Below are 70,790 nucleotides of genomic sequence, written 5' to 3' on the forward strand. Positions count from 1 at the left end.
CTACAGCCTGCCTTGGTTGAGGCAGTTCGCTCCACGTGAGAAACCATGAATATAGAAGTTCATTCGTGGAAGAGCCCAAAGAGTACACAGTGGGAGAAAAGCTGCTTGTGTTACCCCTGCCACTAAAAAAGAGTTCTACCATTAAAACTGAGTGGTTTGGGAGAGGATATGCTTACAGTCCTTGCTACAGCCTGCCATCGTGGAGGCAGGTCGCTCCTCGTAGGAATCCCTGCATAAAGAAGTTCATTCGTGTTAGAGCCCAAAGAGTACACAGTGCGAGAAAAACTGCTTGTGTTACCCCTGCAACTAAAGCAGAGTTCTACCGTTAAAACTGCGTGGTTTGGGAGAGGATATGCTTACAGTCCTCGCTACAGCCTGCCATGGTGGAGGCAGTTTGCTCCTCGTAGGAATCCCTGCATAAAGAAGTTCATTCGTGGAAGAGCCCAGAGAGTACACAGTTGGAGTAATGCTGCTTGTATTCCACCTGCAACTAAAGCAGAATTCTTTGGTAAAACTGCAGTGTTTTGGAAGAGGAAATGCTTACAGTCCTCGCTACAGCCTGCCTTGGTTGAGGCAGTTCGCTCCACGTCGGAAACCCTGCATATAGAAGTTCATTCGCAGAAGAGCCCAAAGAGTACACAATGGGAGAAAAGCTGCTTGTGTTACCCCTGCAACTAAAGCAGAATTCTACCGTTAAAACTGCGTGGTTTGGGAGAGGATATGCTTACAATCCTCGCTACAGCCTGTCTTGGTTGAGGCAGTTCTCTCCACGTCGCAAACCCTGCATATAGAAGTTCATTCGTGGAAGAGCCCAAAGAGTACACAGTGGGAGAAAAACTGCTTGTGTTACCCCTGCAACTAAAGCAGAGTTCTACCGTTAAAACTGCGTGGTTTGGGAGAGGATATGCTTACAGTCCTCGCTACAGCCTGCCATGGTGGAGTCAGTACCCTCCTCGTGGGAATCCTTGCATAAAGAAGTTCATTCGTGTAAGAGCCCAAAGAGTACACAGTGGGAGTAATGCTGCTTGTATTCCACCTGCAACTAAAGCAGAATTCTTTGGTAAAACTGCCGTGTTTTGTAAGAGGAAATGCTTACATTCCTCGCTACAGCCTGCCTTGGTTGAGGCAGTTCGCTCCACTTTGGAAACCGTGCATATAGAAGTTCATTCGTGGAAGAGCCCAAAGAGTACACAGTGGGAGAAAAGCTGCTTGTGTTACCCCTGCAACTAAAGCAGAGTTCTACCGTGAAAACTGCGTGTTTTGGGAGAGGATATGCTTACAGTCCTCGCTACTTCCTTCCACGGTTGAGGCAGTTCGATCCACGTGGGAATCCCTGTATAAAGAAGTTCATTCGTGTAAGAGCCCAAAGAGTACACAGTGGGAGAAATGATGCTTGTGTTACACCTGCAACTAAAGCAGAATTCTTTGGTAAAACTTCCGTGCTTTGGAAGAGGAAATGCTTACAGTCCTCGCTACAGTCTGCCTTGGTTGAGGCAGTTCGCTGCATGTCGGAAACCCTGCATATAGAAGTTCATTCGTGGAAGAGCCCAAAGAGTACACAGTGGGAGAAAAGCTGCTTGTGTTACCCCTGCAACTAAAGCAGAGTTCTACCATTAAAACTGCGTGGTGTGGGAGAGGATATGCTTACAGTCCTCGCTACAGCCTGCCTTGGTTGAGGCAGTTCGCTCCACGTCGCAAACCCTGCATATAGAAGTTCATTCGCGGAAGAGCCCAAAGAGTACACAGTGGGAGAAAAGCTGCTTGTGTTACACCTGCAACTAAAAAAGAGTTCTACCGTTAAAACTGAGTGGGTTGGGAGAGGATATGCTTACAGTCCTTGCTACAGCCTGCCATCGTGGAGGCAGGTCGCTCCTCGTAGGAATCCCTGCATAAAGAAGTTCATTCGTGTTAGAGCCCAAAGAGTACACAGTGCGAGAAAAACTGCTTGTGTTACCCCTGCAACTAAAGCAGAGTTCTACCGTTAAAACTGCGTGGTTTGGGAGAGGATATGCTTACAGTCCTCGCTACAGCCTGCCATGGTGGAGGCAGTTTGCTCCTCGTAGGAATCCCTGCATAAAGAAGTTCATTCGTGGAAGAGCCCAGAGAGTACACAGTTGGAGTAATGCTGCTTGTATTCCACCTGCAAGTAAAGCAGAATTCTTTGGTAAAACTGCAGTGTTTTGGAAGAGGAAATGCTTACAGTCCTCGCTACAGCCTGCCTTGGTTGAGGCAGTTCGCTCCACGTCGGAAACCCTGCATATAGAAGTTCATTCGCAGAAGAGCCCAAAGAGAACACAATGGGAGAAAAGCTGCTTGTGTTACCCCTGCAACTAAAGCAGAATTCTACCGTTAAAACTGCGTGGTTTGGGAGAGGATATGCTTACAATCCTCGCTACAGCCTGCCTTGGTTGAGGCAGTTCTCTCCACGTCGCAAACCCTGCATATAGAAGTTCATTCGTGGAAGAGCCCAAAGAGTACACAGTGGGAGAAAAACTGCTTGTGTTACCCCTGCAACTAAAGCAGAGTTCTACCGTTAAAACTGCGTGGTTTGGGAGAGGATATGCTTACAGTCCTCGCTACAGCCTGCCATGGTTGAGTCAGTACCCTCCTCGTGGGAATCCTTGCATAAAGAAGTTCATTCGTGTAAGAGCCCAAAGAGTACACAGTGGGAGTAATGCTGCTTTTATTCCACCTGCAACTAAAGCAGAATTCTTTGGTAAAACTGCCATGTTTTGTAAGAGGAAATGCTTACATTCCTCGCTACAGCCTGCCTTGGTTGAGGCAATTCGCTCCACTTTGGAAACCCTGCATATAGAAGTTAATTCGTGGAAGAGCCCAAGGAGTACACAGTGGGAGAAAAGCTGCTTGTGTTACCCCTGCAACTAAAGCAGAGTTCTACCTTTAAAACGGCGTGGTTTGGGAGAGGATATGCTTACAGTCCTCGCTACAGCCTGCCATGGTGGAGTCAGTACCCTCCTCGTGGGAATCCTTGCATAAAGAAGTTCATTCGTGTAAGAGCCCAAAGAGTACACAGTGGGAGTAATGATGTTTGTGTTACACCTGCAACTAAAGCAGAATTCTTTGGTAAAACTGCCGTGCTTTGGAAGAGGAAATGCTTACAGTCCTCGCTACAGCCTGCCTTGGTTGAGGCAGTTCGCTCCACGTCGGAAACCCTGCATATAGAAGTGCATTCGTGGAAGAGCCCAAAGAGTACACAGTGGGAGAAAAGCTGCTTGTGTTACCGCTGCAACTAAAGCAGAGTTCTACCGTTAAAACTGCGTGGTTTGGGAGAGGATATGCTTACAGTCCTCGCTACAGCCTGCCTTGGTTGAGGCAGTTCGCTCCACGTGAGAAACCATGAATATAGAAGTTCATTCGTGGAAGAGCCCAAAGAGTACACAGTGGGAGAAAAGCTGCTTGTGTTACCCCTGCCACTAAAAAAGAGTTCTACCATTAAAACTGAGTGGTTTGGGAGAGGATATGCTTACAGTCCTTGCTACAGCCTGCCATGGTGGAAGCAGTTCGCTCCTCGTAGGAATCCCTGCATAAAGAAGTTCATTCGTGTTAGAGCCCAAAGAGTACACAGTGGGAGAAAAACTGCTTGTGTTACCCCTGCAACTAAAGCAGTGTTCTACTGTTAAAACTGCGTGGTTTGGGAGAGGATATGCTTACAGTCCTCGCTACAGCCTGCCATGGTGGAGGCAGTTTGCTCCTCGTAGGAATCCCTGCATAAAGAAGTTCATTCGTGGAAGAGCCCAAAGAGTACACAGTGGGAGTAATGCTGCTTGTATTCCACCTGCAACTAAAGCAGAATTCTTTGGCAAACGTGCAGTGTTTTGGAAGAGGAAATGCTTACAGTCCTCGCTACAGCCTGCCTTGGTTGAGGCAGTTCGCTCCACGTCGGAAACCCTGCATATAGAAGTTCATTCGCGGAAGAGCCCAAAGAGTACACAATGGGAGAAAAGCTGCTTGTGTTACCCCTGCAACTAAAGCAGAATTCTACGGTTAAAACTGCGTGGTTTGGGAGAGGATATGCTTACAATCCTCGCTACAGCCTGCCTTGGTTGAGGCAGTTCTCTCCACGTCGCAAACCCTGCATATAGAAGTTCATTCGTGGAAGAGCCCAAAGAGTACACAGTGGGAGAAAAACTGCTTGTGTTACCCCTGCAACTAAAGCAGAGTTCTACCGTTAAAACTGCGTGGTTTGGGAGAGGATATGCTTACAGTCCTAGCTACAGCCTGCCATGGTGGAGTCAGTACCCTCCTCGTGGGAATCCTTGCATAAAGAAATTCATTCGTGTAAGAGCCCAAAGAGTACACAGTGGGAGTAATGCTGCTTGTATTCCACCAGCAACTAAAGCAGAATTCTTTGGTAAAACTGCCATGTTTTGTAAGAGGAAATGCTTACATTCCTCGCTACAGCCTTCCTTGGTTGAGGCAGTTCGCTCCACTTTGGAAACCCTGCATATAGAAGTTAATTCGTGGAAGAGCCCAAGGAGTACACAGTGGGAGCAAAGCTGCTTGTGTTACCCCTGCAACTAAAGCAGAGTTCTACCTTTAAAACGACGTGGTTTGGGAGAGGATATGCTTACAGTCCTCGCTACAGCCTGCCATGGTGGAGTCAGTACCCTCCTCGTGGGAATCCTTGCATAAAGAAGTTCATTCGTGTAAGAGCCCAAAGAGTACACAGTGGGAGTAAAGATGTTTGTGTTACACCTGCAACTAAAGCAGAATTCTTTGGTAAAACTGCCGTGCTTTGGAAGAGGAAATGCTTACAGTCCTCGCTACAGCCTGCCTTGGTTGAGGCAGTTCGCTCCACGTCGGAAACCCTGCATATAGAAGTGCATTCGTGGAAGAGCCCAAAGAGTACACAGTGGGAGAAAAGCTGCTTGTGTTACCGCTGCAACTAAAGCAGAGTTCTACCGTTAAAACTGCGTGGTTTGGGAGAGGATATGCTTACAGTCCTCGCTACAGCCTGCCTTGGTTGAGGCAGTTCGCTCCACGTGAGAAACCATGAATATAGAAGTTCATTCGTGGAAGAGCCCAAAGAGTACACAGTGGGAGAAAAGCTGCTTGTGTTACCCCTGCCACTAAAAAAGAGTTCTACCATTAAAACTGAGTGGTTTGGGAGAGGATATGCTTACAGTCCTTGCTACAGCCTGCCATGGTGGAAGCAGTTCGCTCCTCGTAGGAATCCCTGCATAAAGAAGTTCATTCGTGTTAGAGCCCAAAGTGTACACAGTGGGAGAAAAACTGCTTGTGTTACCCCTGCAACTAAAGCAGAGTTCTACTGTTAAAACTGCGTGGTTTGGGAGAGGATATGCTTACAGTCCTCGCTACAGCCTGCCATGGTGGAGGCAGTTTGCTCCTCGTAGGAATCCCTGCATAAAGAAGTTCATTCGTGGAAGAGCCCAAAGAGTACACAGTGGGAGTAATGCTGCTTGTATTCCACCTGCAACTAAAGCAGAATTCTTTGGTAAAACTGCAGTGTTTTGGAAGAGGAAATGCTTACAGTCCTCGCTACAGCCTGCCTTGGTTGAGGCAGTTCGCTCCACGTCGGAAACCCTGCATATAGAAGTTCATTCGCGGAAGAGCCCAAAGAGTACACAATGGGAGAAAAGCTGCTTGTGTTACCCCTGCAACTAAAGCAGAATTCTACGGTTAAAACTGCGTGGTTTGGGAGAGGATATGCTTACAATCCTCGCTACAGCCTGCCTTGGTTGAGGCCGTTCTCTCCACGTCGCAAACCCTGCATATAGAAGTTCATTCGTGGAAGAGCCCAAAGAGTACACAGTGGGAGAAAAACTGCTTGTGTTACCCCTGCAACTAAAGCAGAGTTCTACCGTTAAAACTGCGTGGTTTGGGAGAGGATATGCTTACAGTCCTAGCTACAGCCTGCCATGGTGGAGTCAGTACCCTCCTCGTGGGAATCCTTGCATAAAGAAATTCATTCGTGTAAGAGCCCAAAGAGTACACAGTGGGAGTAATGCTGCTTGTATTCCACCTGCAACTAAAGCAGAATTCTTTGGTAAAACTGCCATGTTTTGTAAGAGGAAATGCTTACATTCCTCGCTACAGCCTGCCTTGGTTGAGGCAGTTCGCTCCACTTTGGAAACCCTGCATATAGAAGTTAATTCGTGGAAGAGCCCAAGGAGTACACAGTGGGAACAAAGCTGCTTGTGTTACCCCTGCAACTAAAGCAGAGTTCTACCTTTAATACGGCGTGGTTTTGGAGAGGATATGCTTACAGTCCTCGCTACAGCCTGCCATGGTGGAGTCAGTACCCTCCTCGTGGGAATCCTTGCATAAAGAAGTTCATTCGTGTAAGAGCCCAAAGAGTACACAGTGGGAGTAAAGATGTTTGTGTTACACCTGCAACTAAAGCAGAATTCTTTGGTAAAACTGCCGTGCTTTGGAAGAGGAAATGCTTACAGTCCTCGCTACAGCCTTCCTTGGTTGAGGCAGTTCGCTCCACGTCGGAAACCCTGCATATAGAAGTTCATTCGTGGAAGAGCCCAAAGAGTACACAGTGGGAGAAAAGCTGCTTGTGTTACCCCTGCAACTAAAGCAGAGTTCTACCGTTAAAACTGCGTGGTTTGGGAGAGGATATGCTTACAGTCCTTGCTACAGCCTGCCTTGGTTGAGGCAGTTCGCTCCACGTCGGAAACCATGCATATAGAAGTTCATTCGTGGAAGAGCCCAAAGAGTACACAGTGGGAGAAAAACTGCTTGTGTTACCCCTGCAACTAAAGCAGAGTTCTACCGTTAAAACTGCGTGGTTTGGGAGAGGATATGCTTACAGTCCTCGCTACAGACTGCCATGGTGGAGTCAGTACCCTCCTCGTGGGAATCCTTGCATAAAGAAATTCATTCGTGTAAGAGCGGAAAGAGTACACAGTGGGAGTAATGCTGCTTGTATTCCACCTGCAACTAAAGCAGAATTCTTTGGTAAAACTGCCGTGTTTTGCAAGAGGAAATGCTTACATTCCTCGCTACAGCCTGCCTTGGTTGAGGCAGTTCGCTCCACTTTGGAAACCCTGCATATAGAAGTTAATTCGTGGAAGAGCCCAAAGAGTACACAGTGGGAGAAAAGCTGCTTGTGTTACCCCTGCAACTAACGCAGAGTTCTACCGTTAAAACTGCGTGGTTTGGGAGAGGATATGCTTACAGTCCTCGCTACAGCCTGCCTTGGTTGAGGCAGTTCGCTCCACGTCGGAAACCATGCATATAGAAGTTCATTCGTGGAAGAGCCCAAAGAGTACACAGTGGGAGAAAAGCTGCTTGTGTTACCCCTGCAACTAAAGCAGAGTTCTACCGTTAAAACTGCGTGGTTTGGGAGAGGATATGCTTACAGTCCTCGCTACAGCCTGCCTTGGTTGAGGCAGTTCGCTCCACGTCGGAAACCATGCATATAGAAGTTCATTCGTGGAAATGCCCAAAGAGTACACAGTGGGAGAAAAGCTGCTTGTGTTACCCCTGCAACTAAAAAAGAGTTCTACCGTTAAAACTGAGTGGGTTGGGAGAGGATATGCTTACAGTCCTTGCTACAGCCTGCCATCGTGGAGGCAGTTCGCTCCTCGTAGGAATCCCTGCATAAAGAAGTTCATTCGTGTTAGAGCCCAAAGAGTACACAGTGCGAGAAAAACTGCTTGTGTTACCCCTGCAACTAAAGCAGAGTTCTACCGTTAAAACTGCGTGGTTTGGGAGAGGATATGCTTACAGTCCTCGCTACAGCCTGCCATGGTGGAGGCAGTTTGCTCCTCGTAGGAATCCCTGCATAAAGAAGTTCATTCGTGGAAGAGCCCAGAGAGTACACAGTTGGAGTAATGCTGCTTGTATTCCACCTGCAACTAAAGCAGAATTCTTTGGTAAAACTGCAGTGTTTTGGAAGAGGAAATGCTAACAGTCCTCGCTACAGCCTGCCTTGGTTGAGGCAGTTCTCTCCACGTCACAAACCCTGCATATAGAAGTTCATTCGTGGAAGAGCCCAAAGAGTACACAGTGGGAGAAAAACTGCTTGTGTTACCCCTGCAACTAAAGCAGAGTTCTACCGTTAAAACTGCGTGGTTTGGGAGAGGATATGCTTACAGTCCTCGCTACAGCCTGCCATGGTGGAGTCAGTACCCTCCTCGTGGGAATCCTTGCATAAAGAAGTTCATTCGTGTAAGAGCCCAAAGAGTACACAGTGGGAGTAATGCTGCTTGTATTCCACCTGCAACTAAAGCAGAATTCTTTGGTAAAACTGCCGTGTTTTGTAAGAGGAAATGCTTACATTCCTCGCTACAGCCTGCCTTGGTTGAGGCAGTTCGCTCCACTTTGGAAACCGTGCATATAGAAGTTCATTCGTGGAAGAGCCCAAAGAGTACACAGTGGGAGAAAAGCTGCTTGTGTTACCCCTGCAACTAAAGCAGAGTTCTACCGTGAAAACTGCGTGTTTTGGGAGAGGATATGCTTACAGTCCTCGCTACTTCCTTCCACGGTTGAGGCAGTTCGATCCACGTGGGAATCCCTGTATAAAGAAGTTCATTCGTGTAAGAGCCCAAAGAGTACACAGTGGGAGAAATGATGCTTGTGTTACACCTGCAACTAAAGCAGAATTCTTTGGTAAAACTTCCGTGCTTTGGAAGAGGAAATGCTTACAGTCCTCGCTACAGTCTGCCTTGGTTGAGGCAGTTCGCTGCATGTCGGAAACCCTGCATATAGAAGTTCATTCGTGGAAGAGCCCAAAGAGTACACAGTGGGAGAAAAGCTGCTTGTGTTACCCCTGCAACTAAAGCAGAGTTCTACCATTAAAACTGCGTGGTGTGGGAGAGGATATGCTTACAGTCCTCGCTACAGCCTGCCTTGGTTGAGGCAGTTCGCTCCACGTCGCAAACCCTGCATATAGAAGTTCATTCGCGGAAGAGCCCAAAGAGTACACAGTGGGAGAAAAGCTGCTTGTGTTACACCTGCAACTAAAAAAGAGTTCTACCGTTAAAACTGAGTGGGTTGGGAGAGGATATGCTTACAGTCCTTGCTACAGCCTGCCATCGTGGAGGCAGGTCGCTCCTCGTAGGAATCCCTGCATAAAGAAGTTCATTCGTGTTAGAGCCCAAAGAGTACACAGTGCGAGAAAAACTGCTTGTGTTACCCCTGCAACTAAAGCAGAGTTCTACCGTTAAAACTGCGTGGTTTGGGAGAGGATATGCTTACAGTCCTCGCTACAGCCTGCCATGGTGGAGGCAGTTTGCTCCTCGTAGGAATCCCTGCATAAAGAAGTTCATTCGTGGAAGAGCCCAGAGAGTACACAGTTGGAGTAATGCTGCTTGTATTCCACCTGCAAGTAAAGCAGAATTCTTTGGTAAAACTGCAGTGTTTTGGAAGAGGAAATGCTTACAGTCCTCGCTACAGCCTGCCTTGGTTGAGGCAGTTCGCTCCACGTCGGAAACCCTGCATATAGAAGTTCATTCGCAGAAGAGCCCAAAGAGTACACAATGGGAGAAAAGCTGCTTGTGTTACCCCTGCAACTAAAGCAGAATTCTACCGTTAAAACTGCGTGGTTTGGGAGAGGATATGCTTACAATCCTCGCTACAGCCTGCCTTGGTTGAGGCAGTTCTCTCCACGTCGCAAACCCTGCATATAGAAGTTCATTCGTGGAAGAGCCCAAAGAGTACACAGTGGGAGAAAAACTGCTTGTGTTACCCCTGCAACTAAAGCAGAGTTCTACCGTTAAAACTGCGTGGTTTGGGAGAGGATATGCTTACAGTCCTCGCTACAGCCTGCCATGGTTGAGTCAGTACCCTCCTCGTGGGAATCCTTGCATAAAGAAGTTCATTCGTGTAAGAGCCCAAAGAGTACACAGTGGGAGTAATGCTGCTTTTATTCCACCTGCAACTAAAGCAGAATTCTTTGGTAAAACTGCCATGTTTTGTAAGAGGAAATGCTTACATTCCTCGCTACAGCCTGCCTTGGTTGAGGCAATTCGCTCCACTTTGGAAACCCTGCATATAGAAGTTAATTCGTGGAAGAGCCCAAGGAGTACACAGTGGGAGAAAAGCTGCTTGTGTTACCCCTGCAACTAAAGCAGAGTTCTACCTTTAAAACGGCGTGGTTTGGGAGAGGATATGCTTACAGTCCTCGCTACAGCCTGCCATGGTGGAGTCAGTACCCTCCTCGTGGGAATCCTTGCATAAAGAAGTTCATTCGTGTAAGAGCCCAAAGAGTACACAGTGGGAGTAATGATGTTTGTGTTACACCTGCAACTAAAGCAGAATTCTTTGGTAAAACTGCCGTGCTTTGGAAGAGGAAATGCTTACAGTCCTCGCTACAGCCTGCCTTGGTTGAGGCAGTTCGCTCCACGTCGGAAACCCTGCATATAGAAGTGCATTCGTGGAAGAGCCCAAAGAGTACACAGTGGGAGAAAAGCTGCTTGTGTTACCGCTGCAACTAAAGCAGAGTTCTACCGTTAAAACTGCGTGGTTTGGGAGAGGATATGCTTACAGTCCTCGCTACAGCCTGCCTTGGTTGAGGCAGTTCGCTCCACGTGAGAAACCATGAATATAGAAGTTCATTCGTGGAAGAGCCCAAAGAGTACACAGTGGGAGAAAAGCTGCTTGTGTTACCCCTGCCACTAAAAAAGAGTTCTACCATTAAAACTGAGTGGTTTGGGAGAGGATATGCTTACAGTCCTTGCTACAGCCTGCCATGGTGGAAGCAGTTCGCTCCTCGTAGGAATCCCTGCATAAAGAAGTTCATTCGTGTTAGAGCCCAAAGAGTACACAGTGGGAGAAAAACTGCTTGTGTTACCCCTGCAACTAAAGCAGTGTTCTACTGTTAAAACTGCGTGGTTTGGGAGAGGATATGCTTACAGTCCTCGCTACAGCCTGCCATGGTGGAGGCAGTTTGCTCCTCGTAGGAATCCCTGCATAAAGAAGTTCATTCGTGGAAGAGCCCAAAGAGTACACAGTGGGAGTAATGCTGCTTGTATTCCACCTGCAACTAAAGCAGAATTCTTTGGTAAAAGTGCAGTGTTTTGGAAGAGGAAATGCTTACAGTCCTCGCTACAGCCTGCCTTGGTTGAGGCAGTTCGCTCCACGTCGCAAACCCTGCATATAGAAGTTCATTCGCGGAAGAGCCCAAAGAGTACACAGTGGGAGAAAAGCTGCTTGTGTTACACCTGCAACTAAAAAAGAGTTCTACCGTTAAAACTGAGTGGGTTGGGAGAGGATATGCTTACAGTCCTTGCTACAGCCTGCCATCGTGGAGGCAGGTCGCTCCTCGTAGGAATCCCTGCATAAAGAAGTTCATTCGTGTTAGAGCCCAAAGAGTACACAGTGCGAGAAAAACTGCTTGTGTTACCCCTGCAACTAAAGCAGAGTTCTACCGTTAAAACTGCGTGGTTTGGGAGAGGATATGCTTACAGTCCTCGCTACAGCCTGCCATGGTGGAGGCAGTTTGCTCCTCGTAGGAATCCCTGCATAAAGAAGTTCATTCGTGGAAGAGCCCAGAGAGTACACAGTTGGAGTAATGCTGCTTGTATTCCACCTGCAAGTAAAGCAGAATTCTTTGGTAAAACTGCAGTGTTTTGGAAGAGGAAATGCTTACAGTCCTCGCTACAGCCTGCCTTGGTTGAGGCAGTTCGCTCCACGTCGGAAACCCTGCATATAGAAGTTCATTCGCAGAAGAGCCCAAAGAGTACACAATGGGAGAAAAGCTGCTTGTGTTACCCCTGCAACTAAAGCAGAATTCTACCGTTAAAACTGCGTGGTTTGGGAGAGGATATGCTTACAATCCTCGCTACAGCCTGCCTTGGTTGAGGCAGTTCTCTCCACGTCGCAAACCCTGCATATAGAAGTTCATTCGTGGAAGAGCCCAAAGAGTACACAGTGGGAGAAAAACTGCTTGTGTTACCCCTGCAACTAAAGCAGAGTTCTACCGTTAAAACTGCGTGGTTTGGGAGAGGATATGCTTACAGTCCTCGCTACAGCCTGCCATGGTTGAGTCAGTACCCTCCTCGTGGGAATCCTTGCATAAAGAAGTTCATTCGTGTAAGAGCCCAAAGAGTACACAGTGGGAGTAATGCTGCTTTTATTCCACCTGCAACTAAAGCAGAATTCTTTGGTAAAACTGCCATGTTTTGTAAGAGGAAATGCTTACATTCCTCGCTACAGCCTGCCTTGGTTGAGGCAATTCGCTCCACTTTGGAAACCCTGCATATAGAAGTTAATTCGTGGAAGAGCCCAAGGAGTACACAGTGGGAGAAAAGCTGCTTGTGTTACCCCTGCAACTAAAGCAGAGTTCTACCTTTAAAACGGCGTGGTTTGGGAGAGGATATGCTTACAGTCCTCGCTACAGCCTGCCATGGTGGAGTCAGTACCCTCCTCGTGGGAATCCTTGCATAAAGAAGTTCATTCGTGTAAGAGCCCAAAGAGTACACAGTGGGAGTAATGATGTTTGTGTTACACCTGCAACTAAAGCAGAATTCTTTGGTAAAACTGCCGTGCTTTGGAAGAGGAAATGCTTACAGTCCTCGCTACAGCCTGCCTTGGTTGAGGCAGTTCGCTCCACGTCGGAAACCCTGCATATAGAAGTGCATTCGTGGAAGAGCCCAAAGAGTACACAGTGGGAGAAAAGCTGCTTGTGTTACCGCTGCAACTAAAGCAGAGTTCTACCGTTAAAACTGCGTGGTTTGGGAGAGGATATGCTTACAGTCCTCGCTACAGCCTGCCTTGGTTGAGGCAGTTCGCTCCACGTGAGAAACCATGAATATAGAAGTTCATTCGTGGAAGAGCCCAAAGAGTACACAGTGGGAGAAAAGCTGCTTGTGTTACCCCTGCCACTAAAAAAGAGTTCTACCATTAAAACTGAGTGGTTTGGGAGAGGATATGCTTACAGTCCTTGCTACAGCCTGCCATGGTGGAAGCAGTTCGCTCCTCGTAGGAATCCCTGCATAAAGAAGTTCATTCGTGTTAGAGCCCAAAGAGTACACAGTGGGAGAAAAACTGCTTGTGTTACCCCTGCAACTAAAGCAGTGTTCTACTGTTAAAACTGCGTGGTTTGGGAGAGGATATGCTTACAGTCCTCGCTACAGCCTGCCATGGTGGAGGCAGTTTGCTCCTCGTAGGAATCCCTGCATAAAGAAGTTCATTCGTGGAAGAGCCCAAAGAGTACACAGTGGGAGTAATGCTGCTTGTATTCCACCTGCAACTAAAGCAGAATTCTTTGGTAAAAGTGCAGTGTTTTGGAAGAGGAAATGCTTACAGTCCTCGCTACAGCCTGCCTTGGTTGAGGCAGTTCGCTCCACGTCGGAAACCCTGCATATAGAAGTTCATTCGCGGAAGAGCCCAAAGAGTACACAATGGGAGAAAAGCTGCTTGTGTTACCCCTGCAACTAAAGCAGAATTCTACGGTTAAAACTGCGTGGTTTGGGAGAGGATATGCTTACAATCCTCGCTACAGCCTGCCTTGGTTGAGGCAGTTCTCTCCACGTCGCAAACCCTGCATATAGAAGTTCATTCGTGGAAGAGCCCAAAGAGTACACAGTGGGAGAAAAACTGCTTGTGTTACCCCTGCAACTAAAGCAGAGTTCTACCGTTAAAACTGCGTGGTTTGGGAGAGGATATGCTTACAGTCCTAGCTACAGCCTGCCATGGTGGAGTCAGTACCCTCCTCGTGGGAATCCTTGCATAAAGAAATTCATTCGTGTAAGAGCCCAAAGAGTACACAGTGGGAGTAATGCTGCTTGTATTCCACCTGCAACTAAAGCAGAATTCTTTGGTAAAACTGCCATGTTTTGTAAGAGGAAATGCTTACATTCCTCGCTACAGCCTTCCTTGGTTGAGGCAGTTCGCTCCACTTTGGAAACCCTGCATATAGAAGTTAATTCGTGGAAGAGCCCAAGGAGTACACAGTGGGAGCAAAGCTGCTTGTGTTACCCCTGCAACTAAAGCAGAGTTCTACCTTTAAAACGACGTGGTTTGGGAGAGGATATGCTTACAGTCCTCGCTACAGCCTGCCATGGTGGAGTCAGTACCCTCCTCGTGGGAATCCTTGCATAAAGAAGTTCATTCGTGTAAGAGCCCAAAGAGTACACAGTGAGAGTAAAGATGTTTGTGTTACACCTGCAACTAAAGCAGAATTCTTTGGTAAAACTGCCGTGCTTTGGAAGAGGAAATGCTTACAGTCCTCGCTACAGCCTGCCTTGGTTGAGGCAGTTCGCTCCACGTCGGAAACCCTGCATATAGAAGTGCATTCGTGGAAGAGCCCAAAGAGTACACAGTGGGAGAAAAGCTGCTTGTGTTACCGCTGCAACTAAAGCAGAGTTCTACCGTTAAAACTGCGTGGTTTGGGAGAGGATATGCTTACAGTCCTCGCTACAGCCTGCCTTGGTTGAGGCAGTTCGCTCCACGTGAGAAACCATGAATATAGAAGTTCATTCGTGGAAGAGCCCAAAGAGTACACAGTGGGAGAAAAGCTGCTTGTGTTACCCCTGCCACTAAAAAAGAGTTCTACCATTAAAACTGAGTGGTTTGGGAGAGGATATGCTTACAGTCCTTGCTACAGCCTGCCATGGTGGAAGCAGTTCGCTCCACGTAGGAATCCCTGCATAAAGAAGTTCATTCGTGTTAGAGCCCAAAGTGTACACAGTGGGAGAAAAACTGCTTGTGTTACCCCTGCAACTAAAGCAGAGTTCTACTGTTAAAACTGCGTGGTTTGGGAGAGGATATGCTTACAGTCCTCGCTACAGCCTGCCATGGTGGAGGCAGTTTGCTCCTCGTAGGAATCCCTGCATAAAGAAGTTCATTCGTGGAAGAGCCCAAAGAGTACACAGTGGGAGTAATGCTGCTTGTATTCCACCTGCAACTAAAGCAGAATTCTTTGGTAAAACTGCAGTGTTTTGGAAGAGGAAATGCTTACAGTCCTCGCTACAGCCTGCCTTGGTTGAGGCAGTTCGCTCCACGTCGGAAACCCTGCATATAGAAGTTCATTCGCGGAAGAGCCCAAAGAGTACACAATGGGAGAAAAGCTGCTTGTGTTACCCCTGCAACTAAAGCAGAATTCTACGGTTAAAACTGCGTGGTTTGGGAGAGGATATGCTTACAATCCTCGCTACAGCCTGCCTTGGTTGAGGCCGTTCTCTCCACGTCGCAAACCCTGCATATAGAAGTTCATTCGTGGAAGAGCCCAAAGAGTACACAGTGGGAGAAAAACTGCTTGTGTTACCCCTGCAACTAAAGCAGAGTTCTACCGTTAAAACTGCGTGGTTTGGGAGAGGATATGCTTACAGTCCTAGCTACAGCCTGCCATGGTGGAGTCAGTACCCTCCTCGTGGGAATCCTTGCATAAAGAAATTCATTCGTGTAAGAGCCCAAAGAGTACACAGTGGGAGTAATGCTGCTTGTATTCCACCTGCAACTAAAGCAGAATTCTTTGGTAAAACTGCCATGTTTTGTAAGAGGAAATGCTTACATTCCTCGCTACAGCCTGCCTTGGTTGAGGCAGTTCGCTCCACTTTGGAAACCCTGCATATAGAAGTTAATTCGTGGAAGAGCCCAAGGAGTACACAGTGGGAACAAAGCTGCTTGTGTTACCCCTGCAACTAAAGCAGAGTTCTACCTTTAATACGGCGTGGTTTGGGAGAGGATATGCTTACAGTCCTCGCTACAGCCTGCCATGGTGGAGTCAGTACCCTCCTCGTGGGAATCCTTGCATAAAGAAGTTCATTCGTGTAAGAGCCCAAAGAGTACACAGTGGGAGTAAAGATGTTTGTGTTACACCTGCAACTAAAGCAGAATTCTTTGGTAAAACTGCCGTGCTTTGGAAGAGGAAATGCTTACAGTCCTCGCTACAGCCTTCCTTGGTTGAGGCAGTTCGCTCCACGTCGGAAACCCTGCATATAGAAGTTCATTCGTGGAAGAGCCCAAAGAGTACACAGTGGGAGAAAAGCTGCTTGTGTTACCCCTGCAACTAAAGCAGAGTTCTACCGTTAAAACTGCGTGGTTTGGGAGAGGATATGCTTACAGTCCTTGCTACAGCCTGCCTTGGTTGAGGCAGTTCGCTCCACGTCGGAAACCATGCATATAGAAGTTCATTCGTGGAAGAGCCCAAAGAGTACACAGTGGGAGAAAAACTGCTTGTGTTACCCCTGCAACTAAAGCAGAGTTCTACCGTTAAAACTGCGTGGTTTGGGAGAGGATATGCTTACAGTCCTCGCTACAGCCTGCCATGGTGGAGTCAGTACCCTCCTCGTGGGAATCCTTGCATAAAGAAATTCATTCGTGTAAGAGCGGAAAGAGTACACAGTGGGAGTAATGCTGCTTGTATTCCACCTGCAACTAAAGCAGAATTCTTTGGTAAAACTGCCGTGTTTTGCAAGAGGAAATGCTTACATTCCTCGCTACAGCCTGCCTTGGTTGAGGCAGTTCGCTCCACTTTGGAAACCCTGCATATAGAAGTTAATTCGTGGAAGAGCCCAAAGAGTACACAGTGGGAGAAAAGCTGCTTGTGTTACCCCTGCAACTAACGCAGAGTTCTACCGTTAAAACTGCGTGGTTTGGGAGAGGATATGCTTACAGTCCTCGCTACAGCCTGCCTTGGTTGAGGCAGTTCGCTCCACGTCGGAAACCATGCATATAGAAGTTCATTCGTGGAAGAGCCCAAAGAGTACACAGTGGGAGAAAAGCTGCTTGTGTTACCCCTGCAACTAAAGCAGAGTTCTACCGTTAAAACTGCGTGGTTTGGGAGAGGATATGCTTACAGTCCTCGCTACAGCCTGCCTTGGTTGAGGCAGTTCGCTCCACGTCGGAAACCATGCATATAGAAGTTCATTCGTGGAAATGCCCAAAGAGTACACAGTGGGAGAAAAGCTGCTTGTGTTACCCCTGCAACTAAAAAAGAGTTCTACCGTTAAAACTGAGTGGGTTGGGAGAGGATATGCTTACAGTCCTTGCTACAGCCTGCCATCGTGGAGGCAGTTCGCTCCTCGTAGGAATCCCTGCATAAAGAAGTTCATTCGTGTTAGAGCCCAAAGAGTACACAGTGCGAGAAAAACTGCTTGTGTTACCCCTGCAACTAAAGCAGAGTTCTACCGTTAAAACTGCGTGGTTTGGGAGAGGATATGCTTACAGTCCTCGCTACAGCCTGCCATGGTGGAGGCAGTTTGCTCCTCGTAGGAATCCCTGCATAAAGAAGTTCATTCGTGGAAGAGCCCAGAGAGTACACAGTTGAAGTAATGCTGCTTGTATTCCACCTGCAACTAAAGCAGAATTCTTTGGTAAAACTGCAGTGTTTTGGAAGAGGAAATGCTAACAGTCCTCGCTACAGCCTGCCTTGGTTGAGGCAGTTCTCTCCACGTCACAAACCCTGCATATAGAAGTTCATTCGTGGAAGAGCCCAAAGAGTACACAGTGGGAGAAAAACTGCTTGTGTTACCCCTGCAACTAAAGCAGAGTTCTACCGTTAAAACTGCGTGGTTTGGGAGAGGATATGCTTACAGTCCTCGCTACAGCCTGCCATGGTGGAGTTAGTACCCTCCTCGTGGGAATCCTTGCATAAAGAAGTTCATTCGTGTAAGAGCCCAAAGAGTACACAGTGGGAGTAATGCTGCTTGTATTCCACCTGCAACTAAAGCAGAATTCTTTGGTAAAACTGCCGTGTTTTGTAAGAGGAAATGCTTACATTCCTCGCTACAGCCTGCCTTGGTTGAGGCAGTTCGCTCCACTTTGGAAACCGTGCATATAGAAGTTCATTCGTGGAAGAGCCCAAAGAGTACACAGTGGGAGAAAAGCTGCTTGTGTTACCCCTGCAACTAAAGCAGAGTTCTACCGTGAAAACTGCGTGTTTTGGGAGAGGATATGCTTACAGTCCTCGCTACTTCCTTCCACGGTTGAGGCAGTTCGATCCACGTGGGAATCCCTGTATAAAGAAGTTCATTCGTGTAAGAGCCCAAAGAGTACACAGTGGGAGAAATGATGCTTGTGTTACACCTGCAACTAAAGCAGAATTCTTTGGTAAAACTTCCGTGCTTTGGAAGAGGAAATGCTTACAGTCCTCGCTACAGTCTGCCTTGGTTGAGGCAGTTCGCTGCATGTCGGAAACCCTGCATATAGAAGTTCATTCGTGGAAGAGCCCAAAGAGTACACAGTGGGAGAAAAGCTGCTTGTGTTACCCCTGCAACTAAAGCAGAGTTCTACCATTAAAACTGCGTGGTGTGGGAGAGGATATGCTTACAGTCCTCGCTACAGCCTGCCTTGGTTGAGGCAGTTCGCTCCACGTCGCAAACCCTGCATATAGAAGTTCATTCGCGGAAGAGCCCAAAGAGTACACAGTGGGAGAAAAGCTGCTTGTGTTACACCTGCAACTAAAAAAGAGTTCTACCGTTAAAACTGAGTGGGTTGGGAGAGGATATGCTTACAGTCCTTGCTACAGCCTGCCATCGTGGAGGCAGGTCGCTCCTCGTAGGAATCCCTGCATAAAGAAGTTCATTCGTGTTAGAGCCCAAAGAGTACACAGTGCGAGAAAAACTGCTTGTGTTACCCCTGCAACTAAAGCAGAGTTCTACCGTTAAAACTGCGTGGTTTGGGAGAGGATATGCTTACAGTCCTCGCTACAGCCTGCCATGGTGGAGGCAGTTTGCTCCTCGTAGGAATCCCTGCATAAAGAAGTTCATTCGTGGAAGAGCCCAGAGAGTACACAGTTGGAGTAATGCTGCTTGTATTCCACCTGCAAGTAAAGCAGAATTCTTTGGTAAAACTGCAGTGTTTTGGAAGAGGAAATGCTTACAGTCCTCGCTACAGCCTGCCTTGGTTGAGGCAGTTCGCTCCACGTCGGAAACCCTGCATATAGAAGTTCATTCGCAGAAGAGCCCAAAGAGTACACAATGGGAGAAAAGCTGCTTGTGTTACCCCTGCAACTAAAGCAGAATTCTACCGTTAAAACTGCGTGGTTTGGGAGAGGATATGCTTACAATCCTCGCTACAGCCTGCCTTGGTTGAGGCAGTTCTCTCCACGTCGCAAACCCTGCATATAGAAGTTCATTCGTGGAAGAGCCCAAAGAGTACACAGTGGGAGAAAAACTGCTTGTGTTACCCCTGCAACTAAAGCAGAGTTCTACCGTTAAAACTGCGTGGTTTGGGAGAGGATATGCTTACAGTCCTCGCTACAGCCTGCCATGGTTGAGTCAGTACCCTCCTCGTGGGAATCCTTGCATAAAGAAGTTCATTCGTGTAAGAGCCCAAAGAGTACACAGTGGGAGTAATGCTGCTTTTATTCCACCTGCAACTAAAGCAGAATTCTTTGGTAAAACTGCCATGTTTTGTAAGAGGAAATGCTTACATTCCTCGCTACAGCCTGCCTTGGTTGAGGCAATTCGCTCCACTTTGGAAACCCTGCATATAGAAGTTAATTCGTGGAAGAGCCCAAGGAGTACACAGTGGGAGAAAAGCTGCTTGTGTTACCCCTGCAACTAAAGCAGAGTTCTACCTTTAAAACGGCGTGGTTTGGGAGAGGATATGCTTACAGTCCTCGCTACAGCCTGCCATGGTGGAGTCAGTACCCTCCTCGTGGGAATCCTTGCATAAAGAAGTTCATTCGTGTAAGAGCCCAAAGAGTACACAGTGGGAGTAATGATGTTTGTGTTACACCTGCAACTAAAGCAGAATTCTTTGGTAAAACTGCCGTGCTTTGGAAGAGGAAATGCTTACAGTCCTCGCTACAGCCTGCCTTGGTTGAGGCAGTTCGCTCCACGTCGGAAACCCTGCATATAGAAGTGCATTCGTGGAAGAGCCCAAAGAGTACACAGTGGGAGAAAAGCTGCTTGTGTTACCGCTGCAACTAAAGCAGAGTTCTACCGTTAAAACTGCGTGGTTTGGGAGAGGATATGCTTACAGTCCTCGCTACAGCCTGCCTTGGTTGAGGCAGTTCGCTCCACGTGAGAAACCATGAATATAGAAGTTCATTCGTGGAAGAGCCCAAAGAGTACACAGTGGGAGAAAAGCTGCTTGTGTTACCCCTGCCACTAAAAAAGAGTTCTACCATTAAAACTGAGTGGTTTGGGAGAGGATATGCTTACAGTCCTTGCTACAGCCTGCCATGGTGGAAGCAGTTCGCTCCTCGTAGGAATCCCTGCATAAAGAAGTTCATTCGTGTTAGAGCCCAAAGAGTACACAGTGGGAGAAAAACTGCTTGTGTTACCCCTGCAACTAAAGCAGTGTTCTACTGTTAAAACTGCGTGGTTTGGGAGAGGATATGCTTACAGTCCTCGCTACAGCCTGCCATGGTGGAGGCAGTTTGCTCCTCGTAGGAATCCCTGCATAAAGAAGTTCATTCGTGGAAGAGCCCAAAGAGTACACAGTGGGAGTAATGCTGCTTGTATTCCACCTGCAACTAAAGCAGAATTCTTTGGTAAAAGTGCAGTGTTTTGGAAGAGGAAATGCTTACAGTCCTCGCTACAGCCTGCCTTGGTTGAGGCAGTTCGCTCCACGTCGGAAACCCTGCATATAGAAGTTCATTCGCGGAAGAGCCCAAAGAGTACACAATGGGAGAAAAGCTGCTTGTGTTACCCCTGCAACTAAAGCAGAATTCTACGGTTAAAACTGCGTGGTTTGGGAGAGGATATGCTTACAATCCTCGCTACAGCCTGCCTTGGTTGAGGCAGTTCTCTCCACGTCGCAAACCCTGCATATAGAAGTTCATTCGTGGAAGAGCCCAAAGAGTACACAGTGGGAGAAAAACTGCTTGTGTTACCCCTGCAACTAAAGCAGAGTTCTACCGTTAAAACTGCGTGGTTTGGGAGAGGATATGCTTACAGTCCTAGCTACAGCCTGCCATGGTGGAGTCAGTACCCTCCTCGTGGGAATCCTTGCATAAAGAAATTCATTCGTGTAAGAGCCCAAAGAGTACACAGTGGGAGTAATGCTGCTTGTATTCCACCTGCAACTAAAGCAGAATTCTTTGGTAAAACTGCCATGTTTTGTAAGAGGAAATGCTTACATTCCTCGCTACAGCCTTCCTTGGTTGAGGCAGTTCGCTCCACTTTGGAAACCCTGCATATAGAAGTTAATTCGTGGAAGAGCCCAAGGAGTACACAGTGGGAGCAAAGCTGCTTGTGTTACCCCTGCAACTAAAGCAGAGTTCTACCTTTAAAACGACGTGGTTTGGGAGAGGATATGCTTACAGTCCTCGCTACAGCCTGCCATGGTGGAGTCAGTACCCTCCTCGTGGGAATCCTTGCATAAAGAAGTTCATTCGTGTAAGAGCCCAAAGAGTACACAGTGGGAGTAAAGATGTTTGTGTTACACCTGCAACTAAAGCAGAATTCTTTGGTAAAACTGCCGTGCTTTGGAAGAGGAAATGCTTACAGTCCTCGCTACAGCCTGCCTTGGTTGAGGCAGTTCGCTCCACGTCGGAAACCCTGCATATAGAAGTGCATTCGTGGAAGAGCCCAAAGAGTACACAGTGGGAGAAAAGCTGCTTGTGTTACCGCTGCAACTAAAGCAGAGTTCTACCGTTAAAACTGCGTGGTTTGGGAGAGGATATGCTTACAGTCCTTGCTACAGCCTGCCTTGGTTGAGGCAGTTCGCTCCACGTGAGAAACCATGAATATAGAAGTTCATTCGTGGAAGAGCCCAAAGAGTACACAGTGGGAGAAAAGCTGCTTGTGTTACCCCTGCCACTAAAAAAGAGTTCTACCATTAAAACTGAGTGGTTTGGGAGAGGATATGCTTACAGTCCTTGCTACAGCCTGCCATGGTGGAAGCAGTTCGCTCCTCGTAGGAATCCCTGCATAAAGAAGTTCATTCGTGTTAGAGCCCAAAGTGTACACAGTGGGAGAAAAACTGCTTGTGTTACCCCTGCAACTAAAGCAGAGTTCTACTGTTAAAACTGCGTGGTTTGGGAGAGGATATGCTTACAGTCCTCGCTACAGCCTGCCATGGTGGAGGCAGTTTGCTCCTCGTAGGAATCCCTGCATAAAGAAGTTCATTCGTGGAAGAGCCCAAAGAGTACACAGTGGGAGTAATGCTGCTTGTATTCCACCTGCAACTAAAGCAGAATTCTTTGGTAAAACTGCAGTGTTTTGGAAGAGGAAATGCTTACAGTCCTCGCTACAGCCTGCCTTGGTTGAGGCAGTTCGCTCCACGTCGGAAACCCTGCATATAGAAGTTCATTCGCGGAAGAGCCCAAAGAGTACACAATGGGAGAAAAGCTGCTTGTGTTACCCCTGCAACTAAAGCAGAATTCTACGGTTAAAACTGCGTGGTTTGGGAGAGGATATGCTTACAATCCTCGCTACAGCCTGCCTTGGTTGAGGCCGTTCTCTCCACGTCGCAAACCCTGCATATAGAAGTTCATTCGTGGAAGAGCCCAAAGAGTACACAGTGGGAGAAAAACTGCTTGTGTTACCCCTGCAACTAAAGCAGAGTTCTACCGTTAAAACTGCGTGGTTTGGGAGAGGATATGCTTACAGTCCTAGCTACAGCCTGCCATGGTGGAGTCAGTACCCTCCTCGTGGGAATCCTTGCATAAAGAAATTCATTCGTGTAAGAGCCCAAAGAGTACACAGTGGGAGTAATGCTGCTTGTATTCAACCTGCAACTAAAGCAGAATTCTTTGGTAAAACTGCCATGTTTTGTAAGAGGAAATGCTTACATTCCTCGCTACAGCCTGCCTTGGTTGAGGCAGTTCGCTCCACTTTGGAAACCCTGCATATAGAAGTTAATTCGTGGAAGAGCCCAAGGAGTACACAGTGGGAACAAAGCTGCTTGTGTTACCCCTGCAACTAAAGCAGAGTTCTACCTTTAAAACGGCGTGGTTTGGGAGAGGATATGCTTACAGTCCTCGCTACAGCCTGCCATGGTGGAGTCAGTACCCTCCTCGTGGGAATCCTTGCATAAAGAAGTTCATTCGTGTAAGAGCCCAAAGAGTACACAGTGGGAGTAAAGATGTTTGTGTTACACCTGCAACTAAAGCAGAATTCTTTGGTAAAACTGCCGTGCTTTGGAAGAGGAAATGCTTACAGTCCTCGCTACAGCCTTCCTTGGTTGAGGCAGTTCGCTCCACGTCGGAAACCCTGCATATAGAAGTTCATTCGTGGAAGAGCCCAAAGAGTACACAGTGGGAGAAAAGCTGCTTGTGTTACCCCTGCAACTAAAGCAGAGTTCTACCGTTAAAACTGCGTGGTTTGGGAGAGGATATGCTTACAGTCCTTGCTACAGCCTGCCTTGGTTGAGGCAGTTCGCTCCACGTCGGAAACCATGCATATAGAAGTTCATTCGTGGAAGAGCCCAAAGAGTACACAGTGGGAGAAAAACTGCTTGTGTTACCCCTGCAACTAAAGCAGAGTTCTACCGTTAAAACTGCGTGGTTTGGGAGAGGATATGCTTACAGTCCTCGCTACAGCCTGCCATGGTGGAGTCAGTACCCTCCTCGTGGGAATCCTTGCATAAAGAAATTCATTCGTGTAAGAGCGCAAAGAGTACACAGTGGGAGTAATGCTGCTTGTATTCCACCTGCAACTAAAGCAGAATTCTTTGGTAAAACTGCCGTGTTTTGCAAGAGGAAATGCTTACATTCCTCGCTACAGCCTGCCTTGGTTGAGGCAGTTCGCTCCACGTCGGAAACCCTGCATATAGAAGTTAATTCGTGGAAGAGCCCAAAGAGTACACAGTGGGAGAAAAGCTGCTTGTGTTACCCCTGCAACTAACGCAGAGTTCTACCGTTAAAACTGCGTGGTTTGGGAGAGGATATGCTTACAGTCCTCGCTACAGCCTGCCTTGGTTGAGGCAGTTCGCTCCACGTCGGAAACCATGCATATAGAAGTTCATTCGTGGAAGAGCCCAAAGAGTACACAGTGGGAGAAAAGCTGCTTGTGTTACCCCTGCAACTAAAGCAGAGTTCTACCGTTAAAACTGCGTGGTTTGGGAGAGGATATGCTTACAGTCCTCGCTACAGCCTGCCTTGGTTGAGGCAGTTCGCTCCACGTCGGAAACCATGCATATAGAAGTTCATTCGTGGAAATGCCCAAAGAGTACACAGTGGGAGAAAAGCTGCTTGTGTTACCCCTGCAACTAAAAAAGAGTTCTACCGTTAAAACTGAGTGGGTTGGGAGAGGATATGCTTACAGTCCTTGCTACAGCCTGCCATCGTGGAGGCAGTTCGCTCCTCGTAGGAATCCCTGCATAAAGAAGTTCATTCGTGTTAGAGCCCAAAGAGTACACAGTGCGAGAAAAACTGCTTGTGTTACCCCTGCAACTAAAGCAGAGTTCTACCGTTAAAACTGCGTGGTTTGGGAGAGGATATGCTTACAGTCCTCGCTACAGCCTGCCATGGTGGAGGCAGTTTGATCCTCGTAGGAATCCCTGCATAAAGAAGTTCATTCGTGGAAGAGCCCAGAGAGTACACAGTTGGAGTAATGCTGCTTGTATTCCACCTGCAACTAAAGCAGAATTCTTTGGTAAAACTGCAGTGTTTTGGAAGAGGAAATGCTAACAGTCCTCGCTACAGCCTGCCTTGGTTGAGGCAGTTCTCTCCACGTCGCAAACCCTGCATATAGAAGTTCATTCGTGGAAGAGCCCAAAGAGTACAGAGTGGGAGAAAAATTGCTTGTGTTACCCCTGCAACTAAAGCAGAGTTCTACCGTTAAAACTGCGTGGTTTGGGAGAGGATATGCTTACAGTCCTCGCTACAGCCTGCCATGGTGGAGTCAGTACCCTCCTCGTGGGAATCCTTGCATAAAGAAGTTCATTCGTGTAAGAGCCCAAAGAGTACACAGTGGGAGTAATGCTGCTTGTATTCCACCTGCAACTAAAGCAGAATTCTTTGGTAAAACTGCCGTGTTTTGTAAGAGGAAATGCTTACAGTCCTCGCTACAGTCTGCCTTGGTTGAGGCAGTTCGCTGCATGTCGGAAACCCTGCATATAGAAGTTCATTCGTGGAAGAGCCCAAAGAGTACACAGTGGGAGAAAAGCTGCTTGTGTTACCCCTGCAACTAAAGCAGAGTTCTACCATTAAAAATGCGTGGTGTGGGAGAGGATATGCTTACAGTCCTCGCTACAGCCTGCCTTGGTTGAGGCAGTTCCCTCCACGTCGCAAACCCTGCATATAGAAGTTCATTCGCGGAAGAGCCCAAAGAGTACACAATGGGAGAAAAGCTGCTTGTGTTACCCCTGCAACTAAAGCAGAATTCTACCGTTAAAACTGCGTGGTTTGGGAGAGGATATGCTTACAATCCTCGCTACAGCCTGCCTAGGTTGAGGCAGTTCGCTCCACGTCGGAAACCATGCATATAGAAGTTCATTCGTGGAAGAGCCCAAAGAGTACACAGTGGGAGAAATGATGCTTGTGTTACACCTGCAACTAAAGCAGAATGCTTTGGTAAAACTGCTGTGCTTTGGAAGAGGAAATGCTTACAGTCCTCGCTACAGCCTGCCTTGGTTGAGGCAGTTCGCTCCACGTCGGAAACCCTGCATATAGAAGTTCATTCGTGGAAGAGCCCAAAGAGTACACAGTGGGAGAAAAACTGCTTGTGTTACCCCTGCAACTAAAGCAGAGTTCTACCGTTAAAACTGCGTGGTTTGGGAGAGGATATGCTTACAGTCCTCGCTACAGCCTGCCATGGTGGAGGCAGTTTGCTCCTCGTAGGAATCCCTGCATAAAGAAGTTCATTCGTGGAAGAGCCCAAAGAGTACACCGTGGGAGTAATGCTGCTTGTATTCCACCTGCAACTAAAGCAGAATTCTTTGGTAAAACTGCAGTGTTTTGGAAGAGGAAATGCTTACAGTCCTCGCTACAGCCTGCCTTGGTTGAGGCAGTTCGCTCCACGTCGGAAACCCTGCATATAGAAGTTCATTCGCGGAAGAGCCCAAAGAGTACACAATGGGAGAAAAGCTGCTTGTGTTACCCCTGCAACTAAAGCAGAATTCTACGGTTAAAACTGCGTGGTTTGGGAGAGGATATGCTTACAATCCTCGCTACAGCCTGCCTTGGTTGAGGCAGTTCTCTCCACGTCGCAAACCCTGCATATAGAAGTTCATTCGTGGAAGAGCCCAAAGAGTACACAGTGGGAGAAAAACTGCTTGTGTTACCCCTGCAACTAAAGCAGAGTTCTACCATTAAAACTGCGTGGTTTGGGAGAGGATATGCTTACAGTCCTAGCTACAGCCTGCCATGGTGGAGTCAGTACCCTCCTCGTGGGAATCCTTGCATAAAGAAATTCATTCGTGTAAGAGCCCAAAGAGTACACAGTGGGAGTAATGCTGCTTGTATTCCACCTGCAACTAAAGCAGAATTCTTTGGTAAAACTGCCGTGTTTTGTAAGAGGAAATGCTTACATTCCTCGCTACAGCCTGCCTTGGTTGACGCAGTTCGCTCCACTTTGGAAACCCTGCATATAGAAGTTAATTCGTGGAAGAGCCCAAGGAGTACACAGTGGGAGACAAGCTGCTTGTGTTACCCCTGCAACTAAAGCAGAGTTCTACCTTTAAAACGGCGTGGTTTGGGAGAGGATATGCTTACAGTCCTCGCTACAGCCTGCCTTGGTTGAGGCAGTTCGCTCCACGTCGCAAACCCTGCATATAGAAGTTCATTTGTGTAAGAGCCCAAAGAGTACACAGTGGGAGAAAAACTGCTTGTGTTACCCCTGCAACTAAAGCAGTGTTCTACCGTTAAAACTGCGTGGTTTGGGAGAGGATATTCTTACAGTCCTCGCTACAGCCTGCCTTGGTTGAGGCAGTTCGCTCCACGTCGAAAACCCTGCATATAGAAGTTAATTCGTGGAAGAGCCCAAAGAGTACACAGTGGGAGAAAAGCTGCTTGTGTTACCCCTGCAACTAAAGCAGAGTTCTACCGTGAAAACTGCGTGTTTTGGGAGAGGATATGCTTACAGTCCTCGCTACTTCCTTCCACGGTTGAGGCAGTTCGATCCACGTGGGAATCCCTGTATAAAGAAGTTCATTCGTGTAAGAGCCCAAAGAGTACACAGTGGGAGAAATGATGCTTGTGTTACACCTGCAACTAAAGCAGAATTCTTTGGTAAAACTTCCGTGCTTTGGAAGAGGAAATGCTTACAGTCCTCGCTACAGTCTGCCTTGGTTGAGGCAGTTCGCTGCATGTCGGAAACCCTGCATATAGAAGTTCATTCGTGGAAGAGCCCAAAGAGTACACAGTGGGAGAAAAGCTGCTTGTGTTACCCCTGCAACTAAAGCAGAGTTCTACCATTAAAACTGCGTGGTGTGGGAGAGGATATGCTTACAGTCCTCGCTACAGCCTGCCTTGGTTGAGGCAGTTCGCTCCACGTCGCAAACCCTGCATATAGAAGTTCATTCGCGGAAGAGCCCAAAGAGTACACAGTGGGAGAAAAGCTGCTTGTGTTACACCTGCAACTAAAAAAGAGTTCTACCGTTAAAACTGAGTGGGTTGGGAGAGGATATGCTTACAGTCCTTGCTACAGCCTGCCATCGTGGAGGCAGGTCGCTCCTCGTAGGAATCCCTGCATAAAGAAGTTCATTCGTGGAAGAGCCCAGAGAGTACACAGTTGGAGTAATGCTGCTTGTATTCCACCTGCAAGTAAAGCAGAATTCTTTGGTAAAACTGCAGTGTTTTGGAAGAGGAAATGCTTACAGTCCTCGCTACAGCCTGCCTTGGTTGAGGCAGTTCGCTCCACGTCGGAAACCCTGCATATAGAAGTTCATTCGCAGAAGAGCCCAAAGAGTACACAATGGGAGAAAAGCTGCTTGTGTTACCCCTGCAACTAAAGCAGAATTCTACCGTTAAAACTGCGTGGTTTGGGAGAGGATATGCTTACAATCCTCGCTACAGCCTGCCTTGGTTGAGGCAGTTCTCTCCACGTCGCAAACCCTGCATATAGAAGTTCATTCGTGGAAGAGCCCAAAGAGTACACAGTGGGAGAAAAACTGCTTGTGTTACCCCTGCAACTAAAGCAGAGTTCTACCGTTAAAACTGCGTGGTTTGGGAGAGGATATGCTTACAGTCCTCGCTACAGCCTGCCATGGTTGAGTCAGTACCCTCCTCGTGGGAATCCTTGCATAAAGAAGTTCATTCGTGTAAGAGCCCAAAGAGTACACAGTGGGAGTAATGCTGCTTTTATTCCACCTGCAACTAAAGCAGAATTCTTTGGTAAAACTGCCATGTTTTGTAAGAGGAAATGCTTACATTCCTCGCTACAGCCTGCCTTGGTTGAGGCAATTCGCTCCACTTTGGAAACCCTGCATATAGAAGTTAATTCGTGGAAGAGCCCAAGGAGTACACAGTGGGAGAAAAGCTGCTTGTGTTACCCCTGCAACTAAAGCAGAGTTCTACCTTTAAAACGGCGTGGTTTGGGAGAGGATATGCTTACAGTCCTCGCTACAGCCTGCCATGGTGGAGTCAGTACCCTCCTCGTGGGAATCCTTGCATAAAGAAGTTCATTCGTGTAAGAGCCCAAAGAGTACACAGTGGGAGTAATGATGTTTGTGTTACACCTGCAACTAAAGCAGAATTCTTTGGTAAAACTGCCGTGCTTTGGAAGAGGAAATGCTTACAGTCCTCGCTACAGCCTGCCTTGGTTGAGGCAGTTCGCTCCACGTCGGAAACCCTGCATATAGAAGTGCATTCGTGGAAGAGCCCAAAGAGTACACAGTGGGAGAAAAGCTGCTTGTGTTACCGCTGCAACTAAAGCAGAGTTCTACCTTTAAAACTGCGTGGTTTGGGAGAGGATATGCTTACAGTCCTCGCTACAGCCTGCCTTGGTTGAGGCAGTTCGATCCACGTGAGAAACCATGAATATAGAAGTTCATTCGTGGAAGAGCCCAAAGAGTACACAGTGGGAGAAAAGCTGCTTGTGTTACCCCTGCCACTAAAAAAGAGTTCTACCATTAAAACTGAGTGGTTTGGGAGAGGATATGCTTACAGTCCTTGCTACAGCCTGCCATGGTGGAAGCAGTTCGCTCCTCGTAGGAATCCCTGCATAAAGAAGTTCATTCGTGTTAGAGCCCAAAGAGTACACAGTGGGAGAAAAGCTGCTTGTGTTACCCCTGCAACTAAAGCAGAATTCTACGGTTAAAACTGCGTGGTTTGGGAGAGGATATGCTTACAATCCTCGCTACAGCCTGCCTTGGTTGAGGCAGTTCTCTCCACGTCGCAAACCCTGCATATAGAAGTTCATTCGTGGAAGAGCCCAAAGAGTACACAGTGGGAGAAAAACTGCTTGTGTTACCCCTGCAACTAAAGCAGAGTTCTACCGTTAAAACTGCGTGGTTTGGGAGAGGATATGCTTACAGTCCTAGCTACAGCCTGCCATGGTGGAGTCAGTACCCTCCTCGTGGGAATCCTTGCATAAAGAAATTCATTCGTGTAAGAGCCCAAAGAGTACACAGTGGGAGTAATGCTGCTTGTATTCCACCTGCAACTAAAGCAGAATTCTTTGGTAAAACTGCCATGTTTTGTAAGAGGAAATGCTTACATTCCTCGCTACAGCCTTCCTTGGTTGAGGCAGTTCGCTCCACTTTGGAAACCCTGCATATAGAAGTTAATTCGTGGAAGAGCCCAAGGAGTACACAGTGGGAGCAAAGCTGCTTGTGTTACCCCTGCAACTAAAGCAGAGTTCTACCTTTAAAACGACGTGGTTTGGGAGAGGATATGCTTACAGTCCTCGCTACAGCCTGCCATGGTGGAGTCAGTACCCTCCTCGTGGGAATCCTTGCATAAAGAAGTTCATTCGTGTAAGAGCCCAAAGAGTACACAGTGGGAGTAAAGATGTTTGTGTTACACCTGCAACTAAAGCAGAATTCTTTGGTAAAACTGCCGTGCTTTGGAAGAGGAAATGCTTACAGTCCTCGCTACAGCCTGCCTTGGTTGAGGCAGTTCGCTCCACGTCGGAAACCCTGCATATAGAAGTGCATTCGTGGAAGAGCCCAAAGAGTACACAGTGGGAGAAAAGCTGCTTGTGTTACCGCTGCAACTAAAGCAGAGTTCTACCGTTAAAACTGCGTGGTTTGGGAGAGGATATGCTTACAGTCCTTGCTACAGCCTGCCTTGGTTGAGGCAGTTCGCTCCACGTGAGAAACCATGAATATAGAAGTTCATTCGTGGAAGAGCCCAAAGAGTACACAGTGGGAGAAAAGCTGCTTGTGTTACCCCTGCCACTAAAAAAGAGTTCTACCATTAAAACTGAGTGGTTTGGGAGAGGATATGCTTACAGTCCTTGCTACAGCCTGCCATGGTGGAAGCAGTTCGCTCCTCGTAGGAATCCCTGCATAAAGAAGTTCATTCGTGTTAGAGCCCAAAGTGTACACAGTGGGAGAAAAACTGCTTGTGTTACCCCAGCAACTAAAGCAGAGTTCTACTGTTAAAACTGCGTGGTTTGGGAGAGGATATGCTTACAGTCCTCGCTACAGCCTGCCATGGTGGAGGCAGTTTGCTCCTCGTAGGAATCCCTGCATAAAGAAGTTCATTCGTGGAAGAGCCCAAAGAGTACACAGTGGGAGTAATGCTGCTTGTATTCCACCTGCAACTAAAGCAGAATTCTTTGGTAAAACTGCAGTGTTTTGGAAGAGGAAATGCTTACAGTCCTCGCTACAGCCTGCCTTGGTTGAGGCAGTTCGCTCCACGTCGGAAACCCTGCATATAGAAGTTCATTCGCGGAAGAGCCCAAAGAGTACACAATGGGAGAAAAGCTGCTTGTGTTACCCCTGCAACTAAAGCAGAATTCTACGGTTAAAACTGCGTGGTTTGGGAGAGGATATGCTTACAATCCTCGCTACAGCCTGCCTTGGTTGAGGCCGTTCTCTCCACGTCGCAAACCCTGCATATAGAAGTTCATTCGTGGAAGAGCCCAAAGAGTACACAGTGGGAGAAAAACTGCTTGTGTTACCCCTGCAACTAAAGCAGAGTTCTACCGTTAAAACTGCGTGGTTTGGGAGAGGATATGCTTACAGTCCTAGCTACAGCCTGCCATGGTGGAGTCAGTACCCTCCTCGTGGGAATCCTTGCATAAAGAAATTCATTCGTGTAAGAGCCCAAAGAGTACACAGTGGGAGTAATGCTGCTTGTATTCCACCTGCAACTAAAGCAGAATTCTTTGGTAAAACTGCCATGTTTTGTAAGAGGAAATGCTTACATTCCTCGCTACAGCCTGCCTTGGTTGAGGCAGTTCGCTCCACTTTGGAAACCCTGCATATAGAAGTTAATTCGTGGAAGAGCCCAAGGAGTACACAGTGGGAACAAAGCTGCTTGTGTTACCCCTGCAACTAAAGCAGAGTTCTACCTTTAAAACGGCGTGGTTTGGGAGAGGATATGCTTACAGTCCTCGCTACAGCCTGCCATGGTGGAGTCAGTACCCTCCTCGTGGGAATCCTTGCATAAAGAAGTTCATTCGTGTAAGAGCTCAAAGAGTACACAGTGGGAGTAAAGATGTTTGTGTTACACCTGCAACTAAAGCAGAATTCTTTGGTAAAACTGCCGTGCTTTGGAAGAGGAAATGCTTACAGTCCTCGCTACAGCCTTCCTTGGTTGAGGCAGTTCGCTCCACGTCGGAAACCCTGCATATAGAAGTTCATTCGTGGAAGAGCCCAAAGAGTACACAGTGGGAGAAAAGCTGCTTGTGTTACCCCTGCAACTAAAGCAGAGTTCTACCGTTAAAACTGCGTGGTTTGGGAGAGGATATGCTTACAGTCCTTGCTACAGCCTGCCTTGGTTGAGGCAGTTCGCTCCACGTCGGAAACCATGCATATAGAAGTTCATTCGTGGAAGAGCCCAAAGAGTACACAGTGGGAGAAAAACTGCTTGTGTTACCCCTGCAACTAAAGCAGAGTTCTACCGTTAAAACTGCGTGGTTTGGGAGAGGATATGCTTACAGTCCTCGCTACAGCCTGCCATGGTGGAGTCAGTACCCTCCTCGTGGGAATCCTTGCATAAAGAAATTCATTCGTGTAAGAGCGCAAAGAGTACACAGTGGGAGTAATGCTGCTTGTATTCCACCTGCAACTAAAGCAGAATTCTTTGGTAAAACTGCCGTGTTTTGCAAGAGGAAATGCTTACATTCCTCGCTACAGCCTGCCTTGGTTGAGGCAGTTCGCTCCACTTTGGAAACCGTGCATATAGAAGTTCATTCGTGGAAGAGCCCAAAGAGTACACAGTGGGAGAAAAGCTGCTTGTGTTACCCCTGCAACTAACGCAGAGTTCTACCGTTAAAACTGCGTGGTTTGGGAGAGGATATGCTTACAGTCCTCGCTACAGCCTGCCTTGGTTGAGGCAGTTCGCTCCACGTCGGAAACCATGCATATAGAAGTTCATTCGTGGAAATGCCCAAAGAGTACACAGTGGGAGAAAAGCTGCTTGTGTTACCCCTGCAACTAAAAAAGAGTTCTACCGTTAAAACTGAGTGGGTTGGGAGAGGATATGCTTACAGTCCTTGCTACAGCCTGCCATCGTGGAGGCAGTTCGCTCCTCGTAGGAATCCCTGCATAAAGAAGTTCATTCGTGTTAGAGCCCAAAGAGTACACAGTGCGAGAAAAACTGCTTGTGTTACCCCTGCAACTAAAGCAGAGTTCTACCGTTAAAACTGCGTGGTTTGGGAGAGGATATGCTTACAGTCCTCGCTACAGCCTGCCATGGTGGAGGCAGTTTGCTCCTCGTAGGAATCCCTGCATAAAGAAGTTCATTCGTGGAAGAGCCCAGAGAGTACACAGTTGGAGTAATGCTGCTTGTATTCCACCTGCAACTAAAGCAGAATTCTTTGGTAAAACTGCAGTGTTTTGGAAGAGGAAATGCTAACAGTCCTCGCTACAGCCTGCCTTGGTTGAGGCAGGTCTCTCCACGTCGCAAACCCTGCATATAGAAGTTCATTCGTGGAAGAGCCCAAAGAGTACACAGTGGGAGAAAAATTGCTTGTGTTACCCCTGCAACTAAAGCAGAGTTCTACCGTTAAAACTGCGTGGTTTGGGAGAGGATATGCTTACAGTCCTCGCTACAGCCTGCCATGGTGGAGTCAGTACCCTCCTCGTGGGAATCCTTGCATAAAGAAGTTCATTCGTGTAAGAGCCCAAAGAGTACACAGTGGGAGTAATGCTGCTTGTATTCCACCTGCAACTAAAGCAGAATTCTTTGGTAAAACTGCCGTGTTTTGTAAGAGGAAATGCTTACAGTCCTCGCTACAGTCTGCCTTGGTTGAGGCAGTTCGCTGCATGTCGGAAACCCTGCATATAGAAGTTCATTCGTGGAAGAGCCCAAAGAGTACACAGTGGTAGAAAAGCTGCTTGTGTTACCCCTGCAACTAAAGCAGAGTTCTACCATTAAAAATGCGTGGTGTGGGAGAGGATATGCTTACAGTCCTCGCTACAGCCTGCCTTGGTTGAGGCAGTTCCCTCCACGTCGCAAACCCTGCATATAGAAGTTCATTCGCGGAAGAGCCCAAAGAGTACACAATGGGAGAAAAGCTGCTTGTGTTACCCCTGCAACTAAAGCAGAATTCTACCGTTAAAACTGCGTGGTTTGGGAGAGGATATGCTTACAATCCTCGCTACAGCCTGCCTAGGTTGAGGCAGTTCGCTCCACGTCGGAAACCATGCATATAGAAGTTCATTCGTGGAAGAGCCCAAAGAGTACACAGTGGGAGAAATGATGCTTGTGTTACACCTGCAACTAAAGCAGAATGCTTTGGTAAAACTGCTGTGCTTTGGAAGAGGAAATGCTTACAGTCCTCGCTACAGCCTGCCTTGGTTGAGGCAGTTCGCTCCACGTCGGAAACCCTGCATATAGAAGTTCATTCGTGGAAGAGCCCAAAGAGTACACAGTGGGAGAAAAACTGCTTGTGTTACCCCTGCAACTAAAGCAGAGTTCTACCGTTAAAACTGCGTGGTTTGGGAGAGGATATGCTTACAGTCCTCGCTACAGCCTGCCATGGTGGAGGCAGTTTGCTCCTCGTAGGAATCCCTGCATAAAGAAGTTCATTCGTGGAAGAGCCCAAAGAGTACACCGTGGGAGTAATGCTGCTTGTATTCCACCTGCAACTAAAGCAGAATTCTTTGGTAAAACTGCAGTGTTTTGGAAGAGGAAATGCTTACAGTCCTCGCTACAGCCTGCCTTGGTTGAGGCAGTTCGCTCCACGTCGGAAACCCTGCATATAGAAGTTCATTCGCGGAAGAGCCCAAAGAGTACACAATGGGAGAAAAGCTGCTTGTGTTACCCCTGCAACTAAAGCAGAATTCTACGGTTAAAACTGCGTGGTTTGGGAGAGGATATGCTTACAATCCTCGCTACAGCCTGCCTTGGTTGAGGCAGTTCTCTCCACGTCGCAAACCCTGCATATAGAAGTTCATTCGTGGAAGAGCCCAAAGAGTACACAGTGGGAGAAAAACTGCTTGTGTTACCCCTGCAACTAAAGCAGAGTTCTACCATTAAAACTGCGTGGTTTGGGAGAGGATATGCTTACAGTCCTAGCTACAGCCTGCCATGGTGGAGTCAGTACCCTCCTCGTGGGAATCCTTGCATAAAGAAATTCATTCGTGTAAGAGCCCAAAGAGTACACAGTGGGAGTAATGCTGCTTGTATTCCACCTGCAACTAAAGCAGAATTCTTTGGTAAAACTGCCGTGTTTTGTAAGAGGAAATGCTTACATTCCTCGCTACAGCCTGCCTTGGTTGACGCAGTTCGCTCCACTTTGGAAACCCTGCATATAGAAGTTAATTCGTGGAAGAGCCCAAGGAGTACACAGTGGGAGACAAGCTGCTTGTGTTACCCCTGCAACTAAAGCAGAGTTCTACCTTTAAAACGGCGTGGTTTGGGAGAGGATATGCTTACAGTCCTCGCTACAGCCTGCCTTGGTTGAGGCAGTTCGCTCCACGTCGCAAACCCTGCATATAGAAGTTCATTTGTGTAAGAGCCCAAAGAGTACACAGTGGGAGAAAAACTGCTTGTGTTACCCCTGCAACTAAAGCAGTGTTCTACCGTTAAAACTGCGTGGTTTGGGAGAGGATATTCTTACAGTCCTCGCTACAGCCTGCCTTGGTTGAGGCAGTTCGCTCCACGTCGAAAACCCTGCATATAGAAGTTAATTCGTGGAAGAGCCCAAAGAGTACACAGTGGGAGAAAAGCTGCTTGTGTTTCCCCTGCAACTAAAGCAGATTTCTACCGTTAAAACTGCGTGGTTTGGGAGAGGATATGCTTACAGTCCTCGCTAGAGCCTGCCATGGTGGAGGCAGTTCGCTCCCCTGGGAATCCCTGCATAAAAATGTTCATTCGTGTAAGAGCCCCAAGAGAACACAGTGGGAGTAATGCTGCTTGTATTCCACCTGCAACTAAAGCAGAATTCTTTGGTAAACTGCCGTGTTTTGTAAGAGGAAATGCTTACAGTCCTCGCTACAGCCTGCCTTGGTTGAGGCAGTTCACTCCACGTCGGAAACCCTGCATATAGAAGTTCATTCGTGGAAGAGCCCAAAGAGTACACAGTGGGAGAAAAGCTGCTTGTGTTACCCCTGCAACTAAAGCAGAGTTCTACCGTGAAAACTGCGTGTTTTGGGAGAGGATATTCTTACAGTCCTCGCTAGAGCCTGCCATGGTGGAGGCAGTTCGCTCCCCTGGGAATCCTTGCATAAAAAAGTTCATTCGTGTAAGAGCCCCAAGAGAACACAGTGGGAGTAATGCTGCTTCTATTCCACCCGCAACTAAAGCAGAATTCTTTGGAAAAACTGCCGTGCTTTGTAAGAGGAAATGCTTACAGTCCTCGCTACAGCCTGCCTTGGTTGAGGCAGTTCACTCCACGTCGGAAACCCTGCATATAGAAGTTCATTCGTGGAAGAGCCCAAAGAGTACACAGTGGGAGAAAAGCTGCTTGTGTTACCCCTGCAACTAAAGCAGAGTTCTACCGTGAAAACTGCGTGTTTTGGGAGAGGATATGCTTACAGTCCTCGCTACTGCCTTCCACGGTTGAGGCAGTTCGATCCACGTGGGAATCCCTGCATAAAGACGTTCATTCGTGTAAGAGCCCAAACAGTACACAGTGGGAGAAATGATGCTTGTGATACACCTGCAACTAAAGCAGAATTCTTTGGTAAAACTTCCGTGCTTTGGAAGAGGAAATGCTTACAGTCCTCGCTACAGTCTGCCTTGGTTGAGGCAGTTCGCTGCATGTCGGAAACCCTGCATATAGAAGTTCATTCGTGGAAGAGCCCAAAGAGTACACAGTGGGAGAAAAGCTGCTTGTGTTACCCCTGCAACTAAAGCAGAGTTCTACCATTAAAACTGCGTGGTGTGGGAGAGGATATGCTTACAGTCCTCGGTACAGCCTGCCTTGGTTGAGGCAGTTCGCTCCACGTCGCAAACGCTGCATATAGAAGTTCATTCGTGGAAGAGCCCAAAGAGTACACAGTGGGAGAAAAGCTGCTTGTGTTACCCCTGCAACTAAAGCAGAGTTCTACCGTTAAAACTGCGTGGTTTGGGAGAGGATATTCTTATAGTCCTCGCTACAGCCTGCCTTGGTTGAGGCAGTTCTCTCCACGTCGGAAACCATGCATATAGAAGTTCATTCGTGGAAGAGCCCAAAGAGTACACAGTGGGAGAAAAGCTGCTTGTGTTACACCTGCAACTAAAAAAGAGTTCTACCGTTAAAACTGAGTGGGTTGGGAGAGGATATGCTTACAGTCCTTGCTACAGCCTGCCATCGTGGAGGCAGGTCGCTCCTCGTAGGAATCCCTGCATAAAGAAGTTCATTCGTGTTAGAGCCCAAAGAGTACACAGTGCGAGAAAAACTGCTTGTGTTACCCCTGCAACTAAAGCAGAGTTCTACCGTTAAAACTGCGTGTTTTGGGAGAGGATATGCTTACAGTCCTCGCTACAGCCTGCCATGGTGGAGGCAGTTTGCTCCTCGTAGGAATCCCTGCATAAAGAAGTTCATTCGTGGAAGAGCCCAGAGAGTACACAGTTGGAGTAATGCTGCTTGTATTCCACCTGCAAGTAAAGCAGAATTCTTTGGTAAAACTGCAGTGTTTTGGAAGAGGAAATGCTTACAGTCCTCGCTACAGCCTGCATTGGTTGAGGCAGTTCGCTCCACGTCAGAAACCCTGCATATAGAAGTTCATTCGCAGAAGAGCTCAAAGAGTACACAATGGGAGAAAAGCTGCTTGTGTTACCCCTGCAACTAAAGCAGAATTCTACCGTTAAAACTGCGTGGTTTGGGAGAGGATATGCTTACAATCCTCGCTACAGCCTGCCTTGGTTGAGGCAGTTCTCTCCACGTCGCAAACCCTGCATATAGAAGTTCATTCGTGGAAGAGCCCAAAGAGTACACAGTGGGAGAAAAACTGCTTGTGTTACCCCTGCAACTAAAGCAGAGTTCTACCGTTAAAACTGCGTGGTTTGGGAGAGGATATGCTTACAGTCCTCGCTACAGCCTGCCATGGTTGAGTCAGTACCCTCCTCGTGGGAATCCTTGCATAAAGAAGTTCATTTGTGTAAGAGCCCAAAGAGTACACAGTGGGAGTAATGCTGCTTGTATTCCACCTGCAACTAAAGCAGAATTCTTTGGTAAAACTGCCGTGTTTTGTAAGAGGAAATGCTTACATTCCTCGCTACAGCCTGCCTTGGTTGAGGCAGTTCGCTCCACTTTGGAAACCCTGCATATAGAAGTTCATTCGTGGAAGAGCCCAAAGAGTACACAGTGGGAGAAAAGCTGCTTGTGTTACCCCTGCAACTAAAGCAGAGTTCTACCGTGAAAACTGCGTGTTTTGGGAGAGGATATGCTTACAGTCCTCGCTACTTCCTTCCACGGTTGAGGCAGTTCGATCCACGTGGGAATCCCTGCATAAAGAAGTTCATTCGTGTAAGAGCCCAAAGAGTACACAGTGGGAGAAATGATGCTTGTGTTACACCTGCAACTAAAGCAGAATTCTTTGGTAAAACTTCCGTGCTTTGGAAGAGGAAATGCTTACAGTCCTCGCTACAGTCTGCCTTGGTTGAGGCAGTTCGCTGCATGTCGGAAACCCTGCATATAGAAGTTCATTCGTGGAAGAGCCCAAAGAGTACACAGTGGGAGAAAAGCTGCTTGTGTTACCCCTGCAACTAAAGCAGAGTTCTACCATTAAAACTGCGTGGTGTGGGAGAGGATATGCTTACAGTCCTCGCTACAGCCTGCCTTGGTTGAGGCAGTTCGCTCCACGTCGCAAACCCTGCATATAGAAGTTCATTCGCGGAAGAGCCCAAAGAGTACACAATGGGAGAAAAGCTGCTTCTGTTACCCCTGCAACTAAAGCAGAATTCTACCGTTAAAACTGCGTGTTTTGGGAGAGGATATGCTTACAGTCCTCGCTACAGCCTTCCACGGTTGAGGCAGTTCGATCCACGTGGGAATCCCTGCATAAAGAAGTTCATTCGTGTAAGAGCCCAAAGAGTACACAGTGGGAGAAATGATGCTTGTGTTACACCTGCAACTAAAGCAGAATTCTTTGGTAAAACTTCCGTGCTTTGGAAGAGGAAATGCTTACAGTCCTCGCTACAGCCTGCCTTGGTTGAGGCATTTCGCTGCACGTCGCAAACCCTGCATATAGAAGTTCATTTGTGTAAGAGCCCAAAGAGTACACAGTGGGAGAAAAACTGCTTGTGTTACCCCTGCAACTAAAGCAGAGTTCTACCGTTAAAACTGCGTGGTTTGGGAGAGGATATTCTTACAGTCCTCGCTACAGCCTGCCTTGGTTGAGGCAGTTCGCTCCACGTCGAAAACCCTGCATATAGAAGTTAATTCGTGGAAGAGCCCAAAGAGTACACAGTGGGAGAAAAGCTGCTTGTGTTACCCCTGCAACTAAAGCAGATTTCTACCGTTAAAACTGCGTGGTTTGGGAGAGGATATGCTTACAGTCCTCGCTAGAGCCTGCCATGGTGGAGGCAGTTCGCTCCCCTGGGAATCCCTGCATAAAAATGTTCATTCGTGTAAGAGCCCCAAAAGAACACAGTGGGAGTAATGCTGCTTGTATTCCACCTGCAACTAAAGCAGAATTCTTTGGTAAACTGCCGTGTTTTGTAAGAGGAAATGCTTACAGTCCTCGCTACAGCCTGCCTTGGTTGAGGCAGTTCACTCCACGTCGGAAACCCTGCATATAGAAGTTCATTCGTGGAAGAGCCCAAAGAGTACACAGTGGGAGAAAAGCTGCTTGTGTTACCCCTGCAACTAAAGCAGAGTTCTACCGTGAAAACTGCGTGTTTTGGTAGAGGATATGCTTACAGTCCTCGCTAGAGCCTGCCATGGTGGAGGCAGTTCGCTCCACTGGGAATCCCTGCATAAAAAAGTTCATTCGTGTAAGAGCCCCAAAAGAACTCAGTGGGAGTAATGCTGCTTGTATTCCACCTGCAACTAAAGCAGAATTATTTGGTAAAACTTCCGTGTTTTGTAAGAGGAAATGCTTACAGTCCTCGCTACAGCCTGCCTTGGTTGAGGCAGTTCACTCCACGTCGGAAACCCTGCATATAGAAGTTCATTCGTGGAAGAGCCCAAAGAGTACACAGTGGGAGAAAAGCTGCTTGTGTTACCCCTGCAACTAAAGCAGAGTTCTACCGTGAAAACTGCGTGTTTTGGGAGAGGATATGCTTACAGTCCTCGCTACTGCTTTCCACGGTTGAGGCAGTTCGATCCACGTGGGAATCCCTGCATAAAGACGTTCATTCGTGTAAGAGCCCAAACAGTACACAGTGGGAGAAATGATGCTTGTGTTACACCTGCAACTAAAGCAGAATTCTTTGGTAAATCTTCCGTGCTTTGGAAGAGGAAATGCTTACAGTCCTCGCTACAGTCTGCCTTGGTTGAGGCAGTTCGCTGCATTTCGGAAACCCTGCATATAGAAGTTCATTCGTGGAAGAGCCCAAAGAGTACACAGTGGGAGAAAAGCTGCTTGTGTTACCCCTGCAACTAAAGCAGAGTTCTACCATTAAAACTGCGTGGTGTGGGAGAGGATATGCTTACAGTCCTCGCTACAGCCTGCCTTGGTTGAGGCAGTTCGCTCCACGTCGCAAACCCTGCATATAGAAGTTCATTCGTGGAAGAGCCCAAAGAGTACACAGTGGGAGAAAAGCTGCTTGTGTTACCCCTGCAACTAAAGCAGAGTTCTACCGTTAAAACTGCGTGGTTTGGGAGAGGATATGCTTACAATCCTCGCTACAGCCTGCCTTGGTTGAGGCAGTTCTCTCCACGTCAGAAACCATGCATATAGAAGTTCATTCGTGGAAGAGCCCAAAGAGTACACAGTGGGAGAAAAGCTGCTTGTGTTACACCTGCAACTAAAAAAGAGTTCTACCGTTAAAACTGAGTGGGTTGGGAGAGGATATGCTTACAGTCCTTTCTACAGCCTGCCATCGTGGAGGCAGTTCGCTCCTCGTAGGAATCCCTGCATAAAGAAGTTCATTCGTGTTAGAGCCCAAAGAGTACACAGTGCGAGAAAAACTGCTTGTGTTACCCCTGCAACTAAAGCAGAATTCTACCGTTAAAACTGCGTGGTTTGGGAGAGGATATGCTTACAGTCCTCGCTACAGCCTGCCATGGTGGAGGCAGTTTGCTCCTCGTAGGAATCCCTGCATAAAGAAGTTCATTCGTGGAAGAGCCCAGAGAGTACACAGTTGGAGTAATGCTGCTTGTATTCCACCTGCAACTAAAGCAGAATTCTTTGGTAAAACTGCAGTGTTTTGGAAGAGGAAATGCTTACAGTCCTCGCTACAGCCTGCCTTGGTTGAGGCAGTTCGCTCCACGTCGGAAACCCTGCATATAGAAGTTCATTCGCAGAAGAGCCCAAAGAGTACACAATGGGAGAAAAGCTGCTTGTGTTACCCCTGCAACTAAAGCAGAATTCTACCGTTAAAACTGCGTGGTTTGGGAGAGGATATGCTTACAATCCTCGCTACAGCCTGCCTTGGTTGAGGCAGTTCTCTCCACGTCGCAAACCCTGCATATAGAAGTTCATTCGTGGAAGAGCCCAAAGAGTACACAGTGGGAGAAAAACTGCTGGTGTTACCCCTGCAACTAAAGCAGAGTGCTACCGTTAAAACTGCATGGTTTGGGAGAGGATATGCTTACAGTCCTCGCTACAGCCTGCCGTGGTTGAGTCAGTACCCTCCTCGTGGGAATCCTTGCATAAAGAAGTTCATTCGTGTAAGAGCCCAAAGAGTACACAGTGGGAGTAATGCTGCTTGTATTCCACCTGCAACTAAAGCAGAATTCTTTGGTAAAACTGCCGTGTTTTGTAAGAGGAAATGCTTACATTCCTCGCTACAGCCTGCCTTGGTTGAGGCAGTTCGCTCCACTTTGGAAACCCTGCATATAGAAGTTCATTCGTGGAAGAGCCCAAAGAGTACACAGTGGGAGAAAAGCTGCTTGTGTTACCCCTGCAACTAAAGCAGAGTTCTACCGTGAAAACTGCGTGTTTTGGGAGAGGATATGCTTACAGTCCTCGCTACTTCCTTCCACGGTTGAGGCAGTTCGATCCACGTGGGAATCCCTGCATAAAGAAGTTCATTCGTGTAAGAGCCCAAAGAGTACACAGTGGGAGAAATGATGCTTGTGTTACACCTGCAACTAAAGCAGAATTCTTTGGTAAAACTTCCGTGCTTTGGAAGAGGAAATGCTTACAGTCCTCGCTACAGTCTGCCTTGGTTGAGGCAGTTCGCTGCATGTCGGAAACCCTGCATATAGAAGTTCATTCGTGGAAGAGCCCAAAGAGTACACAGTGGGAGAAAAGCTGCTTGTGTTACCCCAGCAACTAAAGCAGAGTTCTACCATTAAAACTGCGTGGATTGGGAGAGGATATGCTTACAGTCCTCGCTACAGCCTGCCTTGGTTGAGGCAGTTCGCTCCACGTCGGAAACCATGCATATAGAAGTTCATTCGTGGAAGAGCCCAAAGAGTACACAGTGGGAGAAATGATGCTTGTGTTACACCTGCAACTAAAGCAGAATGCTTTGGTAAAACTGCCGTGCTTTGGAAGAGGAAATGCTTACAGTCCTCGCTACAGCCTGCCTTGGTTGAGGCAGTTCGCTCCACGTCGGAAACCCTGCATATAGAAGTGCATTCGTGGAAGAGCCCAAAGAGTACACAGTGGGAGAAAAGCTGCTTCTGTTACCGCTGCAACTAAAGCAGAGTTCTACCGTTAAAACTGCGTGGTTTGGGAGAGGATATGCTTACAGTCCTCGCTACAGCCTGCCTTGGTTGAGGCAGTTCGCTCCACGTGGGAAACCATGCATATAGAAGTTCATTCGTGGAAGAGCCCAAAGAGTACACAGTGGGAGAAAAGCTGCTTGTGTTACCCCTGCAACTAAAAAAGAGTTTTACCATTAAAACTGAGTGGTTTGGGAGAGGATATGCTTACATTCCTCGCTACAGCCTGCATTGGTTGAGGCAGTTCGCTCCACGTCGCAAACCCTGCATATAGAAGTTCATTTGTGTAAGAGCCCAACGAGTACACAGTGGGAGAAAAACTGCTTGTGTTACCCCTGCAACTAAAGCAGAGTTCTACCGTTAAAACTGCGTGGTTTGGGAGAGGATATTCTTACAGTCCTCTCTACAGCCTGCCTTGGTTGAGCCAGTTCGCTCCACGTCGAAAACCCTGCATATAGAAGTTAATTCGTGGAAGAGCCCAAAGAGTACACAGTGGGAGAAAACCTGCTTGTGTTACCCCTGCAACTAAAGCAGATTTCTACCGTTAAAACTGCGTGGTTTGGGAGAGGATATGCTTACAGTCCTCGCTAGAGCCTGCCATGGTGGAGGCAGTTCGCTCCCCTGGGAATCCCTGCATAAAAATGTTCATTCGTGTAAGAGCCCCAAGAGAACACAGTGGGAGTAATGCTGCTTGTATTCCACCTGCAACTAAACCAGAATTCTTTGGTAAACTGCCGTGTTTTGTAAGAGGAAATGCTTACAGTTCTCGCTACAGCCTGCCTTGGTTGAGGCAGTTCACTCCACGTCGGAAACCCTGCATATAGAAGTTCATTCGTGGAAGAGCCCAAAGAGTACACAGTGGGAGAAAAGCTGCTTGTGTTACCCCTGCAACTAAAGCAGAGTTCTACCGTGAAAACTGCGTGTTTTGGGAGAGGATATGCTTACAGTCCTCGCTACAGCCTTCCACGGTTGAGGCAGTTCGATCCACGTGGGAATCCCTGCATAAAGAAGTTCATTCGTGTAAGAGCCCAAAGAGTACACAGTGGGAGAAATGATGCTTGTGTTACACCTGCAACTAAAGCAGAATTCTTTGGTAAAACTTCCGTGCTTTGGAAGAGGAAATGCTTACAGTCCTCGCTACAGTCTGCCTTGGTTGAGGCAGTTCGCTGCATGTCGGAAACCCTGCATATAGAAGTTCATTCGTGGAAGAGCCCAAAGAGTACACAGTGGGAGAAAAGCTGCTTGTGTTACCCCTGCAACTAAAGCAGAGTTCTACCATTAAAACTGCGTGGTGTGGGAGAGGATATGCTTACAGTCCTCGCTACAGCCTGCCTTGGTTGAGGCAGTTCGCTCCACGTCGCAAACCCTGCATATAGAAGTTCATTCGTGGAAGAGCCCAAAGAGTACACAGTGGGAGAAAAGCTGCTTGTGTTACGCCTGCAACTAAAGCAGAGTTCTACCGTTAAAACTGCGTGGTTTGGGACAGGATATGCTTACAGTCCTCGCTACAGCCTGCCTTGGTTGAGGCAGTTCGCTCCACGTCGGAAACCATGCATATAGAAGTTCATTCGTGGAAGAGCCCAAAGAGTACACAGTGGGAGAAAAGCTGCTTGTGTTACCCCTGCAACTAAAAAAGAGTTCTACCGTTAAAACTGAGTGGGTTGGGAGAGGATATGCTTACAGTCCTTGCTACAGCCTGCCTAGGTTGAGGCAGTTCGCTCCACGTCGGAAACCATGCATATAGAAGTTCATTCGTGGAAGAGCCCAAAGAGTACACAGTGGGAGAAAAGCTGCTTGTGTTACCCCGGCAACTAAAGCAGAGTTCTACCGTGAAAACTGCGTGTTTTGGGAGAGGATATGCTTACAGTCCTCGCTATTTCCTTCCACGGTTGAGGCAGTTCGATCCACGTGGGAATCCCAGCATAAAGAAGTTCATTCGTGTAAGAGCCCAAAGAGTACACAGTGGGAGAAATGATGCTTGTGTTACACCTGCAACTAAAGCAGAATTCTTTGGTAAAACTTCCGTGCTTTGGAAGAGGAAATGCTTACAGTCCTCGCTACAGTCTGCCTTGGTTGAGGCAGTTCGCTGCATGTCTGAAACCCTGCATATAGAAGTTCATTCGTGGAAGAGCCCAAAGAGTACACAGTGGGAGAAAAGCTGCTTGTGTTACCCCTGCAACTAAAGCAGAGTTCTACCATTAAAACTGCGTGGATTGGGAGAGGATATGCTTACAGTCCTCGCTACAGCCTGCCTTGGTTGAGGCAGTTCGCTCCACGTCGGAAACCATGCATATAGAAGTTCATTCGTGGAAGAGCCCAAAGAGTACACAGTGGGAGAAATGATGCTTGTGTTACACCTGCAACTAAAGCAGAATGCTTTGGTAAAACTGCCGTGCTTTGGAAGAGGAAATGCTTACAGTCCTCGCTACAGCCTGCCTTGGTTGAGGCAGTTCGCTCCACGTCGGAAACCCTGCATATAGAAGTGCATTCGTGGAAGAGCCCAAAGAGTACACAGTGGGAGAAAAGCTGCTTCTGTTACCGCTGCAACTAAAGCAGAGTTCTACCGTTAAAACTGCGTGGTTTGGGAGAGGATATGCTTACAGTCCTCGCTACAGCCTGCCTTGGTTGAGGCAGTTCGCTCCACGTGGGAAACCATGCATATAGAAGTTCATTCGTGGAAGAGCCCAAAGAGTACACAGTGGGAGAAAAGCTGCTTGTGTTACCCCTGCAACTAAAAAAGAGTTTTACCATTAAAACTGAGTGGTTTGGGAGAGGATATGCTTACATTCCTCGCTACAGCCTGCATTGGTTGAGGCAGTTCGCTCCACGTCGCAAACCCTGCATATAGAAGTTCATTTGTGTAAGAGCCCAACGAGTACACAGTGGGAGAAAAACTGCTTGTGTTACCCCTGCAACTAAAGCAGAGTTCTACCGTTAAAACTGCGTGGTTTGGGAGAGGATATTCTTACAGTCCTCTCTACAGCCTGCCTTGGTTGAGCCAGTTCGCTCCACGTCGAAAACCCTGCATATAGAAGTTAATTCGTGGAAGAGCCCAAAGAGTACACAGTGGGAGAAAACCTGCTTGTGTTACCCCTGCAACTAAAGCAGATTTCTACCGTTAAAACTGCGTGGTTTGGGAGAGGATATGCTTACAGTCCTCGCTAGAGCCTGCCATGGTGGAGGCAGTTCGCTCCCCTGGGAATCCCTGCATAAAAATGTTCATTCGTGTAAGAGCCCCAAGAGAACACAGTGGGAGTAATGCTGCTTGTATTCCACCTGCAACTAAACCAGAATTCTTTGGTAAACTGCCGTGTTTTGTAAGAGGAAATGCTTACAGTTCTCGCTACAGCCTGCCTTGGTTGAGGCAGTTCACTCCACGTCGGAAACCCTGCATATAGAAGTTCATTCGTGGAAGAGCCCAAAGAGTACACAGTGGGAGAAAAGCTGCTTGTGTTACCCCTGCAACTAAAGCAGAGTTCTACCGTGAAAACTGCGTGTTTTGGGAGAGGATATGCTTACAGTCCTCGCTACAGCCTTCCACGGTTGAGGCAGTTCGATCCACGTGGGAATCCCTGCATAAAGAAGTTCATTCGTGTAAGAGCCCAAAGAGTACACAGTGGGAGAAATGATGCTTGTGTTACACCTGCAACTAAAGCAGAATTCTTTGGTAAAACTTCCGTGCTTTGGAAGAGGAAATGCTTACAGTCCTCGCTACAGTCTGCCTTGGTTGAGGCAGTTCGCTGCATGTCGGAAACCCTGCATATAGAAGTTCATTCGTGGAAGAGCCCAAAGAGTACACAGTGGGAGAAAAGCTGCTTGTGTTACCCCAGCAACTAAAGCAGAGTTCTACCATTAAAACTGCGTGGTGTGGGAGAGGATATGCTTACAGTCCTCGCTACAGCCTGCCTTGGTTGAGGCAGTTCGCTCCACGTCGCAAACCCTGCATATAGAAGTTCATTCGTGGAAGAGCCCAAAGAGTACACAGTGGGAGAAAAGCTGCTTGTGTTACGCCTGCAACTAAAGCAGAGTTCTACCGTTAAAACTGCGTGGTTTGGGACAGGATATGCTTACAGTCCTCGCTACAGCCTGCCTTGGTTGAGGCAGTTCGCTCCACGTCGGAAAGCATGCATATAGAAGTTCATTCGTGGAAGAGCCCAAAGAGTACACAGTGGGAGAAAAGCTGCTTGTGTTACCCCTGCAACTAAAAAAGAGTTCTACCGTTAAAACTGAGTGGGTTGGGAGAGGATATGCTTACAGTCCTTGCTACAGCCTGCCTTGGTTGAGGCAGTTCGCTCCACGTCGGAAACCATGCATATAGAACTTCATTCGTGGAAGAGCCCAAAGAGTACACAGTGGGAGAAAAGCTGCTTGTGTTACCCCTGCAACTAAAGCAGAGTTCTACCGTGAAAACTGCGTGTTTTGGGAGAGGATATGCTTACAGTCCGCGCTATTTCCTTCCACGGTTGAGGCAGTTCGATCCACGTGGGAATCCCAGCATAAAGAAGTTCATTCGTGTAAGAGCCCAAAGAGTACACAGTGGGAGAAATGATGCTTGTGTTACACCTGCAACTAAAGCAGAATTCTTTGGTAAAACTTCCGTGCTTTGGAAGAGGAAATGCTTACAGTCCTCGCTACAGTCTGCCTTGGTTGAGGCAGTTCGCTGCATGTCGGAAACCCTGCATATAGAAGTTCATTCGTGGAAGAGCCCAAAGAGTACACAGTGGGAGAAAAGCTGCTTGTGTTACCCCTGCAACTAAAGCAGAGTTCTACCATTAAAACTGCGTGGATTGGGAGAGGATATGCTTACAGTCCTCGCTACAGCCTGCCTTGGTTGAGGCAGTTCGCTCCACGTCGGAAACCATGCATATAGAAGTTCATTCGTGGAAGAGCCCAAAGAGTACACAGTGGGAGAAATGATGCTTGTGTTACACCTGCAACTAAAGCAGAATGCTTTGGTAAAACTGCCGTGCTTTGGAAGAGGAAATGCTTACAGTCCTCGCTACAGCCTGCCTTGGTTGAGGCAGTTCGCTCCACGTCGGAAACCCTGCATATAGAAGTGCATTCGTGGAAGAGCCCAAAGAGTACACAGTGGGAGAAAAGCTGCTTCTGTTACCGCTGCAACTAAAGCAGAGTTCTACCGTTAAAACTGCGTGGTTTGGGAGAGGATATGCTTACAGTCCTCGCTACAGCCTGCCTTGGTTGAGGCAGTTCGCTCCACGTGGGAAACCATGCATATAGAAGTTCATTCGTGGAAGAGCCCAAAGAGTACACAGTGGGAGACAAGCTGCTTGTGTTACCCCTGCAACTAAAGCAGAGTTCTACCTTTAAAACGGCGTGGTTTGGGAGAGGATATGCTTACAGTCCTCGCTACAGCCTGCCTTGGTTGAGGCAGTTCGCTCCACGTCGCAAACCCTGCATATAGAAGTTCATTTGTGTAAGAGCCCAAAGAGTACACAGTGGGAGAAAAACTGCTTGTGTTACCCCTGCAACTAAAGCAGTGTTCTACCGTTAAAACTGCGTGGTTTGGGAGAGGATATTCTTACAGTCCTCGCTACAGCCTGCCTTGGTTGAGGCAGTTCGCTCCACGTCGAAAACCCTGCATATAGAAGTTAATTCGTGGAAGAGCCCAAAGAGTACACAGTGGGAGAAAAGCTGCTTGTGTTTCCCCTGCAACTAAAGCAGATTTCTACCGTTAAAACTGCGTGGTTTGGGAGAGGATATGCTTACAGTCCTCGCTAGAGCCTGCCATGGTGGAGGCAGTTCGCTCCCCTGGGAATCCCTGCATAAAAATGTTCATTCGTGTAAGAGCCCCAAGAGAACACAGTGGGAGTAATGCTGCTTGTATTCCACCTGCAACTAAAGCAGAATTCTTTGGTAAACTGCCGTGTTTTGTAAGAGGAAATGCTTACAGTCCTCGCTACAGCCTGCCTTGGTTGAGGCAGTTCACTCCACGTCGGAAACCCTGCATATAGAAGTTCATTCGTGGAAGAGCCCAAAGAGTACACAGTGGGAGAAAAGCTGCTTGTGTTACCCCTGCAACTAAAGCAGAGTTCTACCGTGAAAACTGCGTGTTTTGGGAGAGGATATTCTTACAGTCCTCGCTAGAGCCTGCCATGGTGGAGGCAGTTCGCTCCCCTGGGAATCCTTGCATAAAAAAGTTCATTCGTGTAAGAGCCCCAAGAGAACACAGTGGGAGTAATGCTGCTTCTATTCCACCCGCAACTAAAGCAGAATTCTTTGGAAAAACTGCCGTGCTTTGTAAGAGGAAATGCTTACAGTCCTCGCTACAGCCTGCCTTGGTTGAGGCAGTTCACTCCACGTCGGAAACCCTGCATATAGAAGTTCATTCGTGGAAGAGCCCAAAGAGTACACAGTGGGAGAAAAGCTGCTTGTGTTACCCCTGCAACTAAAGCAGAGTTCTACCGTGAAAACTGCGTGTTTTGGGAGAGGATATGCTTACAGTCCTCGCTACTGCCTTCCACGGTTGAGGCAGTTCGATCCACGTGGGAATCCCTGCATAAAGACGTTCATTCGTGTAAGAGCCCAAACAGTACACAGTGGGAGAAATGATGCTTGTGATACACCTGCAACTAAAGCAGAATTCTTTGGTAAAACTTCCGTGCTTTGGAAGAGGAAATGCTTACAGTCCTCGCTACAGTCTGCCTTGGTTGAGGCAGTTCGCTGCATGTCGGAAACCCTGCATATAGAAGTTCATTCGTGGAAGAGCCCAAAGAGTACACAGTGGGAGAAAAGCTGCTTGTGTTACCCCTGCAACTAAAGCAGAGTTCTACCATTAAAACTGCGTGGTGTGGGAGAGGATATGCTTACAGTCCTCGGTACAGCCTGCCTTGGTTGAGGCAGTTCGCTCCACGTCGCAAACGCTGCATATAGAAGTTCATTCGTGGAAGAGCCCAAAGAGTACACAGTGGGAGAAAAGCTGCTTGTGTTACCCCTGCAACTAAAGCAGAGTTCTACCGTTAAAACTGCGTGGTTTGGGAGAGGATATTCTTATAGTCCTCGCTACAGCCTGCCTTGGTTGAGGCAGTTCTCTCCACGTCGGAAACCATGCATATAGAAGTTCATTCGTGGAAGAGCCCAAAGAGTACACAGTGGGAGAAAAGCTGCTTGTGTTACACCTGCAACTAAAAAAGAGTTCTACCGTTAAAACTGAGTGGGTTGGGAGAGGATATGCTTACAGTCCTTGCTACAGCCTGCCATCGTGGAGGCAGGTCGCTCCTCGTAGGAATCCCTGCATAAAGAAGTTCATTCGTGTTAGAGCCCAAAGAGTACACAGTGCGAGAAAAACTGCTTGTGTTACCCCTGCAACTAAAGCAGAGTTCTACCGTTAAAACTGCGTGTTTTGGGAGAGGATATGCTTACAGTCCTCGCTACAGCCTGCCATGGTGGAGGCAGTTTGCTCCTCGTAGGAATCCCTGCATAAAGAAGTTCATTCGTGGAAGAGCCCAGAGAGTACACAGTTGGAGTAATGCTGCTTGTATTCCACCTGCAAGTAAAGCAGAATTCTTTGGTAAAACTGCAGTGTTTTGGAAGAGGAAATGCTTACAGTCCTCGCTACAGCCTGCATTGGTTGAGGCAGTTCGCTCCACGTCAGAAACCCTGCATATAGAAGTTCATTCGCAGAAGAGCTCAAAGAGTACACAATGGGAGAAAAGCTGCTTGTGTTACCCCTGCAACTAAAGCAGAATTCTACCGTTAAAACTGCGTGGTTTGGGAGAGGATATGCTTACAATCCTCGCTACAGCCTGCCTTGGTTGAGGCAGTTCTCTCCACGTCGCAAACCCTGCATATAGAAGTTCATTCGTGGAAGAGCCCAAAGAGTACACAGTGGGAGAAAAACTGCTTGTGTTACCCCTGCAACTAAAGCAGAGTTCTACCGTTAAAACTGCGTGGTTTGGGAGAGGATATGCTTACAGTCCTCGCTACAGCCTGCCATGGTTGAGTCAGTACCCTCCTCGTGGGAATCCTTGCATAAAGAAGTTCATTTGTGTAAGAGCCCAAAGAGTACACAGTGGGAGTAATGCTGCTTGTATTCCACCTGCAACTAAAGCAGAATTCTTTGGTAAAACTGCCGTGTTTTGTAAGAGGAAATGCTTACATTCCTCGCTACAGCCTGCCTTGGTTGAGGCAGTTCGCTCCACTTTGGAAACCCTGCATATAGAAGTTCATTCGTGGAAGAGCCCAAAGAGTACACAGTGGGAGAAAAGCTGCTTGTGTTACCCCTGCAACTAAAGCAGAGTTCTACCGTGAAAACTGCGTGTTTTGGGAGAGGATATGCTTACAGTCCTCGCTACTTCCTTCCACGGTTGAGGCAGTTCGATCCACGTGGGAATCCCTGCATAAAGAAGTTCATTCGTGTAAGAGCCCAAAGAGTACACAGTGGGAGAAATGATGCTTGTGTTACACCTGCAACTAAAGCAGAATTCTTTGGTAAAACTTCCGTGCTTTGGAAGAGGAAATGCTTACAGTCCTCGCTACAGTCTGCCTTGGTTGAGGCAGTTCGCTGCATGTCGGAAACCCTGCATATAGAAGTTCATTCGTGGAAGAGCCCAAAGAGTACACAGTGGGAGAAAAGCTGCTTGTGTTACCCCTGCAACTAAAGCAGAGTTCTACCATTAAAACTGCGTGGTGTGGGAGAGGATATGCTTACAGTCCTCGCTACAGCCTGCCTTGGTTGAGGCAGTTCGCTCCACGTCGCAAACCCTGCATATAGAAGTTCATTCGCGGAAGAGCCCAAAGAGTACACAATGGGAGAAAAGCTGCTTCTGTTACCCCTGCAACTAAAGCAGAATTCTACCGTTAAAACTGCGTGTTTTGGGAGAGGATATGCTTACAGTCCTCGCTACAGCCTTCCACGGTTGAGGCAGTTCGATCCACGTGGGAATCCCTGCATAAAGAAGTTCATTCGTGTAAGAGCCCAAAGAGTACACAGTGGGAGAAATGATGCTTGTGTTACACCTGCAACTAAAGCAGAATTCTTTGGTAAAACTTCCGTGCTTTGGAAGAGGAAATGCTTACAGTCCTCGCTACAGCCTGCCTTGGTTGAGGCATTTCGCTGCACGTCGCAAACCCTGCATATAGAAGTTCATTTGTGTAAGAGCCCAAAGAGTACACAGTGGGAGAAAAACTGCTTGTGTTACCCCTGCAACTAAAGCAGAGTTCTACCGTTAAAACTGCGTGGTTTGGGAGAGGATATTCTTACAGTCCTCGCTACAGCCTGCCTTGGTTGAGGCAGTTCGCTCCACGTCGAAAACCCTGCATATAGAAGTTAATTCGTGGAAGAGCCCAAAGAGTACACAGTGGGAGAAAAGCTGCTTGTGTTACCCCTGCAACTAAAGCAGATTTCTACCGTTAAAACTGCGTGGTTTGGGAGAGGATATGCTTACAGTCCTCGCTAGAGCCTGCCATGGTGGAGGCAGTTCGCTCCCCTGGGAATCCCTGCATAAAAATGTTCATTCGTGTAAGAGCCCCAAAAGAACACAGTGGGAGTAATGCTGCTTGTATTCCACCTGCAACTAAAGCAGAATTCTTTGGTAAACTGCCGTGTTTTGTAAGAGGAAATGCTTACAGTCCTCGCTACAGCCTGCCTTGGTTGAGGCAGTTCACTCCACGTCGGAAACCCTGCATATAGAAGTTCATTCGTGGAAGAGCCCAAAGAGTACACAGTGGGAGAAAAGCTGCTTGTGTTACCCCTGCAACTAAAGCAGAGTTCTACCGTGAAAACTGCGTGTTTTGGTAGAGGATATGCTTACAGTCCTCGCTAGAGCCTGCCATGGTGGAGGCAGTTCGCTCCACTGGGAATCCCTGCATAAAAAAGTTCATTCGTGTAAGAGCCCCAAAAGAACTCAGTGGGAGTAATGCTGCTTGTATTCCACCTGCAACTAAAGCAGAATTATTTGGTAAAACTTCCGTGTTTTGTAAGAGGAAATGCTTACAGTCCTCGCTACAGCCTGCCTTGGTTGAGGCAGTTCACTCCACGTCGGAAACCCTGCATATAGAAGTTCATTCGTGGAAGAGCCCAAAGAGTACACAGTGGGAGAAAAGCTGCTTGTGTTACCCCTGCAACTAAAGCAGAGTTCTACCGTGAAAACTGCGTGTTTTGGGAGAGGATATGCTTACAGTCCTCGCTACTGCTTTCCACGGTTGAGGCAGTTCGATCCACGTGGGAATCCCTGCATAAAGACGTTCATTCGTGTAAGAGCCCAAACAGTACACAGTGGGAGAAATGATGCTTGTGTTACACCTGCAACTAAAGCAGAATTCTTTGGTAAATCTTCCGTGCTTTGGAAGAGGAAATGCTTACAGTCCTCGCTACAGTCTGCCTTGGTTGAGGCAGTTCGCTGCATTTCGGAAACCCTGCATATAGAAGTTCATTCGTGGAAGAGCCCAAAGAGTACACAGTGGGAGAAAAGCTGCTTGTGTTACCCCTGCAACTAAAGCAGAGTTCTACCATTAAAACTGCGTGGTGTGGGAGAGGATATGCTTACAGTCCTCGCTACAGCCTGCCTTGGTTGAGGCAGTTCGCTCCACGTCGCAAACCCTGCATATAGAAGTTCATTCGTGGAAGAGCCCAAAGAGTACACAGTGGGAGAAAAGCTGCTTGTGTTACCCCTGCAACTAAAGCAGAGTTCTACCGTTAAAACTGCGTGGTTTGGGAGAGGATATGCTTACAATCCTCGCTACAGCCTGCCTTGGTTGAGGCAGTTCTCTCCACGTCAGAAACCATGCATATAGAAGTTCATTCGTGGAAGAGCCCAAAGAGTACACAGTGGGAGAAAAGCTGCTTGTGTTACACCTGCAACTAAAAAAGAGTTCTACCGTTAAAACTGAGTGGGTTGGGAGAGGATATGCTTACAGTCCTTTCTACAGCCTGCCATCGTGGAGGCAGTTCGCTCCTCGTAGGAATCCCTGCATAAAGAAGTTCATTCGTGTTAGAGCCCAAAGAGTACACAGTGCGAGAAAAACTGCTTGTGTTACCCCTGCAACTAAAGCAGAATTCTACCGTTAAAACTGCGTGGTTTGGGAGAGGATATGCTTACAGTCCTCGCTACAGCCTGCCATGGTGGAGGCAGTTTGCTCCTCGTAGGAATCCCTGCATAAAGAAGTTCATTCGTGGAAGAGCCCAGAGAGTACACAGTTGGAGTAATGCTGCTTGTATTCCACCTGCAACTAAAGCAGAATTCTTTGGTAAAACTGCAGTGTTTTGGAAGAGGAAATGCTTACAGTCCTCGCTACAGCCTGCCTTGGTTGAGGCAGTTCGCTCCACGTCGGAAACCCTGCATATAGAAGTTCATTCGCAGAAGAGCCCAAAGAGTACACAATGGGAGAAAAGCTGCTTGTGTTACCCCTGCAACTAAAGCAGAATTCTACCGTTAAAACTGCGTGGTTTGGGAGAGGATATGCTTACAATCCTCGCTACAGCCTGCCTTGGTTGAGGCAGTTCTCTCCACGTCGCAAACCCTGCATATAGAAGTTCATTCGTGGAAGAGCCCAAAGAGTACACAGTGGGAGAAAAACTGCTGGTGTTACCCCTGCAACTAAAGCAGAGTGCTACCGTTAAAACTGCATGGTTTGGGAGAGGATATGCTTACAGTCCTCGCTACAGCCTGCCGTGGTTGAGTCAGTACCCTCCTCGTGGGAATCCTTGCATAAAGAAGTTCATTCGTGTAAGAGCCCAAAGAGTACACAGTGGGAGTAATGCTGCTTGTATTCCACCTGCAACTAAAGCAGAATTCTTTGGTAAAACTGCCGTGTTTTGTAAGAGGAAATGCTTACATTCCTCGCTACAGCCTGCCTTGGTTGAGGCAGTTCGCTCCACTTTGGAAACCCTGCATATAGAAGTTCATTCGTGGAAGAGCCCAAAGAGTACACAGTGGGAGAAAAGCTGCTTGTGTTACCCCTGCAACTAAAGCAGAGTTCTACCGTGAAAACTGCGTGTTTTGGGAGAGGATATGCTTACAGTCCTCGCTACTTCCTTCCACGGTTGAGGCAGTTCGATCCACGTGGGAATCCCTGCATAAAGAAGTTCATTCGTGTAAGAGCCCAAAGAGTACACAGTGGGAGAAATGATGCTTGTGTTACACCTGCAACTAAAGCAGAATTCTTTGGTAAAACTTCCGTGCTTTGGAAGAGGAAATGCTTACAGTCCTCGCTACAGTCTGCCTTGGTTGAGGCAGTTCGCTGCATGTCGGAAACCCTGCATATAGAAGTTCATTCGTGGAAGAGCCCAAAGAGTACACAGTGGGAGAAAAGCTGCTTGTGTTACCCCAGCAACTAAAGCAGAGTTCTACCATTAAAACTGCGTGGATTGGGAGAGGATATGCTTACAGTCCTCGCTACAGCCTGCCTTGGTTGAGGCAGTTCGCTCCACGTCGGAAACCATGCATATAGAAGTTCATTCGTGGAAGAGCCCAAAGAGTACACAGTGGGAGAAATGATGCTTGTGTTACACCTGCAACTAAAGCAGAATGCTTTGGTAAAACTGCCGTGCTTTGGAAGAGGAAATGCTTACAGTCCTCGCTACAGCCTGCCTTGGTTGAGGCAGTTCGCTCCACGTCGGAAACCCTGCATATAGAAGTGCATTCGTGGAAGAGCCCAAAGAGTACACAGTGGGAGAAAAGCTGCTTCTGTTACCGCTGCAACTAAAGCAGAGTTCTACCGTTAAAACTGCGTGGTTTGGGAGAGGATATGCTTACAGTCCTCGCTACAGCCTGCCTTGGTTGAGGCAGTTCGCTCCACGTGGGAAACCATGCATATAGAAGTTCATTCGTGGAAGAGCCCAAAGAGTACACAGTGGGAGAAAAGCTGCTTGTGTTACCCCTGCAACTAAAAAAGAGTTTTACCATTAAAACTGAGTGGTTTGGGAGAGGATATGCTTACATTCCTCGCTACAGCCTGCATTGGTTGAGGCAGTTCGCTCCACGTCGCAAACCCTGCATATAGAAGTTCATTTGTGTAAGAGCCCAACGAGTACACAGTGGGAGAAAAACTGCTTGTGTTACCCCTGCAACTAAAGCAGAGTTCTACCGTTAAAACTGCGTGGTTTGGGAGAGGATATTCTTACAGTCCTCTCTACAGCCTGCCTTGGTTGAGCCAGTTCGCTCCACGTCGAAAACCCTGCATATAGAAGTTAATTCGTGGAAGAGCCCAAAGAGTACACAGTGGGAGAAAACCTGCTTGTGTTACCCCTGCAACTAAAGCAGATTTCTACCGTTAAAACTGCGTGGTTTGGGAGAGGATATGCTTACAGTCCTCGCTAGAGCCTGCCATGGTGGAGGCAGTTCGCTCCCCTGGGAATCCCTGCATAAAAATGTTCATTCGTGTAAGAGCCCCAAGAGAACACAGTGGGAGTAATGCTGCTTGTATTCCACCTGCAACTAAACCAGAATTCTTTGGTAAACTGCCGTGTTTTGTAAGAGGAAATGCTTACAGTTCTCGCTACAGCCTGCCTTGGTTGAGGCAGTTCACTCCACGTCGGAAACCCTGCATATAGAAGTTCATTCGTGGAAGAGCCCAAAGAGTACACAGTGGGAGAAAAGCTGCTTGTGTTACCCCTGCAACTAAAGCAGAGTTCTACCGTGAAAACTGCGTGTTTTGGGAGAGGATATGCTTACAGTCCTCGCTACAGCCTTCCACGGTTGAGGCAGTTCGATCCACGTGGGAATCCCTGCATAAAGAAGTTCATTCGTGTAAGAGCCCAAAGAGTACACAGTGGGAGAAATGATGCTTGTGTTACACCTGCAACTAAAGCAGAATTCTTTGGTAAAACTTCCGTGCTTTGGAAGAGGAAATGCTTACAGTCCTCGCTACAGTCTGCCTTGGTTGAGGCAGTTCGCTGCATGTCGGAAACCCTGCATATAGAAGTTCATTCGTGGAAGAGCCCAAAGAGTACACAGTGGGAGAAAAGCTGCTTGTGTTACCCCTGCAACTAAAGCAGAGTTCTACCATTAAAACTGCGTGGTGTGGGAGAGGATATGCTTACAGTCCTCGCTACAGCCTGCCTTGGTTGAGGCAGTTCGCTCCACGTCGCAAACCCTGCATATAGAAGTTCATTCGTGGAAGAGCCCAAAGAGTACACAGTGGGAGAAAAGCTGCTTGTGTTACGCCTGCAACTAAAGCAGAGTTCTACCGTTAAAACTGCGTGGTTTGGGACAGGATATGCTTACAGTCCTCGCTACAGCCTGCCTTGGTTGAGGCAGTTCGCTCCACGTCGGAAACCATGCATATAGAAGTTCATTCGTGGAAGAGCCCAAAGAGTACACAGTGGGAGAAAAGCTGCTTGTGTTACCCCTGCAACTAAAAAAGAGTTCTACCGTTAAAACTGAGTGGGTTGGGAGAGGATATGCTTACAGTCCTTGCTACAGCCTGCCTAGGTTGAGGCAGTTCGCTCCACGTCGGAAACCATGCATATAGAAGTTCATTCGTGGAAGAGCCCAAAGAGTACACAGTGGGAGAAAAGCTGCTTGTGTTACCCCGGCAACTAAAGCAGAGTTCTACCGTGAAAACTGCGTGTTTTGGGAGAGGATATGCTTACAGTCCTCGCTATTTCCTTCCACGGTTGAGGCAGTTCGATCCACGTGGGAATCCCAGCATAAAGAAGTTCATTCGTGTAAGAGCCCAAAGAGTACACAGTGGGAGAAATGATGCTTGTGTTACACCTGCAACTAAAGCAGAATTCTTTGGTAAAACTTCCGTGCTTTGGAAGAGGAAATGCTTACAGTCCTCGCTACAGTCTGCCTTGGTTGAGGCAGTTCGCTGCATGTCTGAAACCCTGCATATAGAAGTTCATTCGTGGAAGAGCCCAAAGAGTACACAGTGGGAGAAAAGCTGCTTGTGTTACCCCTGCAACTAAAGCAGAGTTCTACCATTAAAACTGCGTGGATTGGGAGAGGATATGCTTACAGTCCTCGCTACAGCCTGCCTTGGTTGAGGCAGTTCGCTCCACGTCGGAAACCATGCATATAGAAGTTCATTCGTGGAAGAGCCCAAAGAGTACACAGTGGGAGAAATGATGCTTGTGTTACACCTGCAACTAAAGCAGAATGCTTTGGTAAAACTGCCGTGCTTTGGAAGAGGAAATGCTTACAGTCCTCGCTACAGCCTGCCTTGGTTGAGGCAGTTCGCTCCACGTCGGAAACCCTGCATATAGAAGTGCATTCGTGGAAGAGCCCAAAGAGTACACAGTGGGAGAAAAGCTGCTTCTGTTACCGCTGCAACTAAAGCAGAGTTCTACCGTTAAAACTGCGTGGTTTGGGAGAGGATATGCTTACAGTCCTCGCTACAGCCTGCCTTGGTTGAGGCAGTTCGCTCCACGTGGGAAACCATGCATATAGAAGTTCATTCGTGGAAGAGCCCAAAGAGTACACAGTGGGAGAAAAGCTGCTTGTGTTACCCCTGCAACTAAAAAAGAGTTTTACCATTAAAACTGAGTGGTTTGGGAGAGGATATGCTTACATTCCTCGCTACAGCCTGCATTGGTTGAGGCAGTTCGCTCCACGTCGCAAACCCTGCATATAGAAGTTCATTTGTGTAAGAGCCCAACGAGTACACAGTGGGAGAAAAACTGCTTGTGTTACCCCTGCAACTAAAGCAGAGTTCTACCGTTAAAACTGCGTGGTTTGGGAGAGGATATTCTTACAGTCCTCTCTACAGCCTGCCTTGGTTGAGCCAGTTCGCTCCACGTCGAAAACCCTGCATATAGAAGTTAATTCGTGGAAGAGCCCAAAGAGTACACAGTGGGAGAAAACCTGCTTGTGTTACCCCTGCAACTAAAGCAGATTTCTACCGTTAAAACTGCGTGGTTTGGGAGAGGATATGCTTACAGTCCTCGCTAGAGCCTGCCATGGTGGAGGCAGTTCGCTCCCCTGGGAATCCCTGCATAAAAATGTTCATTCGTGTAAGAGCCCCAAGAGAACACAGTGGGAGTAATGCTGCTTGTATTCCACCTGCAACTAAACCAGAATTCTTTGGTAAACTGCCGTGTTTTGTAAGAGGAAATGCTTACAGTTCTCGCTACAGCCTGCCTTGGTTGAGGCAGTTCACTCCACGTCGGAAACCCTGCATATAGAAGTTCATTCGTGGAAGAGCCCAAAGAGTACACAGTGGGAGAAAAGCTGCTTGTGTTACCCCTGCAACTAAAGCAGAGTTCTACCGTGAAAACTGCGTGTTTTGGGAGAGGATATGCTTACAGTCCTCGCTACAGCCTTCCACGGTTGAGGCAGTTCGATCCACGTGGGAATCCCTGCATAAAGAAGTTCATTCGTGTAAGAGCCCAAAGAGTACACAGTGGGAGAAATGATGCTTGTGTTACACCTGCAACTAAAGCAGAATTCTTTGGTAAAACTTCCGTGCTTTGGAAGAGGAAATGCTTACAGTCCTCGCTACAGTCTGCCTTGGTTGAGGCAGTTCGCTGCATGTCGGAAACCCTGCATATAGAAGTTCATTCGTGGAAGAGCCCAAAGAGTACACAGTGGGAGAAAAGCTGCTTGTGTTACCCCAGCAACTAAAGCAGAGTTCTACCATTAAAACTGCGTGGTGTGGGAGAGGATATGCTTACAGTCCTCGCTACAGCCTGCCTTGGTTGAGGCAGTTCGCTCCACGTCGCAAACCCTGCATATAGAAGTTCATTCGTGGAAGAGCCCAAAGAGTACACAGTGGGAGAAAAGCTGCTTGTGTTACGCCTGCAACTAAAGCAGAGTTCTACCGTTAAAACTGCGTGGTTTGGGACAGGATATGCTTACAGTCCTCGCTACAGCCTGCCTTGGTTGAGGCAGTTCGCTCCACGTCGGAAAGCATGCATATAGAAGTTCATTCGTGGAAGAGCCCAAAGAGTACACAGTGGGAGAAAAGCTGCTTGTGTTACCCCTGCAACTAAAAAAGAGTTCTACCGTTAAAACTGAGTGGGTTGGGAGAGGATATGCTTACAGTCCTTGCTACAGCCTGCCTTGGTTGAGGCAGTTCGCTCCACGTCGGAAACCATGCATATAGAACTTCATTCGTGGAAGAGCCCAAAGAGTACACAGTGGGAGAAAAGCTGCTTGTGTTACCCCTGCAACTAAAGCAGAGTTCTACCGTGAAAACTGCGTGTTTTGGGAGAGGATATGCTTACAGTCCGCGCTATTTCCTTCCACGGTTGAGGCAGTTCGATCCACGTGGGAATCCCAGCATAAAGAAGTTCATTCGTGTAAGAGCCCAAAGAGTACACAGTGGGAGAAATGATGCTTGTGTTACACCTGCAACTAAAGCAGAATTCTTTGGTAAAACTTCCGTGCTTTGGAAGAGGAAATGCTTACAGTCCTCGCTACAGTCTGCCTTGGTTGAGGCAGTTCGCTGCATGTCGGAAACCCTGCATATAGAAGTTCATTCGTGGAAGAGCCCAAAGAGTACACAGTGGGAGAAAAGCTGCTTGTGTTACCCCTGCAACTAAAGCAGAGTTCTACCATTAAAACTGCGTGGATTGGGAGAGGATATGCTTACAGTCCTCGCTACAGCCTGCCTTGGTTGAGGCAGTTCGCTCCACGTCGGAAACCATGCATATAGAAGTTCATTCGTGGAAGAGCCCAAAGAGTACACAGTGGGAGAAATGATGCTTGTGTTACACCTGCAACTAAAGCAGAATGCTTTGGTAAAACTGCCGTGCTTTGGAAGAGGAAATGCTTACAGTCCTCGCTACAGCCTGCCTTGGTTGAGGCAGTTCGCTCCACGTCGGAAACCCTGCATATAGAAGTGCATTCGTGGAAGAGCCCAAAGAGTACACAGTGGGAGAAAAGCTGCTTCTGTTACCGCTGCAACTAAAGCAGAGTTCTACCGTTAAAACTGCGTGGTTTGGGAGAGGATATGCTTACAGTCCTCGCTACAGCCTGCCTTGGTTGAGGCAGTTCGCTCCACGTGGGAAACCATGCATATAGAAGTTCATTCGTGGAAGAGCCCAAAGAGTACACAGTGGGAGAAAAGCTGCTTGTGTTACCCCTGCAACTAAAAAAGAGTTTTACCATTAAAACTGAGTGGTTTGGGAGAGGATATGCTTACATTCCTCGCTACAGCCTGCATTGGTTGAGGCAGTTCGCTCCACGTCGCAAACCCTGCATATAGAAGTTCATTTGTGTAAGAGCCCAACGAGTACACAGTGGGAGAAAAACTGCTTGTGTTACCCCTGCAACTAAAGCAGAGTTCTACCGTTAAAACTGCGTGGTTTGGGAGAGGATATTCTTACAGTCCTCTCTACAGCCTGCCTTGGTTGAGCCAGTTCGCTCCACGTCGAAAACCCTGCATATAGAAGTTAATTCGTGGAAGAGCCCAAAGAGTACACAGTGGGAGAAAACCTGCTTGTGTTACCCCTGCAACTAAAGCAGATTTCTACCGTTAAAACTGCGTGGTTTGGGAGAGGATATGCTTACAGTCCTCGCTAGAGCCTGCCATGGTGGAGGCAGTTCGCTCCCCTGGGAATCCCTGCATAAAAATGTTCATTCGTGTAAGAGCCCCAAGAGAACACAGTGGGAGTAATGCTGCTTGTATTCCACCTGCAACTAAACCAGAATTCTTTGGTAAACTGCCGTGTTTTGTAAGAGGAAATGCTTACAGTTCTCGCTACAGCCTGCCTTGGTTGAGGCAGTTCACTCCACGTCGGAAACCCTGCATATAGAAGTTCATTCGTGGAAGAGCCCAAAGAGTACACAGTGGGAGAAAAGCTGCTTGTGTTACCCCTGCAACTAAAGCAGAGTTCTACCGTGAAAACTGCGTGTTTTGGGAGAGGATATGCTTACAGTCCTCGCTACAGCCTTCCACGGTTGAGGCAGTTCGATCCACGTGGGAATCCCTGCATAAAGAAGTTCATTCGTGTAAGAGCCCAAAGAGTACACAGTGGGAGAAATGATGCTTGTGTTACACCTGCAACTAAAGCAGAATTCTTTGGTAAAACTTCCGTGCTTTGGAAGAGGAAATGCTTACAGTCCTCGCTACAGTCTGCCTTGGTTGAGGCAGTTCGCTGCATGTCGGAAACCCTGCATATAGAAGTTCATTCGTGGAAGAGCCCAAAGAGTACACAGTGGGAGAAAAGCTGCTTGTGTTACCCCTGCAACTAAAGCAGAGTTCTACCATTAAAACTGCGTGGTGTGGGAGAGGATATGCTTACAGTCCTCGCTACAGCCTGCCTTGGTTGAGGCAGTTCGCTCCACGTCGCAAACCCTGCATATAGAAGTTCATTCGTGGAAGAGCCCAAAGAGTACACAGTGGGAGAAAAGCTGCTTGTGTTACGCCTGCAACTAAAGCAGAGTTCTACCGTTAAAACTGCGTGGTTTGGGACAGGATATGCTTACAGTCCTCGCTACAGCCTGCCTTGGTTGAGGCAGTTCGCTCCACGTCGGAAACCATGCATATAGAAGTTCATTCGTGGAAGAGCCCAAAGAGTACACAGTGGGAGAAAAGCTGCTTGTGTTACCCCTGCAACTAAAAAAGAGTTCTACCGTTAAAACTGAGTGGGTTGGGAGAGGATATGCTTACAGTCCTTGCTACAGCCTGCCTAGGTTGAGGCAGTTCGCTCCACGTCGGAAACCATGCATATAGAAGTTCATTCGTGGAAGAGCCCAAAGAGTACACAGTGGGAGAAAAGCTGCTTGTGTTACCCCTGCAACTAAAGCAGAGTTCTACCGTGAAAACTGCGTGTTTTGGGAGAGGATATGCTTACAGTCCTCGCTATTTCCTTCCACGGTTGAGGCAGTTCGATCCACGTGGGAATCCCAGCATAAAGAAGTTCATTCGTGTAAGAGCCCAAAGAGTACACAGTGGGAGAAATGATGCTTGTGTTACACCTGCAACTAAAGCAGAATTCTTTGGTAAAACTTCCGTGCTTTGGAAGAGGAAATGCTTACAGTCCTCGCTACAGTCTGCCTTGGTTGAGGCAGTTCGCTGCATGTCTGAAACCCTGCATATAGAAGTTCATTCGTGGAAGAGCCCAAAGAGTACACAGTGGGAGAAAAGCTGCTTGTGTTACCCCTGAAACTAAAGCAGAGTTCTACCATTAAAACTGCGTGGATTGGGAGAGGATATGCTTACAGTCCTCGCTACAGCCTGCCTTGGTTGAGGCAGTTCGCTCCACGTCGGAAACCATGCATATAGAAGTTCATTCGTGGAAGAGCCCAAAGAGTACACAGTGGGAGAAATGATGCTTGTGTTACACCTGCAACTAAAGCAGAATGCTTTGGTAAAACTGCCGTGCTTTGGAAGAGGAAATGCTTACAGTCCTCGCTACAGCCTGCCTTGGTTGAGGCAGTTCGCTCCACGTCGGAAACCCTGCATATAGAAGTGCATTCGTGGAAGAGCCCAAAGAGTACACAGTGGGAGAAAAGCTGCTTCTGTTACCGCTGCAACTAAAGCAGAGTTCTACCGTTAAAACTGCGTGGTTTGGGAGAGGATATGCTTACAGTCCTCGCTACAGCCTGCCTTGGTTGAGGCAGTTCGCTCCACGTGGGAAACCATGCATATAGAAGTTCATTCGTGGAAGAGCCCAAAGAGTACACAGTGGGAGAAAAGCTGCTTGTGTTACCCCTGCAACTAAAAAAGAGTTTTACCATTAAAACTGAGTGGTTTGGGAGAGGATATGCTTACATTCCTCGCTACAGCCTGCATTGGTTGAGGCAGTTCGCTCCACGTCGCAAACCCTGCATATAGAAGTTCATTTGTGTAAGAGCCCAACGAGTACACAGTGGGAGAAAAACTGCTTGTGTTACCCCTGCAACTAAAGCAGAGTTCTACCGTTAAAACTGCGTGGTTTGGGAGAGGATATTCTTACAGTCCTCTCTACAGCCTGCCTTGGTTGAGCCAGTTCGCTCCACGTCGAAAACCCTGCATATAGAAGTTAATTCGTGGAAGAGCCCAAAGAGTACACAGTGGGAGAAAACCTGCTTGTGTTACCCCTGCAACTAAAGCAGATTTCTACCGTTAAAACTGCGTGGTTTGGGAGAGGATATGCTTACAGTCCTCGCTAGAGCCTGCCATGGTGGAGGCAGTTCGCTCCCCTGGGAATCCCTGCATAAAAATGTTCATTCGTGTAAGAGCCCCAAGAGAACACAGTGGGAGTAATGCTGCTTGTATTCCACCTGCAACTAAACCAGAATTCTTTGGTAAACTGCCGTGTTTTGTAAGAGGAAATGCTTACAGTTCTCGCTACAGCCTGCCTTGGTTGAGGCAGTTCACTCCACGTCGGAAACCCTGCATATAGAAGTTCATTCGTGGAAGAGCCCAAAGAGTACACAGTGGGAGAAAAGCTGCTTGTGTTACCCCTGCAACTAAAGCAGAGTTCTACCGTGAAAACTGCGTGTTTTGGGAGAGGATATGCTTACAGTCCTCGCTACAGCCTTCCACGGTTGAGGCAGTTCGATCCACGTGGGAATCCCTGCATAAAGAAGTTCATTCGTGTAAGAGCCCAAAGAGTACACAGTGGGAGAAATGATGCTTGTGTTACACCTGCAACTAAAGCAGAATTCTTTGGTAAAACTTCCGTGCTTTGGAAGAGGAAATGCTTACAGTCCTCGCTACAGTCTGCCTTGGTTGAGGCAGTTCGCTGCATGTCGGAAACCCTGCATATAGAAGTTCATTCGTGGAAGAGCCCAAAGAGTACACAGTGGGAGAAAAGCTGCTTGTGTTACCCCAGCAACTAAAGCAGAGTTCTACCATTAAAACTGCGTGGTGTGGGAGAGGATATGCTTACAGTCCTCGCTACAGCCTGCCTTGGTTGAGGCAGTTCGCTCCACGTCGCAAACCCTGCATATAGAAGTTCATTCGTGGAAGAGCCCAAAGAGTACACAGTGGGAGAAAAGCTGCTTGTGTTACGCCTGCAACTAAAGCAGAGTTCTACCGTTAAAACTGCGTGGTTTGGGACAGGATATGCTTACAGTCCTCGCTACAGCCTGCCTTGGTTGAGGCAGTTCGCTCCACGTCGGAAAGCATGCATATAGAAGTTCATTCGTGGAAGAGCCCAAAGAGTACACAGTGGGAGAAAAGCTGCTTGTGTTACCCCTGCAACTAAAAAAGAGTTCTACCGTTAAAACTGAGTGGGTTGGGAGAGGATATGCTTACAGTCCTTGCTACAGCCTGCCTTGGTTGAGGCAGTTCGCTCCACGTCGGAAACCATGCATATAGAAGTTCATTCGTGGAAGAGCCCAAAGAGTACACAGTGGGAGAAAAGCTGCTTGTGTTACCCCTGCAACTAAAGCAGAGTTCTACCGTGAAAACTGCGTGTTTTGGGAGAGGATATGCTTACAGTCCGCGCTATTTCCTTCCACGGTTGAGGCAGTTCGATCCACGTGGGAATCCCAGCATAAAGAAGTTCATTCGTGTAAGAGCCCAAAGAGTACACAGTGGGAGAAATGATGCTTGTGTTACACCTGCAACTAAAGCAGAATTCTTTGGTAAAACTTCCGTGCTTTGGAAGAGGAAATGCTTACAGTCCTCGCTACAGTCTGCCTTGGTTGAGGCAGTTCGCTGCATGTCGGAAACCCTGCATATAGAAGTTCATTCGTGGAAGAGCCCAAAGAGTACACAGTGGGAGAAAAGCTGCTTGTGTTACCCCTGCAACTAAAGCAGAGTTCTACCATTAAAACTGCGTGGATTGGGAGAGGATATGCTTACAGTCCTCGCTACAGCCTGCCTTGGTTGAGGCAGTTCGCTCCACGTCGGAAACCATGCATATAGAAGTTCATTCGTGGAAGAGCCCAAAGAGTACACAGTGGGAGAAAAGATGCTTGTGTTACACCTGCAACTAAAGCAGAATGCTTTGGTAAAACTGCCGTGCTTTGGAAGAGGAAATGCTTACAGTCCTCGCTACAGCCTGCCTTGGTTGAGGCAGTTCGCTCCACGTCGGAAACACTGCATATAGAAGTGCATTCGTGGAAGAGCCCAAAGAGTACACAGTGGGAGAAAAGCTGCTTCTGTTACCGCTGCAACTAAAGCAGAGTTCTACCGTTAAAACTGCGTGGTTTGGGAGAGGATATGCTTACAGTCCTCGCTACAGCCTGCCTTGGTTGAGGGGTTCGCTCCACGTGGGAAACCATGCATATAGAAGTTCATTCGTGGAAGAGCCCAAAGAGTATACAGTGGGAGAAAAGCTGCTTGTGTTACCCCTGCAACTAAAAAAGTGTTTTACCATTAAAACTGAGTGGTTTGGGAGAGGATATGCTTACATTCCTCGCTACAGCCTGCATTGGTTGAGGCAGTTCGCTCCACGTCGCAAACCCTGCATATAGAAGTTCATTTGTGTAAGAGCCCAAAGAGTACACAGTGGGAGAAAAACTGCTTGTGTTACCCCTGCAACTAAAGCAGAGTTCTACCGTTAAAACTGCGTGGTTTGGGAGAGGATATACTTACAGTCCTCTCTACAGCCTGCCTTGGTTGAGCCAGTTCGCTCCACGTCGAAAACCCTGCATATAGAAGTTAATTCGTGGAAGAGCCCAAAGAGTACACAGTGGGAGAAAAGCTGCTTGTGTTACCCCTGCAACTAAAGCAGATTTCTACCGTTAAAACTGCGTGGTTTGGGAGAGGATATGCTTACAGTCCTCGCTAGAGCCTGCCATGGTGGAGGCAGTTCGCTCCCCTGGGAATCCCTGCATAAAAATGTTCATTCGTGTAAGAGCCCCAAGAGAACACAGTGGGAGTAATGCTGCTTGTATTCCACCTGCAACTAAAGCAGAATTCTTTGGTAAACTGCCGTGTTTTGTAAGAGGAAATGCTTACAGTTCTCGCTACAGCCTGCCTTGGTTGAGGCAGTTCACTCCACGTCGGAAACCCTGCATATAGAAGTTCATTCGTGGAAGAGCCCAAAGAGTACACAGTGGGAGAAAAGCTGCTTGTGTTACCCCTGCAACTAAAGCAGAGTTCTACCGTGAAAACTGCGTGTTTTGGGAGAGGATATGCTTACAGTCCTCGCTACAGCCTTCCACGGTTGAGGCAGTTCGATCCACGTGGGAATCCCTGCATAAAGAAGTTCATTCGTGTAAGAGCCCAAAGAGTACACAGTGGGAGAAATGATGCTTGTGTTACACCTGCAACTAAAGCAGAATTCTTTGGTAAAACTTCCGTGCTTTGGAAGAGGAAATGCTTACAGTCCTCGCTACAGTCTGCCTTGGTTGAGGCAGTTCGCTGCATGTCGGAAACCCTGCATATAGAAGTTCATTCGTGGAAGAGCCCAAAGAGTACACAATGGGAGAAAAGCTGCTTGTGTTACCCCTGCAACTAAAGCAGAGTTCTACCATTAAAACTGCGTGGTGTGGGAGAGGATATGCTTACAGTCCTCGCTACAGCCTGCCTTGGTTGAGGCAGTTCGCTCCACGTCGCAAACCCTGCATATAGAAGTTCATTCGTGGAAGAGCCCAAAGAGTACACAGTGGGAGAAAAGCTGCTTGTGTTACCCCTGCAACTAAAGCAGAGTTCTACCGTTAAAACTGCGTGGTTTGGGACAGGATATGCTTACAGTCCTCGCTACAGCCTGCCTTGGTTGAGGCAGTTCGCTCCACGTCGGAAACCATGCATATAGAAGTTCATTCGTGGAAGAGCCCAAAGAGTACACAGTGGGAGAAAAGCTGCTTGTGTTACCCCTGCAACTAAAAAAGTGTTCTACCGTTAAAACTGAGTGGGTTGGGAGAGGATATGCTTACAGTCCTTGCTACAGCCTGCCATCGTGGAGGCAGTTCGCTCCTCGTAGGAATCCCTGCAGAAAGAAGTTCATTCGTGTTAGAGCCCAAAGAGTACACAGTGCGAGAAAAACTGCTTGTGTTACCCCTGCAACTAAAGCAGAGTTCTACCGTTAAAACTGCGTGGTTTGGGAGAGGATATGCTTACAGTCCTCGCTACAGCCTGCCATGGTGGAGGCAGTTTGCTCCTCGTAGGAATCCCTGCATAAAGAAGTTCATTCGTGGAAGAGCCCAAAGAGTACACAGTTGGAGTAATGCTGCTTGTGTTCCACCTGCAACTAAAGCAGAATTCTTTGGTAAAACTGCAGTGTTTTGGAAGAGGAAATGCTTACAGTCCTCGCTACAGCCTGCCTTGGTTGAGGCAGTTCGCTCCACGTCGGAAACCCTGCATATAGAAGTTCATTCGCAGAAGAGCCCAAAGAGTACACAATGGGAGAAAAGCTGCTTGTGTTACTCCTGCAACTAAAGCAGAATTCTACCGTTAAAACTGCGTGGTTTGGGAGAGGATATGCTTACAATCCTCGCTACAGCCTGCCTTGGTTGAGGCAGTTCTCTCCACGTCGCAAACCCTGCATATAGAAGTTCATTCGTGGAAGAGCCCAAAGAGTACACAGTGGGAGAAAAACTGCTTGTGTTACCCCTGCAACTAAAGCAGAGTGCTACCATTAAAACTGCGTGGTTTGGGAGAGGATAAGCTTACAGTCCTCGCTACAGCCTGCCATGGTTGAGTCAGTACCCTCCTCGTGGGAATCCTTGCATAAAGAAGTTCATTCGTGTAAGAGCCCAAAGAGTACACAGTGGGAGTAATGCTGCTTGTATTCCACCTGCAACTAAAGCAGAATTCTTTGGTAAAACTGCCGTGTTTTGTAAGAGGAAATGCTTACATTCCTCGCTACAGCCTGCCTTGGTTGAGGCAGTTCGCTCCACTTTGGAAACCCTGCATATAGAAGTTCATTCGTGGAAGAGCCCAAAGAGTACACAGTGGGAGAAAAGCTGCTTGTGTTACCCCTGCAACTAAAGCAGAGTTCTACCGTGAAAACTGCGTGTTTTGGGAGAGGATATGCTTACAGTCCTCGCTACTTCCTTCCACGGTTGAGGCAGTTCGATCCACGTGGGAATCCCTGCATAAAGAAGTTCATTCGTGTAAGAGCCCAAAGAGTACACATTGGGAGAAATGATGCTTGTTTTACACATGCAACTAAAGCAGAATTCTTTGGTAAAACTGCCGTGCTTTGGAAGAGGAAATGCTTACAGTCCTCGCTACAGCCTGCCTTGGTTGAGGCAGTTCGCTCCACGTCGGAAACCATGCATATAGAAGGTCATTCGTGGAAGAGCCCAAAGAGTACACAGTGGGAGAAATGATGCTTGTGTTACACCTGCAACTAAAGCAGAATGCTTTGGTAAAACTGCCGTGCTTTGGAAGAGGAAATGCTTACAGTCCTCGCTACAGCCTGCCTTGGTTGAGGCAGTTCGCTCCACGTCGGAAACCCTGCATATAGAAGTGCATTCGTGGAAGAGCCCAAAGAGAACACAGTGGGAGAAAAGCTGCTTGTGTTACCCCTGCAACTAAAGCAGAGTTCTACCGTTAAAACTGCGTGGTTTGGGAGAGGATATGCTTACAGTCCTCGCTACAGCCTGCCTTGGTTGAGGCAGTTCGCTCCACGTGGGAAACCATGCATATAGAAGTTCTTTCGTGGAAGAGCCCAAAGAGTACACAGTGGGAGAAAAGCTGCTTGTGTTACCCCTGCAACTAAAAAAGTGTTCTACCTTTAAAACTGAGTGGTTTGGGAGAGGATATGCTTACATTCCTTGCTACAGCCTGCCATGGTGGAAGCAGTTCGCTCCTCGTAGGAATCCCTGCATAAAGAAGTTCATTCGTGTTAGAGCCCAAAGAGTACACAGTGGGAGAAAAACTGCTTGTGTTACCCCTGCAACTAAAGCAGAGTTCTACCGTTAAAACTGCGTGGTTTGGGAGAGGATATGCTTACAGTCCTCGCTACAGCCTGCCATGGTGGAGGCAGTTTGCTCCTCGTAGGAATCCCCGCATAAAGAAGTTCATTCGTGGAAGAGCCCAAAGAGTACACAGTGGGAGTAATGCTGCTTGTATTCCACCTGCAACTAAAGCAGAATTCTTTGGTAAAACTGCAGTGTTTTGGAAGAGGAAATGCTTACAGTCCTCGCTACAGCCTGCCTTGGTTGAGGCAGTTCGCTCCACGTCGGAAACCCTGCATATAGAAGTTCATTCACGGAAGAGCCCAAAGAGTACACAATGGGAGAAAAGCTGCTTGTGTTACCCCTGCAACTAAAGCAGAATTCTACCGCTAAAACTGCGTGGTTTGGGAGAGGATATGCTTACAATCCTCGCTACAGCCTGCCTTGGTTGAGGCAGTTCTCTCCACGTCGCAAACCCTGCATATAGAAGTTCATTCGTGGAAGAGCCCAAAGAGTACACAGTGGGAGAAAAACTGCTTGTGTTACCCCTGCAACTAAAGCAGAGTTCTACCGTTAAAACTGCGTGGTTTGGGAGAGGATATGCTTACAGTCCTCGCTACAGCCTGCCATGGTTGAGTCAGTACCCTCCTCGTGGGAATCCTTGCATAAAGAAGTTCATTCGTGTAAGAGCCCAAAGAGTAGACAGTGGGAGTAATGCTGCTTGTATTCCACCTGCAACTAAAGCAGAATTCTTTGGTAAACTGCCGTGTTTTGTAAGAGGAAATGCTTACAGTCCTCGCTACAGCCTGCCTTGGTTGAGGCAGTTCACTCCACGTCGGAAACCCTGCATATAGAAGTTCATTCGTGGAAGAGCCCAAAGAGTACACAGTGGGAGAAAAGCTGCTTGTGTTACCCCTGCAACTAAAGCAGAGTTCTACCGTGAAAACTGCGTGTTTTGGGAGAGGATATGCTTACAGTCCTCGCTAGAGCCTGCCATGGTGGAGGCAGTTCGCTCCCCTGGGAATCCCTGCATAAAAAAGTTCATTCGTGTAAGAGCCCCAAGAGAACACAGTGGGAGTAATGCTGCTTCTATTCCACCTGCAACTAAAGCAGAATTCTTTGGTAAAACTGCCGTGTTTTGTAAGAGGAAATGCTTACAGTCCTCGCTACAGCCTGCCTTGGTTGAGGCAGTTCACTCCACGTCGGAAACCCTGCATATAGAAGTTCATTCGTGGAAGAGCCCAAAGAGTACACAGTGGGAGAAAAGCTGCTTGTGTTACCCCTGCAACTAAAGCAGAGTTCTACCGTGAAAACTGCGTGTTTTGGGAGAGGATATGCTTACAGTCCTCGCTACTGCCTTCCACGGTTGAGGCAGTTCGATCCACGTGGGAATCCCTGCATAAAGAAGTTCATTCGTGTAAGAGCCCAAAGAGTACACAGTGGGAGAAATGATGCTTGTGTTACACCTGCAACTAAAGAAGAATTCTTTGGTAAAACTACCGTGCTTTGGAAGAGGAAATGCTTACAGTCCTCGCTACAGCCTGCCTTGGTTGAGGCAGTTCCCTCCACGTCGCAAACCCTGCATATAGAAGTTCATTCGTGGAAGAGCCCAAAGAGTACACAGTGGGAGAAAAACTGCTTGTGTTACCCCTGCAACTAAAGCAGAGTTCTACCGTTAAAACTGCGTGGATTGGGAGAGGATATGCTTACAGTCCTCGCTACAGCCTGCCTTGGTTGAGGCAGTTCGCTCCACGTCGGAAACCATGCATATAGAAGTTCATTCGTGGAAGAGCCCAAAGAGTACACAGTGGGAGAAAAGCTGCTTGTGTTACCCCTGCAACTAAAAAAGTGTTCTACCATTAAAACTGAGTGGTTTGGGAGAGGATATGCTTACAGTCCTTGCTACAGCCTGCCATGGTGGAAGCAGTTCGCTCCTCGTAGGAATCCCTGCATAAAGAAGTTCATTCGTGTTAGAGCCCAAAGAGTACACAGTGCGAGAAAAACTGCTTGTGTTACCCCTGCAACTAAAGCAGAGTTCTACCGTTAAAACTGCGTGGTTTGGGAG

This window comes from Mesoplodon densirostris, chromosome 19 (assembly GCF_025265405.1).
Source record: "Mesoplodon densirostris isolate mMesDen1 chromosome 19, mMesDen1 primary haplotype, whole genome shotgun sequence".
Lineage (NCBI taxonomy): Eukaryota > Metazoa > Chordata > Mammalia > Artiodactyla > Ziphiidae > Mesoplodon > Mesoplodon densirostris.